This window comes from Orbicella faveolata, unplaced genomic scaffold, assembly GCF_042242905.1.
Source record: "Orbicella faveolata isolate gen_17 unplaced genomic scaffold, um_ofav_v1 contig_13, whole genome shotgun sequence".
NCBI lineage: Eukaryota > Metazoa > Cnidaria > Anthozoa > Scleractinia > Merulinidae > Orbicella > Orbicella faveolata.
This window is the reverse complement of record NW_028301540.1, coordinates 13,417,353-13,482,500: the sequence shown is the minus strand read 5'-3', so window position 1 is coordinate 13,482,500 and position 65,148 is coordinate 13,417,353. Positions and strand designations below refer to the sequence as shown.

The 65,148-nt window shown below is 39.5% G+C and overlaps 3 protein-coding genes and 2 pseudogenes across 8 annotated transcripts in view; all 5 read left to right on the top strand.

Annotated features, from left to right (window-relative positions):
• The window catches only part of LOC149115088 (polycystin-1-like protein 2), a 45,713-nt pseudogene extending 39,735 nt beyond the window's left edge, over positions 1–5,978 (top strand). Inside the window, exons 12-14 of the transcript XR_016206186.1 lie at positions 37–1,275; positions 2,522–2,690; positions 3,824–5,978. The product of XR_016206186.1 is annotated as a polycystin-1-like protein 2 (transcript). The remainder of the gene's footprint in view (positions 1–36; positions 1,276–2,521; positions 2,691–3,823) is intronic.
• Positions 5,979–10,075: 4,097 nt separating this feature from the next.
• Positions 10,076–12,196, top strand: LOC110057020 (kelch-like protein 40). The gene has a single exon (XM_089284692.1). The coding sequence runs from the start codon at positions 10,218–10,220 to the stop codon at positions 12,189–12,191; it is 1,974 nt and encodes a 657-aa protein (XP_089140818.1). The 5' UTR covers positions 10,076–10,217; the 3' UTR covers positions 12,192–12,196.
• A 4,345-nt stretch (positions 12,197–16,541) lies between these two features.
• Positions 16,542–34,908, top strand: LOC110057025 (uncharacterized). Of its 5 annotated transcripts, none has more exons than XM_020763603.2 (19): positions 16,542–16,712; positions 18,781–18,901; positions 20,554–20,645; positions 22,507–22,558; positions 22,717–22,791; positions 23,532–23,853; positions 24,459–24,517; positions 25,754–25,819; positions 26,038–26,118; positions 26,799–26,864; positions 27,538–27,654; positions 29,194–29,307; positions 31,086–31,174; positions 31,749–31,814; positions 31,947–32,034; positions 32,505–32,567; positions 33,032–33,092; positions 33,557–33,617; positions 34,645–34,908. In XM_020763603.2, exons 1-19 carry the CDS (start codon positions 16,576–16,578, stop codon positions 34,778–34,780), a joined length of 1,866 nt encoding a protein of 621 aa, XP_020619262.2. In that variant the 5' UTR covers positions 16,542–16,575; the 3' UTR covers positions 34,781–34,908. The 5 variants fall into 5 exon arrangements, with proteins under 5 accessions (XP_020619262.2, XP_089140815.1, XP_089140816.1 ...); XM_089284689.1 differs by having other exon boundaries at positions 27,538–27,660; XM_089284690.1 differs by lacking the exon at positions 26,038–26,118 and having other exon boundaries at positions 27,538–27,660.
• Positions 34,909–39,996: 5,088 nt separating this feature from the next.
• Positions 39,997–41,411, top strand: LOC149115087 (pancreas transcription factor 1 subunit alpha-like). Its single transcript, XM_089284688.1, has one exon. It carries the CDS (start codon positions 40,603–40,605, stop codon positions 41,065–41,067), a length of 465 nt encoding a protein of 154 aa, XP_089140814.1. The 5' UTR covers positions 39,997–40,602; the 3' UTR covers positions 41,068–41,411.
• Positions 41,412–52,763: 11,352 nt separating this feature from the next.
• Positions 52,764–54,339, top strand: LOC110057014 (uncharacterized; annotated as a pseudogene).
• Positions 54,340–65,148: the final 10,809 nt, after the last annotated feature.

Here is a 65,148-nt window from a genome sequence, read left to right as displayed (position 1 = left end):
AGTACATTAATAAATGAAATCCACTTTGATTCCTAGACTAGTCTGCCAGTGCATCTACCCTCCACAGCAAGCTGCTCACACGTCTATCGGATAATCATTTCCACGGGCGTGTGGAGAAATTCAGGTACAACAGCTAAGGTTGCCATGGAGATATACGGTAGTGAAGGAAGCAGCGGAATTGTTCAGCTCAACTTAGACGAGCCTGGCGTGGATAATTTTCTCTTTACTCGTGGAAACACGGATGTGTTTGTTCTTAATCTTAGCCAGTCTCTTGGTACGATTCAGGCAGTGCGAATTGGTCATGACAACTCTGGTGAGAGCCCCTCCTGGTTTCTAGAAGAAATTGTTGTTGTTAACGAACAGGTGAATCACGCTTGGGCGTTTACGAGCAGCCAGTGGCTTGCTCTGGAGCGAGAAGACGGTCGAATTGAGCGAATCATTGAACAGGCGCCAAATGAGGGCACTTTTAGACACGAGATGCTAAAACGTTGGTGGAGAGGTCTGACTGAAACCCATCTTTGGGTCTCAGTTCTAGCGAAGCCGAGGAGAAGCCGCTTTACAAGAGTACAGCGAGCATCGTGCTGCCTGTCAGTGCTGCTTACAGCCATGTTTGCTAACGCGATGTTCTATAAGTTGGAAGGTAAATCTGAGCAAGTGCTAAAAGTAGGACCCCTGAAATTCTCGTGGGCCCAAATCATTATCACTTTTAAAAGTGAACTTATCGTTGCACCCATAAACATTGTGACAGTATTCCTTTTTCAGAAAGGAGCAAGTAAGACTCTGTGTTGTCGTAAAGCGAAGTGGCTTACCTACCTGGCCTGGTTATTCTTGTTTAGTTCTTGTGTTGTTTCTACTTCGTTTACCATCTTCTACAGCTTGATTTGGGGAAAGAGCACCAGCGAGCAGTGGCTAACGTCAGTGCTTGTATCACTGGGGAAGGATGTGACAATTACAGAACCTGCTAAAGTGTTACTCACAGCGATTTTCCTCGCCGCCATTGTCAAATGGAAACAGAGTAGATCTGAAGGACGCCAAAGCCACAAAGTAGCTAAAAGTAGCCCCTCACAACAGCGACTGTGGAAAATAAAGCTATCTGAAGTGGAAGACATGAGGAAACAACAATTAAAGAAAAAGAACTGGTCGCTTCTTTTCTTCGAGCTTGTCGTTTACGTCCTGTTCATCTTCTTGGTGATGGTCTTGTGTTATGGCAACCGGAATAGTTACCAATATCACATGACAAAGTCCATCCGGAATGGGCTACCAAACTTTGAAAAGGTAAGCACTGTCAACAGTGAAACAAGTCTGGTTTAACTCCAAACTGAGTAATCGTGTGGATTCGTTTGTTTTTTCATTTGTTGAGCTGTTCAGTTCAACATATTTTACAAAACGAGCAGTACGAACAGTAGGCATGATGTTTAAAACCAAAGTGAAATGTTGTTTAATTAATTCAACTAAGTTAAAGCGGTTTTCAATTAATTGAGTGTCGAAAAGTAAATTGGTTTTGTCGTATCATGCTACACGATTGGCTTAAAAAAACTCGCGCCATTTTGTCAAACATAACCAATCGTGACTCGCCCTCATACGTTTTCCCGCGCTTCGCGTCAGCTTCATGTATTTACTTCGATTATCGATTGGTTCGTTGGTCTGTGTCTTTTGTGATGGGCTTAAGTGATTACTTTGGTTTTGCTTTTACGATATTTAATTGGAAACCGCTCTATACTGTTAGACAGGTTTTCAATTCAGCATTGAAAGTAACTGGCTATTTGGAATAATGCGGAATTAATAGTGATATTTTTATTCTGGAATAAGGTCAGTCGAACGCGCCCTGAGAATGAGTCCAACCTATTTTAGTGCTTAGAACGTGGCGTCACAAGACATGCGGAATGGAAGCGATTTCGGCTCGGTCCATAACCTTGGGGGAAGAAAGGAGCAAGTGAAATATTACCCCAGTATGGACCTCGTGTTAGTTCAATAACATTCGTATGCCGTAAATCCTCGAATCAGCACCCGGGGCGCTTATTTCAAATTTTGGAGAAGACGAGGGGCGCTTATTCGAGGGGGGCGGTGGGGCGCTTATTTAATTTTTCCCAAGTCGTGGCCTGCATGTTCATTTTTTTTAATACATCATCTGCGCGTAAACAACAACATAAGCTGTTAATTGACATAAAAAACCTGATCCTAAAGGTTAAATCTCGTCACCGTTAGTACTTCACGTGTTCAACGTGTTCACTTAACGTGTTCACAAACTGAAACAATGTACAAGTCTGAGCTCTACATGACGAAAACTATACATCCTTTGTTGTCTCATTACTCGCCCAAAAAATGGGGGGAGGGGAGGGGGGCGATTATTCGAGGTGGGGGCGCTTATTTTAAATTTCAGCCGATAGGAGGGGCGCTTATTAGAAGGGGGCGCTTATTCGAAGGGTGAGGCGGGGGGGGGGGGTGGGGGGGGCGCTAATTCGAGGATTTACGGTATTCACCGGTCCATTTTCTTTTTCTCTTTCTCTTTTCTCTATGATAGGTTAACGATAAGGAGAAGCTCTGGAGCTGGTTAAATGAGGCTTTTATCCCAGGTGTGTTTGCGGGCCGATGGTACAATGGCCAACAAGAGAATCAAACAGTGTACATTGGAGACAAGCACTCAATCCTTGCTGGGATGGCTCGAGCCCGCCAACTAAGAGTTAAACCGAGTAAGTTTTAGTCTCAAAGCTCAATGTTTTGCAGTGGCAAAAATCGCCACTTTAATTGTATTAAGTGCACACAGAGGCTCAGATAATGGCTAAACTGATGGCGGTCTTAAAGGAGTTACGTCTCGGTTTGTGCATCTTGACAAGTTTTGCCTAAATATTTTAAGTGCTTCCTTTGTAATCCGTTTTAATCTTTTCCATCCTTTACCATCCTTGTTCCTTTACTGTTTATTATTATCTCTTTGGTGTTTCTCTACTTTAATAAGCTACCTAGTATCCGGTTTCTTCCAATTTAAAGGTAGTTTTGCATGTGGCCAAAATTACTTAAAATACCGTGATTGAGCTACTTCAGTCACTATTCTGTGAGCTGAAGACAGATAAACAATAGCCTCCATTTGGCGAGGAAATACCCTCGGATATTTGTCCTTGGACATTATCTGTTCCAAGAAGCGAACGGTTCTCCGAGAGTGTAGCTCGAGGAACACTGTGAGCTTTGAGGAATAGGTAATGTCCACGGACAAATATCGGGGAATATTTTCGGGCCAAATAAAAGCTATTGTGTTTATTACCCTTCAAATATTTTTCGCAACACGCGCAGATTTCAAAATTGGGGAATATAACACGGATATTATTCCCCAGTTTTTACTGGGACGAGTATTCAGTCGCGTGACGCGTTCACACCAGTCGCGCGCGAGTGAAAATACTTGATGGATTATAAATATATCTTATTAGATGTTTTGGTGGGTAGCATCGCTGTATATTTTTACGAGTTGTGCCGTATTTTCACGAGCCCTAGGGGGAGTCAAAATACAAACAACGAGTAAAAATATAAAGCGATACTACACACCAAAACATCTAATAATAGAACTATTAGTGAATTCGGTTTGTCGCGTTTACTATTGCTTTAACTAAAATTGTCCAAAAGCAAGTATACTTGTTCCTTCAACATGTTGTTGGACCCTTGAACTGTGAGAAAAGCAGTCTATGATTTATATCTACTTGGAAATTTGTCAAAGAAGGTAAATTCTGATTATAGCATTAGCTAGTATGTTCTGGTTAACCGCTTTGCAGGAGAACAGAGCCTTCTTTAAGGCATGAACAGCTATTTTCTAATTATGGTTTTGTAAACATTTCAGCATCCTGTAAAGTTGACTATATGACGAGAATATTTCCGGTGTGCTACGACGGATACGGGCTAGAAAATGAAGATAGAACCCCCTATAGTAAACCGGCCTGGAAGCCCACCGACAACTCTTCGAGTCACGAGGAGCTACTTCGACTTTGCCCGAAGCCCTGGCGATACCAGAATCCGGGGGAGAGTGAAACTGTGCCCAAGTGGGGACAATTCTCATTTTACCCTGGGGGAGGTTTCGTGGCTGACTTAGGATACGAGAACGCAACAGGTTTTAGCATTATTAAGAATTTAAAAGCTAATGACTGGCTGGACAGACAAACCAGAGCTGTTATTTTGGAATTCTCAGCCTTCAACCCGTCAGTAAATGTTTTAGCTATTGCAACGTATTTCTACGAAGTTGGGGCGTCAGGACAAACGGCAACGTTCAAGAGAATTGATGTTCTCTCTTTGCCCTCCACTCAGACCGCCGCCAAACAGTTGTATACGATCTGTGTTCTTTTATTTATCATCTTCGTGCTGTGGTACCTTGGACGAGAGGGTTACAAGCTCTACAAGCGGGGTTTCCGGTATTTTAAATCCTTCTGGAACTGGATGGAACTGTATCAAGTGTTTTTCTCCGTGCTAGCTATTATTATGTATGTGGTACAATCGGAAAAAGTGTCTTCGGCCATCAGAAAATTACAAGAAAACGTGTATGGTCATGTGAGTTTCCAAGACGCTCTGGTTTGGCGCGAGGTAGATAATGTCGTTCTTAGTTTGTTGGTGTTTGTGATCTCTTTGAAACTCTTGCACCTGATAAGATTCAATAAACACGTTGCTGTGTTTTCCATAACATTGAAGAATAGTGCGAGACATCTCGCATCTTTCAGTGTTATTTTCTTCATTCTTTTCATTGCCTTCTTGCAATTTGGTATTCTGATTTTCGCAGCGGGATTTGAGCGCTATTCATCATTTCTAAAAGCTAGCTTTTTCCAAGTAGAGTTGACTCTGGGTTGAGTGAAAGCAAGGCCAGTCAATCAGTTAGAGCTCAGCAACAAAATGTTCGGAAGAATTTTCGCAGCCATGATTCTGCTGAGTACTACCATTTTGGCGATGAACTTCTTCATCGTCATACTGAACGACGCACTTGCAGAAGCAAAGAACACTGCAAAGGAAAGCCCACTTTACGACCCTGGCGTGGACGAATGCAGCTGGAAGAAATCAAACCAACGCCATCAATTTTATGATAAGATAAGTAATGGTTTACGCCAACGGAAACTCGAGGAAACGTTAGCCCGGTCAACCATCAGGAAAAAAGCATCAGAAAATGCGAAGCAAAACAACTCGAAAAAAAGGTCCTTCTTTGATCAAGGCAGTAATATCATTGTATATCCGAAGGATGCAAGGAATGAGCATCGCTGCCATCTTAATAAGAAGGGAAAGAAAGTACGTTTCGCAGAGGATGTCACTAAGTCTCAACTGAGAAGATTACAGGCGACCAAGAAAGATCTGTTCCAACGCTTGGACAGTATAGTCCAAGCATATTCCAGAGAGGCCGAGCAGGAAGAGAAATTTGAGTTGATTATGAATGAGATGGGTGTTCATAACTCTTTGGATCCCATGGTAAACGTTACAGCTTTTTCGAATGAGTCATTTGAATATCACGAGCGACCAGTTAGCATTCCCGTCATCATTGAATGAATGAAAAAAAAAAATGTAACTGAGGCCGAACTAAAATTTTCATTGTACATAATGTAACCGACTGAAAACAAATTAGTTCCTTTAAGTAACAAACAAAGTATGCTATGTGAAAAAAAAAATGATTTGTGTTTCTACTAGTTTGTCCAGAGTATGCATTCTAACTTTTCCATTGTACTCCAGGAATTGTTCGACCTCACTAAGCGTTTGGTGGGATCTTTGCAGACATAACCACATGTCTTTGTAAATACTTAAACTGATTCTGGTACGGACTGAAAAAAATGTAAAAACTTGACTAAATAATTGTGTAATTTCCAATCATGACAGCATTGTAGCTAACGACTACGTTGCTATTGACAACTGCCCTGTGTTTCCAGCCTTATGGTTATTTTGAGCAAACGATACTTTTTAATTTTTCGCTTATTAGTTTAACTTATGTATAAATATTGGGTACAAATAAAGTTGTTGTTGTACTTGAACCACATTCTGTGACGAACTAAGATTTTGCCCAGTGGGCCACTAAAGCAGCCTTACGCGCATTTTTGATTATCTTCCAAAGAAACATCCAAGCAACGCAAATGTGAACATTTTTTGTTTGTTTGAATCTTTCATTCACTTTTTGTTTTCTGTTTAATCGATTATTTCTTTACTTTGGCCATTTTGCTTTCTGTTTGTGTTTCTTTCTATTGCAAGATAATAAGGCGAGTTTATGTTACAACACGATGTGTCAGCCGAAACAGTGCCACTTAAACTTGCAAAAGAAAACTCGGTCGATGTCCAGCCATCTTAACCGACCCACATTTGGCTTCAAAGGGAATGTTGTTGTATTCCTTGTTGTTGTTGTTTTGTTGTTGTTGTTGTTGTTGTTGTTTGGCACTGACCGAACTAGTGTGCTTCATGGGGTTCAGATTAACAAGAACGAATCAAAATAGCAGTTTTCAAGAGGTGTAGGTCGTCTGCAATAGCTCACCATAACGCAACTTCTTTTTCATCTGAACCCACTAGTTTTCTTATGATTGCAATATAGCGTAAAAGACAGCAATTTAACGTCAATCCCATCATGTCATTTCCATTATTTGTGCATTGTTTGAGGTGTGGCTCCTGATCTAATAACAGTTTGGTCACGCAATCTAGTGTTATTTAAGCAATAGACCACAAGTTTTTATGGTTTATAGGCTGATAAACCACGCGGGATGTTGGAAGAACACGAGAAGAATTCATAAATCACTCGCCTGCGGCTCGTGACTTACGAATTCTTCGAGTGTTCTTTTAACACCCCAAGTAGTTTATCATTCCTCTAAACCATAGAAACTTGTGGTCTATTACTTTTATATCATAATTCAGAAGACACGCGAAATTTCCATGAGTTTACTGGCACAATAAACCATAACTGATCAACCAATCAGAGCGCGCTCATCCATTTAATTATTATATAAAAACTCATAATAAAGTGTAAATGATTATGGTGTGAATTGAGTTCTTGGTGTGTTGAAACTTATGACATTTAAGTTGTAAACTAAACGAGCCAAATTGAAGTGTACTAAGTCGTACGAGATGGCATCGTTTTTATTAAAAAAAAAAAAAAGGTAAATCGAATAAAAAGGAACATTTGAAAGTGTTCCTGTCTTTTCTGGGTACTTGCCGTTGAACAACATTTTTCATCCGTATTCCAGCATCCTATCTACATGCCCCGAAAGTTCCTCAGGAGCACAATATAGTCTCATCTACCTTTACCAGCCAATTCTCAAGCGCTCAAGGTGCAGAGGACATATGGTCATACCCTGAATGTTTGTTAGAGTTTGGAAAAAGGCTTTTCGTCGCTAAAGTAAGCTCAACTGCGGTTGAGCTAGACTAAACTTTAGCAATTTTTTGTGGCATGCGGGTGTCTGGAAAACCCGAATAGCGAATAGCAAATAGTCGCGAATAGCGAATAGTCCCGAATCGCGAATAGCGAATAACGAATAGTACGAATAGTGCGAATAGTCTCCAATAGTACCAATAGTGCCGAACAGTCTCGAATAGTGACGAATAGTGGCAAATAGTAGCAAATAGGGTACCTAGTATCTCGCAGTCAACCTCGCAGCAACGTGGAATGGGATTTTCCCGCTAAAAAGCATAGACGCTTATTAGGACAAAAGGTGTTTCTAAACGTAATTTCTTCTGTTTTAACCGCTACAAAAGCGTAGATACGTCTTTATTAGGTTATCCTTGTGTTTTCTGATTTCTTTATGTCGGCGATGGACTACCCTGGCCTGAGTCCTGAGAAGAAAAGGTAATAAGTTCACTGAAATTCTGTTGCTTATTTGTCTTAGGGTTAGGGTTATTTGATAACCAATTAACGCAAGATATAGCTTAGATGTTTTTGTTTTTATAACCGGTTATCAGAGCAGCTCTTTTGTGTCTTTTCAGTTGATAAACTAATCAGACATCATCACTTGCCTTACATTTGTATTTTAATGTTTTTTGTTGTTGTTGTTGTTTTTTGTTTGTTTGTTTGTTTGTTTGTTTGTTTTTTTCTCAGAACGTGCTCGGTCGAATGTATCAGCGTCCGCGAATAAACGCTATTGCTCCAAGTGATCAATTTCAGCTAATCCAGATCAGTGCTGAACTAAAGCAGTGACTATTGACGACTATTCGCCACTATTCGCGACTGTTCGCCACTATTCGCACTATTCAAGAGTATTCGCACTATTCGGGACTATTTGCACTATTCGAGACTGTTCGTACTATTCGCTATTCGCTATTCGCGACTATTAGCTATTCGCTATTCGGGTTTTCCAACACCCGTAGCATGCAATATTCCAGGTCTGGAAGGGTATGCTCGGGGTCCGGAATTTCAGAGTCAGAAAACAGTTCGCACTAAGTACTTTGAAGACAGCGTCATTCTTTTATGTAGATAAGAATATTTACAGAGCGTACTAATTCTGATAATAAAGTTAGGATTTATTTCTTTAAATTATACAGTGCATTGATTCTGCTGATAAAGTTTTGATTATTAAATTTGTGTTCACGTTCGTTGTTTTTAACTTTACCAGCAAACATTGAAGCACAACTAGCAAAGAAAAAGCAACGAAAGAGGAAAAAATGCTTGCGCGTTTTTAAAAAGATATGTACTCCCGTCCTAAGCGTTCCAAACCCTATCACGAGGTACCCTGGTGCTCGAATTTTAGCGCTTTTGATACTTATTGGCCTAACAACGAAGTCCAACGTAGGCGAGAGGTAATGCCGGATGGAAGATGATTCCGAGAAGCGTTTTGCTTTTGCTGACGTTAGTCTTTGTGCAAAACCATTGATATCAAAGCGTGGGCGCTTTCCGTTGGACCAAAATTTCAGTTGGCATTTCAGGAAATTTCCAGCTATACCCAAAGTACACCCAAAACCAGGAATTTTCACTCCGGTACTTCTAAGATTTTCCGTTGAATTGTTGTCATATCGGAAATTGAACAACTTTTGCATTTCCCGGAAACTTTTCAAAAAACTTTTGCCCCATTTGCCACCAATTTGAAATTTACTGTATGGAATTTCTCAGTGCTTAGAATTGACCCACTGCATTTTTTACATGCACGTTCTTAATCCTCAAGAAAATCAAACATAGAGAAAGGCATTCATGAGGAATCGTGTAAACAGAAACAAAAAGCAACTCGAAAACGATCCTTTTTTGTAGTCTCTACCCGAGATTATCTCGTTTGTATTAACCTTGAATGTTATGGTAAAGCAAATGGAAAACGTTTATCTTCTGCAGCTTATTCGAGCTGGTTTTTATTTAAAAGGCTGTCTATTCGTTATATATTTTGGACAGCTATATATCTATTTTAGCAGCTAAAATTGATTATACCTCAAATTATTCCTTGAGGATTTTATTTATAAGTCTACCTGGGAGACCAAGCGTCACTCGCCAAGGTAATGTTTCTCGCTTGAAATCCTGCCAAATAAGCAAATAGAATTCAAGTTCGTTCTAGTTTGAGAGAACAAATTAGCCGTGTACAAGTTCAAACTGCGAAAACGCTAGCAAAAATCTATGACTACTAACTTAAAAACAAACTTTGATGCTGAGACGAACACCTCAGATATTGAAAAAATCAAGAATCGTCGCGAAACAGAACCTTCGAAGATGAGGCAAACAATATGCAATTGGATACTCAACGAAGCAACTTGAATAGTAAATATCTAAGCACAACTCTTGTACAGTTCTTGTGGTAAAATATCCTGATTCTTTTATTTGTTTCTGTTATTGTGTTCAATCAACTCACTTAATTGTAAAGTGCGATTTGATATTGCGGTACGAAACCCTAGTAAACGCTCTAAGAGCTTCTACTCTATCTCTAAAGTATAGTGTCCATAAACACATTCAGTTTTTTTGTTACAACTCATTACTTTTAATCACTACTTGTTACGATCAAAACAGTCCGTGTTCCACCTGAATGAGCCGTTAATGATTATTCGCACATTAGTAATTGCTGTAAAATGTATGTTGTGCGACACGTCATACAAACTCCTCAAAATCTTTTTCCACCCTTGTCACACGTATTAAATGACACATGTCACACGAGTTGGCTTAAGAAGCCTTTTGATTTATGGTTTCAGATCCCATTTTTGATTGGTAGCAAGAAAAACTGAAGCAATATTCTAGCGCAGTTATCATGAATCAGCAATTTACAATGACTCATCATTTTTAAGAACTAAACATTGATCATTTAGGAATTACATTTACATGTAAGATGGCAGCCGAAGGACAATCTGCTGATAGTTCTGAGCAAGGTACTCCAAGCCGCAGGAAGGAAAGTATAAGCGAAGTCTTTATACCAAAGGACACAATCGACCAGCCATGCGATGTTGTTTTGTTGGTCAAAGATGGCAAAGAATTCAAAGCTCACAGACGACTTCTCTCAGAGGCCAGTCCTTTCTTTGAAAAGCTGCTGAACAGCGACATGAAGGAGACTCAAGAAGGAGTAGTTAAGTTGGAGATGTTTACCGAGTCAGTCATAGCGGCCACGCTACAATTTATTTACATCGGCGACGTTCATATATTGGCCGAAGACAATGCCCGAGACCTGATCGTTGTGGCCGATTATTTGATTCTTGACAAACTAAAACTTCTCGCTGGAGGGGTTTTAGTTCAGACGCTGAACGCATCAAACTGCATTTCAACTTACTATTTTGCTGAAAGGTATCAATGCGAAGACCTTCTTTCGAACACTAAGAAGTTTTTCCTTGCAAATTTTACCTCCGTATATGCTACGAGCCGTGAAGAAGTTTTGAATATGTCGAGCAGAGAGGTTGAAATGTGGATTTCAAGTGATGAGATAGATGTTAGCGCCGAGGAAGATGTGTTCAAGATCATTCTAGCATGGATTGACCGTGACAGAAGCCGGCGAAAAAGATATTTCGTCGAGTTATTTCGTCACGTTCGGCTTGTCTACGTATCACGTGACTTTCTACAGCATGACATCTTGACAGAAGAACTTGTAAAAGACAATGACAGCGCTCTGACGCTGGTAAAGGATGCCATCAACTTAGTTGACTCTCAAAACTGCGATAGTTTCTTTGTTCCACCTCGTAAGTCGCTCGAGACCCCTGTCTTAGTGATCAATGGGGGTGAAAACATCCTGTGTTACTTTCCTCGTGAGAATGGCTGGTGCAAGTTAGGTGAGATACCAGCTGAATTTATCATGCATGGCAAATTTGTCCCTTGTGACGGTCAGTTGTACAGTACCATACAGGAGGCGTCATACTATATACCTCGATCTTTAAAACAGGTAACATATAATCCGTACTCTAACAAATGTGCACGATTACCATCCTTGGAAGAACCATGGCGATATTTGAGGAGAATATTTGTAAGAAATGGAGATGAAATGTACGCTTTGATGTCTGAACCATGTGTTATGGACCATTTATTAAATTGGCGGATCCGTGATGGACGGCGGACAAGTCGGCGCGTTTTCAGTTTTGACTTTTCTGGAACAGAAACAGAGCAAAAGTGTGGCAGCCGAAAACATACTTCCTTCCTCGCGAAGTACAAACCGGAAACAAATTCATGGGAAGAGGTATCATCATTTGATCATTTGGATCAGAGAGAAGATTTTTGCATTGTAGCCAAAGATCATTTTATCTATTTTATTGGAGGCATATTATGGCCTGCTGGTAACGAGTGCACTTTCCTTTCCAATGTTGACAGGTATGACGTTAGAAAAAACAAATGGGACAAAGTAGCTGACATTCAAATGGCGAGAAAGTGGGCTCAAGGAGCTGCTGCTAACGACAAAATCTACATTGCTGGAGGTGTTTTTCAGGGGTCGTGGCTGCCAGAAAGCTGTCAATGTGAGGTGTACGATGAAACAACAAATGAATGGCAGTTTATAACAAGCTTCAGACTTGGACCGGGAAGATTCAAAACCCTTCTGGCTGTTGACAACGAGGTGTATGCCTTGAGTTGCATAACTGACGGCTTCCGGTACGGAGAAACCAGTGTAAGAGTTGAATGTTATAACCCTGAAGAGAATAAGTGGACGATCAAAACTAGACTGCAATATATACGCAAGGAAGGGAGCTGTGAACCAAGAGTCATTTGCTCAATGAAACTTTTCAAAGGATTAATCAACATGCGACAGAGGATGGAAGCCTTCAGTCCTTCCTATAGGCTTCCCGGAGCTGCTAAAACCCAGCCTTCATTCCGTGCCAACAGTACCTGAGCTGAAAATGCGTCATCATGAGTACGCTTGTTTACTATATAGAAATCTTTTGTAGTTACAATGAACAGGAGCTGGTTGAATTCGAGCCGAGCCAGATACTTAGCTGTGTTACGAATGATGGCCAAAATGTAAAATTTTAAGGCTGGTTTTAATAACGGACTCAATAAGAACCAGTAAGGTGCTATTAAGAAGCCGCGCTTCAGGCAAGGAAAACGGAAAAAAGGCGCTTATTATCGGCATCTCAGTGCAACTGCGTGTGTTGCTTTTCTGCTTATGCGTGCGCAACAGTGATATCGTCCAAAAACGATGTTTTCCAAGTATTCAGTTCAAACTATCAGTATTCTATGGTGCAAACTATCGTCAACGACTGACTCTGAAAAGCTGGTCCACCAACTTTGACTCTACCGACACCTAACAAGCGACCTATTGACGTCATAAGTAAAACCAAGTTAAACCGAGGAACAAAGTGACTTAAGTTTAAACCATAGCACATAAACATCGTACGCTGGACAAAACTCTTCTGGATCGACGTTTTACGACATAAAATTAAAACGAATAAAGTGTATCAAATAATTTTGTGATTTTCTTAAACTTTATTAAATTCCACACATGGAAACTTATTTTTATATGGATCAGGCAAGAAGGGCTTGCGTTACACCTTGTCCAAATTTGGAAACTGAGTCACACAAGTATGCATAATCACGTGATTTCTGAGAAAAAAGAGTCACATTTGGAGTGTTGTTTTGCGAAGAAACTCTTCACGTGCTTGTGGATATTTTTGTCAAGGTTCTGACCAGAAAGCATGAGAAAGACTTAAAACTTAATTGGTACTAGGATACGATACTGTCTTCAGAAACTGGTCTTCTTTGAAGTCTTTAAACTGTTCTTGCCCCTAAATCGATCTTCGTCTGTTTTGAAGATGGCTGCCTTTAGTTCAAGTTCGTACAAGTCACAATTACCCAAAATACTGCTGTGTTAAAGCGTTGTCGACCAAGAACCGGAGACGCTGCTATTTGTGCTTTTAGAAATGTTTCCAGACCCGTTTTTGGACTCATCTACCAGGAGCTTGCCATTTTCTCGCGTTTTCTTGCATAACAGCTTGAAATGACTTTGTTTGGTTTGCCTTGAGGCCCTTCAGTGGTAGCATCACAACCGTGAATCTTTGATTTAAGCCGCTGACGCAGGATTATAGTGCTGTTTAGATGGATTATCGCTTTGTTCCTCATGCCATCTCGTCGAATTCATGAAAGAAAAAAAACATTCACAAACACGTAACGATGTTCTTCGCACAACAACTCTGGTCTAACATTGCGATGGCGATGTAAACCATAACTATTTTTTTCGTACAAATCGTGCAATTTTCCGTACTTTTGTGATTCAGTCCGCAAAGTTAGGTACGCTGTAACGCAAGTCTTTCTTGCGTGAACTGTATGAAAATAAATTTCCATGTGTGGAATTTAGTAAGGTTTAAGATAATCACAAAATTTTGTGCATCGTTTTGTTTCTTTTATTTTTTTGTCGTAATACGTCGATCCATAACAGTTTTGTCCAGCATACTAAGCAATGTACGCAGATTCAGTTAAGTCTGTTTTTTATTTGGTCAGATTGTATAAATCATTGTCCTGACCAAGCAGGATGATTGTTCTGGCTGTGAATCAACAAAAATGGATGGTTTATAATTAAAGATCATTTTTGATACAAAATTTCCTTGTCTATACGAAAAAATCTAACAAAATAATTTGCGACAACCGGGAGATAAAATACCCCGACTATTTACTGATTTTGGACAAAGATTTAGAAATTCCCTGACCTGATACAAAATTCCCTGACTTTTCCCTAACCTTAAAGAGAACCTTGAATTTTCTCTAACCTTGACAACCTGCATGATCACTTAATGACTGGGTAAGCTCTGAATTGGGTATGGCCATTACTATTTTCTTTTCTGAGGTCCTGAAAGCTGCGTAAATCCGCGATCTTTATTCAAAACACAGCTGAAAGCGCATTGATCGTCATATGTTTGCCAAAATCGAGAGAAAAAAAATTATCCAGGTATTTATAACCAGCAAAGTTTTTATGTCTTACCACCTCATGATTTTCCTACCCGGTGTCTCTTAAAAACTTGTAAGTCCTTACCACTGCCCCCCCCCCCCCCCCCGCCCCTCTTTCTCTTTCCCAAAACTATTATATCCAGAAATTCCCGGATGTTTACAGGAATCGATCAACCGAGTGAGCGAGCGAGCAAGCGAGTGCTCTGTACTTACCATTATAGACTCGTATTCACGAGTTTACAACGGTAAACAATTCCGGAACAAATAACACGAAAATTGCTGGTGGCGCACGCGTGAGACCATATAGACCTCATACCTAATAAACAAGAAGGAAATTTTTTCATATACTTCTATAGAAGACAAATATTGTATTTCTTCTCTAGTTTTTTGAAACGTTAAGGGTAAACAAAGACAAATCTTCCGATGCAGAACTGAAAGCCGAGACAATGTGTCACCCTGAGAATAGACCAGAGCAGTTTATTACCTCAGTCAAAGGGCCCAAAGGGACAGGAAGGTAGTCCTTGATTACGCAAGCGCTCACTTTATCCGGTCTGGGGCCGGGTTGTTCAAAGCCCGATTAAGCTGATTCAGGATTAACGAGAATTTTGATTTCAGTTTTGTAACTTTTTTCGATGAGGGTTTCTGTTTATATTGTTTGTCCTTCAGTTTTGAATTTGAATAATTTCAAACTACACACAACATAAGTAGTGAAAAACACTTTTGTACAGTAATACTTCGATTGACTTTTGATCCTGGGTTAGCCTTAACCAGCTTTCGAACAATGCAGCCCAGGTGATTTGTTCAGTGGCAAAGATGCTGCTTGTCACAGTCCTTAGATTAAAAGGCTCATCAGGAGTTAGGTTGATAGCGGAGGCGCACGAGCGGAACACCATCTAAAAAATTTTGGTTGTCGCGTAACTGCTGTCAAAACAAGGTATCCGCTGACCAGTATCACGTGACCATATCGCGGGCCCAGGTTTAGAGCTCGTCGTGGTCGCGTATTTTTTTTAAGATGACCGCTGACCAGGGACTGGTTTTTTTTAATTTTTTCGATTGGATCGCGGGCTCATGCCAGGTTATTACTTTGAGGGAGAAGGAGGAAGTACGTGCAAAGGCAAAATGTCGGCGCGAATTTATCCCTGGCGTGTTTTTTACTTTCCTTCCGACATATTCCCTGCACAATCGTCTCGTCAGTTAAACTTTAACTGGAAAATACAGCGAAACCACATGCTCAACAATTACATGCTCACAATTGGTCATTTTTTGAGTTTCCGATCCAAGAAAACAATCCTCTCTCTTTTTTTCTTTATGGTTAGTTATTGCAATCAGGAGCTCCGCTTTTAAGCTTGGCTAAATCTATATATCATCAACTTCCAGTGAAGGTTCTCGAACTATTATGTCGTTTTTATCTGCCAAGTGCAGGGAGGCGTCAGCAGCTTTTCTACCGACATTTGAAAAAAAAACTGATTAAATTTATTGGCTGTCAAATCGTTTACATAGGTTTGACTCTGCTTCTCTTTGGAAGCTATAGCCCGATTGATAATCTTCCATAGAGAGCCAGAATTGTTCTTGAGAAGTCTAACCTCATCATAAGTGTGTTTCCTTTCAGCTTCCCGTAGCATTGTCTTTACTAAGTTGCGCGTTTCCTTGAAATTATTCCCGGTCGAAAATGTCACGTGTCTGAAGAAATCGTTTTAGATGGCGATCTCTATACTTCATGAGGTCCTTAATTTCTTGATTTACAAAATGACAGGGTCTGCTCCGTGTTTTGATAGATTTTATGGAACGTGCAAATCCAGGAAGATGGTCAGCAAGCGATCCGCCTTGTTAGCTAAGTCTACTGTGAAAAGCTCCGCGCTATAATTTTTATAGCTTCGTGTGTTTTTATATTGAGGGATAGGTTTTGGGGACTTTACCTTTTTTAGAAAGTAGCAATTTAGGTCGCCCAAAATTATAATCGACTTGCTTAACATCAGGGCTCGGATAAAATTGGGTTTGAGAACCTCTTCAAAGGAGCTCAGGGGTGCATCGTGTGGACGATATGTCACGCAGTTGACTATCAACTTGAGCTTCTTGAACTGGACGCCTAACTATAGCTGGTGAAAGTTTTAAGATCGACTACTAACTTGATTACGTATTATGAGAAAAAGACGTTCTTCTGTCACCAGTTTTCGGGAAAAAGATTGTTTCCTTTGGCCACTTGTGCCTCAACTGGAGTTGAGAACGTCGTGGACTGGGTACAAAACGAAAATATAGCCAGTATACAACTCTCCTACCCCTCCCCCGTAGATGTCTCAGGAACGCGGTTACCAAGGCAAGTTCACAGAAAACAAAACATGGCGGACGAAACGAAGGCGGTGAAATCGTCTGAAATGTCGCCTACGGTTATGAAACATGTGTCGTCTAGACCTGGATCGATCTCTCCAGCGCTTACTCATTTTTCTGGAGCTTTGATGGAGCTGGATGAATACAGGTAAGGAAGGATAGATCTTTGTTTTCGTTAGAGGGAGCGACTTCTGATCTCCGGTAAGTGATCAGCGTTGAAAAAACTTTTTGGCAGCTGCTTTTTAATTGAATAATTAAATTAGCCTGAATTCACTTCAGTGTTTTCATCATGAATTCGTTCTTTTCATTAGTCTATTGATACAGCATTTTGCGTAAAATGTAAATTCGACACAAATATGTGAGGTTTGCTAGAATGGAACTTAAGAGTTTGTATGTCCGTTTTTGTTGTTGTTGTTGTTCGCAAATAACGTTCTCGTACAGTACAACTTGAATTAGTAACACTGCCTATTAATGTTTAATTGCGTCATTAATTGTTGTCGTGTGGATCTCCTTCAAAGGCCTCATATAGCTAATCTCGGACAACCAGTGACTTTTTTCTAAAATATTTTTTTCTTTGAGCTATAAGCTTATATATGCCTTTACACAGGCGGCCCAAGCTCTGGATGCGAGGAGTTATTATTATTATTTTTTTAATCTTTATGAGAACGTTCAGCACGTGAAACGTGACATATTTACCGCCCACATCTACTATTACATAACCAACGAGTTTGGTTACACAAAATGTGACCTTCACATTTGGTGGTGTTGTGTTGCTTATGGTGGTGTTGTGTTACGATTTCAATTTATAAAGGTTTGTATGGGGAAAAACGGCGATTGACATTATAGCAAAAATTTTGATATTTTTGCAATAAAAATGACTTACCTCAATGCCTTGTCGTCTTTTCTATTGTCATCTCGCTTCTCAGCTTGATCCGAAGCCTTTTAAGCGAGATATTCAACTCACTTAAAAGGCTTTCAGCTATAATGTTGATTACCCTTTTTCCCCATAGAGACCTTTATAAATTCAAACAGTTGTCACACAACACCACCATATGCTGCAAGGTGAAGGTCACGTTTCGTGTAACCAAATCGGTGGTTATGGAATAGTAGATGTCGGCATTATTACGTTTCATGCGCTGAACGTTTGCATAAAGATTAAAAAAATAATAATAATAACTCCTCGCATCGTGAGCTTGGGCAGCCTGTGACCTTAATGGTTTTTGAATTTGAGACCGTTATGGAAATTACAAAATTCATCCAAACCGTACCGTGGAGGGTTTTGAAATGTAGGAATTTTGTATCATGTTTCAGATGCAAACCCCTACATTTTAGAATGTGGCAAAGATCAGATGTTCCATAACACATTGTATGCACCTGTAGTGAGAAGTTGACACCATCTTATGTCTGATTTTATACAGTACATATACACAAGTATGATGAAAGTGCTAATTAAGCCTGCACGTGCATTAACTGCTGGGATAAACCAAAAACTGTCTGTGGGTAAACCAGGGTGACAAAAGCACAACACAAAAAAATCACTGCATAATCCCTGTTGTAAATCCAGGATAACAAAAGGCCAAGTAATCCTCTATCAGTCTCTAAGACTGGTTTGCAGAGATCAGTGTCACTAATTTGCAAGCCAGCAAGACATGCAAGCCAGGTGACTCAATAACTCTTAAACCCAATAAAAAGGCTAACCAAAAGCTAACTAAGCTAAGTTATATGAACCAGAGTGCTAATTAAAATAAACAGAATGCTAGTTGGGCTCAAAAAAGTGTTATTTAGGGCAATTAGCAAGCAAGCCATGTGAACCACAGTAATCCCTACAGTGTATGACATTTGCAGGCAGCAGAATACACTTAGGTCTGAAAAGCCCTCATGTTAGACTGTTCATGGCTGCATAGCTCTTGGTAACGGAAATGGGAATGCAATAAGCTAGTTTATCAGCTAGCTGCTTACTTGCAGTCCAGGACAAAACGTACTACATGAAGATACCGCTCAATCATTGCCACCCTCGGGGAAATGAATAGTGGCTGTTAAAGGGGGCTGACGGCTTAATTGAGGTAAAAACAGTAGAAAAGCCCTCATCAGGACTTAGTGATAACTGGCCACGTAATAGGGGTGGTCGTTTAATAGATGACCGCATAAAAGGGGCTTGACTGTAGCACTTATCCCCTGGCTACATGACCCTCTAAAGCAATTTTATTTTCTTGCAGACCATCTATTGCTGACCAAGTTCATGTTGGCTACTTCAGTCAAGACAGATCATCACAAACCGAAGTATCAGAGATAGCGCAACTTAAAGAGATGACAGAGGTCTTACAAAATCTTGTCAGGGTAAGTGCAAATCACCAGACTTCTCAACAAGTTTATAGGACAAAGAAATGCAGAGAGTTTTAGAAAAGGAGCAAAACAAACGAGTTAGATCGAACTGTAAGATTTACATGTATGGCCAGCCAGCTAGAAATTAAGACAAAATCCGATAGAAAATCGAGCAATTTCAGGCTTTAGTGGACAAAAATCTGGTACCAGACTAATTTTAAGTATTTTACAGTCATTTTTACTTGTCCTTAAAGCTAAATACATAAATAATTGCCTGAAATAACACCGAAAACAATTTCCCATGGGAACAAGAGAAAATAAATTTTAAAGTTCAGAGAACTTGTGCAAGCACAGGCAAAATTTCATCATCAGTCTCACTTCACCAGTACTTCCAAGTTTTTCATACGAAGTTCAACATTCATTTTTGATGTTTGGTGTTGCTAGAAATTATTTGTTTTGAGAAGATATTTGAAACAGTCGTACAGAAGTTTGCAATACGATGTAAATAATCTTGGTACTAGGTTTTTGTCCACTTGTAACTCAAACTTCTGGTGGATTCCGTCTTAGATTAGTTATTAATTGCACTTTGAATTCAGAGTGAATGTAAACAGAGCAGACTTACAGTGTACAGTGTACAGTGAACAAATAACTCTCAAGTTTTGCAAGAAAACCAAGCATTGGAATTTGCAGTTTTTCATAATGTCACTTGAGAGGGAATGGACTCTTCTCTCAGTTGATGTGAGAATTGCTTCTCCTGGTCTTGAGAGCTGTGCAGTATGCTGAATTAATGTTAAAGTTTGTAGAATTAGTATGGTAGTTGCATGAATGCAATTGTGATTAAGGATTATTACACTACAAGTGCTATTTGAAAATTCTCTCAAAATTGTAGGCACGTGCAATTTAAAAGAATTTTCAAATATCATGAGTAGTGTAAATCCTTAATTGCTTGATTTTTCACACGATTACTCATTTATTTTATGACAGAGAAGGTGAATGCGTGTGCGTTAATTTGGGGTGTATTCCTTTGGGGTAATCTGGATCAGGATCAGTGGTCCAACTTCACTCTCGATCATAGTTCATCAAAGAAACCAATGAATCCGTGACCAGAGTGGATTCATCAGTTTCTTTGATGAACTATGACCCAAGTGATCTTGGATCACTGATCCTGATCCAGATCACCCCAAAGGAATGCACCCTTGCACTGCATTGCAAATGAAATATTAACAATAAATTGGCCTGCTCTCAGCCAATCACAATTTGAATTAATTTTCTCAGTCATATAATATCAGTTTACAAATATATCAAGGGAATGCTGTAGTTGGGTAACTGAGAATGTTTTTTTCTTTTTTTGCATGTCAGACTATAAAACATGTATACATACATTGTACATGCACATTTAACCATTGTTTTCCCTGAATTACTTTTATCCTTTAGCATCGAAATTGCAATGCCAGAAAACTAAATACTGCTTGGTTTTTACATTGCCTTATTTTTTAAAGCACAATGCACAATGTATGAGTTTGCTAGAGCTTGAATTGAAGTATTGTAACTAAAATGTACTTGTGTTCATGAGTAGCATTAATTGCCTGTGTGATGTGGTTGTGGTACAAAGAAGCATTAACAAGCTCGTTGAAATTCAAGCCTTCCATGTGTTTTACTCAATGTAGGACATAGAAAATCTAAAGAGGAGCTTACATTATGCAAAGCATGTTCTACAGGCCGATTATGAAAACAAGCTGCAGGAGAGAGCCTTGGACTTGTAAGCATCACACTGAATGGATTAGTAATAACAATTGGATCCCATGTCGTACAATTTACATGTAGGAATAAATCATGTGGGTATATATATAGTATTACGTAATTTTCAAAATCAAACAAGCAGGTAGTGCGAGGCTGATTTGAAATTATGGGTATGGTGACTCTCTAGATTGTACGACACGAGATCCAAAAACTAATTGATTGTTACATTCATTTGACAAATTTTGAGATTAGAATAGTCTTTTGAGAACTGCTTTTTCAAAAGTGAAAAAGTCATTAATGCTGTTCATAAGCCATAGGAGTTGTTGGAAACACTAAGAGGGAAGCCATTAAAGTGTGTGTAATTGACATGCGAATGGCAGATAGATCTATATCCAATTACAGGTAAACCATATCCAGTTACAAAAAGTTGTAGTTGGATACCTGTAGCAGTGGCAGATCTAGGGGAGGGGCTTGGGGGGCCTTATTTTGGGTAACAAAAGAAGAAATCACAGAAGGAAGAAAAGCCAACAGGGCAAGCAAAACAAAACCACCCCCCCCCCCCCTCCTTATCTCATGATCTGGATCTGTCACTGTGTAGTTTAACACCCATATGATTGCATGTCTATGATGTGACAAAATTTAGTAATGCAGAGATCCAATCACAATTGATAATTTTGTTATAAATACATTCTATTAACTGTATTATACAGTACCACGTGGTTAGAACGTACATGAAATTTATCATTATAATTTCAGTACTTTTCCAGGAGCATGTTTAAATGATGTCCTTTTTTTCTAACATCAGCCTCTCTGTGGATTTTCTACAGCATTAGTCTTTAGACTGAATATTTTTGAAAGTAGATACATGTGTTTGTACTGATGCCTTAGTCAGTCCCATCTCAGATATGGGTAAAATATTGCATGAATGCGGGACTTTCACAAAAAAGGATTGTTATCTTTAACACCTGTTACAACTGGGTACCGCAATGATTTGATTTAACACCTAGGACACTTATTTATGGTACTTTTGATACCTCAAGGGAGGGCACTTATTCGAGGCAGGGTGCTTATTAGAGACAGTGCACTCAGAGAACCAGCCGAGTAATCACCTCAAAATTTGAAGAAGAGATCATTCCTGTGAAGGAATTAAATGTATGCATTCACATGGACATAATAGGGGAGAAACTCAGATGAAGACCACTGTTTTTGTAATGCAACATTATGTTTGTGAGCAATTAAGGAAGATGAACCCCAGTTGATATGTACTCTGACAGCCCTGCGATGTATTATAACAGGGCTGCTTATTGGAATAGGGGCATTTATTAATGAAAACACATTCAAAGGAGGGCACTTTTTTCGAAATGGGGGATCTTATTGAGAGGAGGGCGCTAAATCGAATAATAACGGAATCATCCATGGCTCTTGATGCCATGAATGATTTGCCTCTTGATTTGCCTGTAGTTGATACAATTCACCCACAAAGTAGCAAGTTTGTTATGGGTGTGAAATTCAAGGCTGCAGGTGACTCAAAACATAATCACAGCCCTGGAATGGCTTAAACCTTTTTTTAAATTCTTACTGAGATATCACAACAAATTGATGCAAAACAAAAACAAAATGAAAAATCTCTTGCTATAGTGGAGATTGAACCTTGCACAAGTTCTCAATTCCAAGCATTGTCGTAAAATTGGACTGACTGACCTTTATGTATTTTTTGTTTGGTTGTGTTCTCGCATTGAATTTTTTAGGTCAGACTGGTATCAATAACCTTGTCAGAACTTTTTGAAAAGATTATTTGTGGCTGCAGTGAATTAAAATATTAGGCCAGGTTACTGTACTGTATTTCACAGTGACTGACACTGGATCTTTTTGCTTAACAGATATTGCAGAGTTAATGACAGAATCCTAGAGTTGGAAAAACAACACGAGGAGGTTAGTGGCATCAATAGTGTTTACAATCCTTTTCTTGTTTTCTGTTACGAGGTTCTATAAACGATTTTTTCGATGCCTTGGGATAACTTAAGTTACCAGTTTGTGTCTCTGTCAAACAGAAGTTCATGTTTCAAGCAAGTCTATCTTTCATGTTTCAGCGGGTTGCTGTGATTAGAAGAAGTTATCGCCAGCAGCTTGCTGATGCTATCACCCAGATTGCCAATCAACATCAGGTACATAGACACAAATAGAACTAAATGAACGCACATGTTAATGTGCATGTATACACATGACTTGTGCATTAGTATACCTTACACAGGCAGCTGTTCTTGTGTACTCTATAGTAAAACTCTTTGCATCTCTCCACCATGGGTATATGTGTAAAAAAAAATGCAGGAGGGAGAGGGAGGTTTTAAGGTAACATTTTTATTTTTTTGTATGCATGGAACATTTCTAAACCGATAATATACATACTGCCAGACTCAAATGTCCAGTGGGGCTTTACATTATTGTGTAGAAAATAGGAGACAATTGAAAGGATATTTTGTCATCATTCTCTCAAGAATAATGTGACAGAGTTTGAATAGGCATTATTGAGCCCTTAAGTTAAGTGACCTTAAGTTAAGTGAACTTTTGCACCACACTCCTGACCCGTGGTGATGTTATATGACAGTGCACACGTTTTCAAAAGAGAGAAATTGCTTTGATAGTAGCTAGAATGAAGAGGCCTGATTGATGTTATAAAACCGTTGATGCTTTACTGTACATTGATACTTAAAAAAATGTTTGGTGGATTTTTTTGTTTTAAACACGATTGAAATGAGTGTTGAGATCACCCGAGTCTCAACTCGCCCGAGTCTCAACTCGCCCGGGTCTCAACTCACCCGGGTCTCAACTCACCTGGGTCTCAACCAAACCGCCATGATGGCTATGATGATTTTCTTACGACTTTACATTCTTTCCATCTCTACAGAAATACTACGCAAAGAAGAGCAAGCAAGACAAAGTAATGTTTTCCGAAAAGCTCAAGAAAGTCCAAGATGACGATGCAGTAAAGAAGAAAGCGCAACAACAACAAGACTCCATCATAGAGATGATGAAGATGCAGATGCGAGACGCACAGGAGCGTGCGGACAAACAGCTGGAAGAAGCGTTAAACAGACCAAAGTCAGCCAGTAGTGTGGCGACAGATCCTGAGATATATGACCTGAGAGAAGAGGTGGAGAAACTGGAGAATAAACTGGATGACATGATGAATCAACTAGAGGACAGGGAAAATGAGAACAGACGTTTAGGTGAGTCAATGTAGTGGAGAAGAGTACTCTATAAAGAATTGGAAAAAAGATTCAGTAACATTCTTTTAGCTCTGGCTCGAGATCTAGAGGTCCGTGGAAGTCCTGAGTTCAATTCCACAGTATTTTCTTGTGTAATTACGCAGCAGAGCTCCCTCGAATGAAAATTTAAGAGCCGATGTCAGTTTAGGGCAGATTTAGACCGTACAACTCTGGCGTGCGACTTTTATACTGCTTGTTTATCGAGGCATGTAAACATTTTTACACAACTTTCATCCTTTACATTGTCCGAGGCCACTGTATTCGTAGGATTTTACATTGTTTTAAATCAAGAGAAGGTCAAGATAGTTACCTTGATCTTCTCTTGTTCAAACTAAAACGACATTTTTCGCCTCGTAGACAATAGTAATCAAGCTCTTTGAATTAAAGTGGGAGTTCTGAGTAAATGATAGTCCCGGACTATCATTTACTCAAAACAACGTCGTCGTAGACTACTCTCTTTCATTCTTTCTCCTCACCCCTTAATTTCTGATTATCATTTTCACATGACGATAGAATCAGTTTCTTGCCGTAGTAATGTATTTTTGAACATTTCTTTATTTTCTTAGCGACTGATATTGAAGATTTAAATGAACAACTGAATGGTGAAAGACGGCAAGTCCAACAGGTAAACAATATTAATTTTCGTTTTTACTTGGCAGCAGACAGTGAAAGTTGATTTCAAAGCCGTAATGGGATATCAATTTGTGTCGGTATAATAGATTAAATCTACAATGCAACAACTTTAGCAGTTACTGATAGTGCCGTGCAAACTATGGGAAATTCGTATACGTATCCAGACGATTTTATTTTTACAAATTTGCCGTACCCAAATTCGTAATTAGTCAATCAGAATTTAGTCTACTGTCTTGACCTGGTATGACTATGGTACCATTGTCATTCGGCCAATTTTGGGTACTTTTACACTAATCGTGGGAGGCGCAGTGACCTCATGGTTAGTGCGCTCGTCTCTGGATCGAGCGGTCCGGGTTCGAGCCCTGGCCGGGGACATTGTGTTCTGTTCTGGGGCAAGACATGTTACTCTCACAGTAGTGCCTCTCTCCACCCAGGTGAATAAATGGGTAACATGCTTGGGGTAACCCCGCGATGGACTAGCATCCCATCCAGGGGGGAGTAGAAATACTCCTAGTCGCTTCATGCTACAGAAACCGGGATAAGCTCCGGCCTGATGGGCCACTTGGCTCGTATGCAGACTTTACCTTACCTTTACTAATCGTAAATTTTTTGGTAAGCTTCGGTGTCCGCATATCAGGTTCGTTTGGTCTCGGCATGGGTATTTTAGTTCGACTACTTGTTGCCAAAATACGAACCATGGCTCGACCAAGTTCGCCCGGTATGCGGCTGAAACGTAACAAAAAGGTGCGATTGGGTATAGTAACTCCATAATCTCGTGCCATAACCATAAGTAGCGCGACGTAACTTGTAACGCTATGCCGAAAGGGAATTTTATAAGACTGTGAAAATTATTAGGGCTTTTTCCCAGTAAATAAAAAAACTATCGAGTTATGAATTGTCAATCGGACATTTTCCAGAAATCTCCAACTTAGTAGATTGCTTCTAACAAAAAATATGATCTTTCGCACTGTAATGCGTACGCTATTTTGCAATGATTGCTCTCCTAATTTGCTGATAAGTTTCCAATGTTTTTTTGTAAGAATAAAAAAAAAAACGACCACATTTTTCCATGGCCTACGTTCTCGTGTACCATACAAATGCCCCTAAAAATACTCGCAGCTTTGCAGTAAAACCCGTCACTTGGCTACGCTTCATCTTGGCTTTTGAACGGTTTATGAGATCATTCACTGTATATTTTTGTAAATTATTATTATTATTGTTTTTTCAGTTGAAGAAAGAGCTTTCTGATGCTTTGCTGGCTGCTGAGCACGAGAGAAACAACTTCAGAAACGAGGTGCGTTTTGTAAAAAATGGTTTCTCGACATAAAACTGGTTTCCAGTGGCTAGCTTGGGTTGTATTGTTTGCCCGCTCTGCGCTGGTCACGTGTTTTTGCCTCGAGTTCTTATTGGCTCAATATGCTTTTTGCGTCTTTTGTGATTACTTTGTTTTGTGCTTTACGAATTACACTCAAGTGTTGCAAGTTATTAATTATTTGAGGTTTGTTTTCTCAGCATAAACTATCTTCCGATCAAGCTTCTTCTAACAAGTGTAACGAAGTCAAAACCGTGGACCAAACTACTATGTTCTTTCTTGTAAGGGTAACATCACCTCAAATAAACGTTAAAATAACTAACTGACTGAGATACAGTTAAAGAATAAAACAGCTAACTTGTTGAATTCTATTCGCTGATAAATAGCACAAAGAGTAAATAAATTACAGTGAATATGACATTCCTCTTTTATGTGATACTGAACAGCTTTCCGGTGCAAAATATGCAAGTCAAAAAATGTATAAATTGTCATGAATAACGTAGTTAATCTGTTATGTAGTAAAATGAAAGCAAAATATATCATGAGCAAAAACGTTACGTTTATAAATTTCACTCCATTTTCTCGTGATTTTAATCGTTATTTGTGATTAATGGTAAACAAACTAAAGTCACAAATTGAGGGAATCTTTCCATCAACGGTGCTAGGTTCTTTAAAAGAGTGACATGCATTTTGAAACGTTATTTCAGTGACTCAACATACACCTAGCAAAAAAGGTTAACTCTTTATTTCTAAAATTATTGAAGATATGAAAGTAATATAAGCAGACTAAAGGAAGAACGTATTAAGTCAATTTCATGTAATAACTTGCTTGAAGTCAATTAAATTTAAACGTGTAAGGGTCTGATAAAAAAATAATTGTAAGAAGAGGCTTTGAAACCACACGCAACGCTCTATTTTCTGTTTTGTGATGACTTGCTATATCTCTGTTTCCTTCATGCAGCTACAGAGACAGAAAGCTCAGCTTCAAAAAGAAATGGATAGCAAAATCCAGGAGACAAAAAACAACGTATGTTATATAGATCTATGTTATTAATTGTTCATTTTAAAGTGCATCTTAAACCTTGCTGTTTCTTTCCATGGGCTGTGGCCAATCACAGTTAAGCTGTATTGATTTAAGTTCTTTTAATTAGCCAATCAGGTGTTAATCAGTCAGTCAGTCAGTCAGTCAGTCAGTCAGTCAGTCAGTCAGTCAGTCAGTCAGTCAGTCAGTCAGTCAGTCAGTCAGTCAGTCACAACTCCTATCACTTGATTTCATGTGCTTGCTAGGGGTTGCATAACTTTCCATTTCCTTTCTTCTCGCACTTTCCACCAGTTGCTCGACTTTTCCCGCGCTGTGATTTCGACCAGTGGCCCGAGACTTGCCACGTTTTCTATCAGTTAAGACAGCTGTTTCCTTCCTTATTGCTCAGGACTTTTCCACCAGTTACCCGATTTTTCCCGCGCTTTCCACACTGCATATAGATAAACAATTTTCCCGCGGTTTCTGACTGTCTGCTAAGCACACGAGTTAACATCTTTAGTACGGGGGGTCACTCTACTTAAGTTTCAGTTTAACGCCCGCAGTTTAGCACTAGGTACACGTACAGTGTTTTTGGCAGCCTTGTTATCATAACACTGTGAGCTGCAACTATAAAACGCAGCCTTTAGTTGACTTTTTCTCCCAATTCTCGTTCTGACAGCTAATGGCAGCTTCACGTAAACAAGTGGAAGAGCTGCAGCAAGCACATGATCAAAAGATCAAGGAACAGAAGATTCTTGACGAGAAAAAAAAGCTGATGGAAAGCCAGCAAACAAAGGTACATGTACGTATGATAAAGCTGTGTTCTTATCACTTGTACTGTTAGCAGAAGGGTTGAGGAATTCCTAACCAGGGTGCAGATCTCTTTGTAATGTGATCTAGGTACTGTTGTTATCAGTTATATAGGCTTTTGTTTTGGAACAATTACGTTAGTACATTAGGTTTTTCTGGTTGTGTTAGGTATATAGCATTCCTTCTAGTCAGCTATACATGTATAGGCAGCTAGTGTTTGTCGGGTATGTACACAGACCTCCGCTGTTGTCCGGATATACGCTGCCGGGTAATGAAGACCTCCAGTTTTTGTCCAGTGTGTAGTCTTAGGGTTTTAACAGGCACAGTTTATGTACATGTGGCCATGGTCTTTTGGTTCTGTTGATGTCGTACTTCGTCGGCGAGTTTAGAAGATTCTGATGTTACTTTTGAGCGACCTTGTGTAACGCCGTCTGATCTTGGAATAGAATTAAAGAGAGGACGATTGTGTTTGAGAGAGAAAAAAAGATACGCAATACGCTCTTTTTTTAAATAAGAATATTGTTTTTTTGGCCCAGGCTGAATATTCTTATTTATCTGCCGATTTCAGGCTGAAAATATTCTTGTGACTATTCTCATATCATGGCCTATGACATTCCGTTTTATTGACTTTGATGGCGTTGAAGTAATTTTGGAGGCAGCCTGCAGGCAATAAAGCCTGATGTGACACATATAACTTCCTGCAGAAATGTTATTAGCATCGAACATACGGCTAGTGCCGCTGTTGTTGTTTTTAGGCTAGTTTTGCTGGTTAGAGAAAGGAAGAATTTTATACGGCTTAGTTAAAACATATAACTGTATTGTATTTACAAATTTTCAACACACAAAATTACATTTTGTTCAAAGTCTCAGCCGCGGGTTTATTTTTAAAATATTTTTAAAATCTCGCAAATTTTAACCTCGATAATCTAATAAAATATATTCTTAAAATAAAAGAGTGTAGTCAAGACTGAGAAATGGGGGAGAGGAGGGGAGGGATTTGTTATTAAGTTACCATGTTAGTCCAATTTATGCCACGTAAATTAAGGTGAGCTGGGCAAGAGAATTCACGTTTGCAACGTTAGAAGAATATCCTGTGCTTGTCACGTAAAGAAAGCTGTAGGTACTAGAATTTACGCTACTCATGGCTACCAGGCAGATTATTCTTGCGTTACGATTCACGTCACGCAGGGTTATCAAAGCCGTGCGTGACAGTACAACTTACGCCGAGGAAGGTTATCATAAAGACGGGTTCTACGAGTGAAGATAAAGTTCCGCTTCTGTAGATGCGATTTAGCCAGCAACTAGGAGAAAGTGAAACTGTCGACTATTAGTCAGGTAGGCACGCAGATCGTGCACACAATTTCGCCAGCTGGAAGGGAGGAAACGTCTTTTGGCAGGCAGACGTCAGTTAAGGAGGCAGTGACTATCCACACGTTCAGATGAATTATTAACAGACTAATATATCTCAACTAACCTGCACATTGCACTGTACTTCATTACACTTCATACATGCCTGCACCAAAAGTCCATCATTCCTGCACGAACTGAAAGCACCACCATCACCAGACGAGCACTCGCCGCTGATCAGATCACCGCGTACGCGCCAGGCTTCATGGCTAGTTCCAGACTCCAGCGAATGGTAAGGTGGGGTTAGTTGTAAAGGGGGTATCACAGAACTAGGACGCAGTTTTACATAGCTTTTCTGGTTTTCCCAAGTTCAGTTCGATTACGGAGTGTGCGAGCGTCTGATTCGATCAAAAAAGTGAAGCCTTGGGGCCGACTGGCTCATAGCTGCCGGAGCTTATCCCGGTTTCTGTAGCATGAAGCGGCTAGGAGTATTTCTACTCCCCCTGGACAGGATGCTAGTCCATCGCAGGTCACTCCTCCGCAATTTTTTAGGTTTCCCCAACAATTCGCCGGTACCCATTTATACTCCTGGGTGGACAGAGGCACTGTGAGAGTTAAGTGTCTTGCCCAAGAACACAACACAGTGTCCCTGGCCAGGATTCGAACCCGGACCGCTCGTTCCGGGAACAAGCGCACTAACCATGAGGCCACCGCGCCTCCCACCTGATTCGATCAAGTTGCAATATAAACCTTGTCGTTTGAATACAATTAGGTCGCGTTGTAATTGGCCATGAGACCTTTGTTGTGTATTAACCCTTTTACGATTTTATAGAAAAGACCTTTCGATTTCGAATGCTTTGGGAAACGTTTCAAAGGTCATAGCGCGGTAAACATCACGAAAACTAGTAACCTTATTTACTTAGGGCTGTCTTCTTAAACTATCGCCAGTCTCCCAAAAAGGTGTAAATGACGAAAGATAATCAGGTGCATGGGGAAACTGAGACGCAATTACGTGACCACAGCCTAGTTGCACACTGATTTGAAAGTGTCATCTCAGTTCATAAGTTTTTTTGGTTGCACTTTTCCTACTGTGTTATAAGTATCATTGCGTATTGTCAGCCATCGTTTTCGACGCCGTTTTGGATATTGAGTTAAAGCTAAAAGGACCTGAGGATACGTTTAGTAATTTCAGCTGGAGGTGAAATTATAAACTGACAAATGAAATTTCCCACCGGAAGTAATACGTCACTCACTGTAAAAGTTAAGAACTAGCCACTCTATGACGACACTTAATTCGGCGCATTGTTTGTCTCCTAGATTTTTATTGTTAGTACGCGAACCGTGTTTTAAGTTTTTATCTCATGAACGCAACACGCGCTAAATCATCACATGAAGTATTTTGCGCCAACTTGTTGTTACCTTCTGTGGCCTAGCGGTTATTGCAGTTGTGTCTGCCGTCAAATATTCTATAAAAAAAAAAAAAAGACAAGGAAAAAGACAAAACGGAATTAACTATGTTTTATACCGGGGTATATTGAAATTCTAACATGACTCGAAGGCTTTCGCCTCGTGGATCCAGACCTACTTTCACAATCTCATGACGAAATTCGTGATCAATAACAGGACAGACGCATGAAAAACTGACGTCAATTTGTTAATTGGAGGGGTAGCTGAAGTCTTTCACACGAATATAATCCCGTCTTCTTGTAACACGCGATGCCTTATGGTTCTCTTGTAGCTTGACTGTTGCTCTCTTCTTTCTTAAAAGGGCACCAGCTTGTTCGTTTAACGAGATCGCTCTTGAGTGGCTCTTATCAAAAAAGTTCGCACGATGATTTGCGGAAAACTGCTCGTGTTGTCACGATTAAAACTGAGAAATCGGAACAGTGTGTACTTCTTTGTGTTTTCAGAGGCTTATGAAAAATCCGATTACACTTCTTATTGTTTTGTTTTGTTTTGTTTTTTCGCGCATTTTTCACCAAAACAACTCGCTTCCCCTATCTCTTTATAGAGTTTATTATTTCTCTCTCCCTGTATTTATTTTTTGTTTGTGTATTCCTCTTACTTTAGGAAAAACCTCAACTGAATGAGTCTGAGAAAGATGAACTTTTGAGGAAATTACAAAAACTGGAGAAAAAACAGAAAAGTGAAATCCTTAGGTAAGGAAAATATTTGCTGACGTCCCCGAGTGGTATTTCACTTTCTGTTGTGGTGAGTTACGTTTTGCGCATTGAGCCATGATCTAGAGCTGTAACCTAAAGGATTCGTGTACGATACCGAAGCTGGAAAACAGGCAATCCTTTACATTGCTCCTAGGAAATCAGTTTTCTTTCACCCTGCCTCATCTACAGGAAGACCCTTAGATAGGTACAGGAAAAGTGTTGATGTAATGCGATCGAAGGCGCTTAAGTTGAAGGCGATAGATCAGGTTCTCGTCCGGGGTATAATTGGAAAGTTTCCAGTCACTTCGTGGTACGAAAAATAGAGTGACGATCACGCTTTTATGAGACAGTAGGCTTCTCTGATTTTTAAGACTGAAACTCACCTCCCAATCGAGTTAATCTTTCCAAGTCAATGCCATCACTCACTGGTTAGTTCAAATGTGTTTTCCCGTTAGTATTTGTGTTTTACACCTTGACAATCGGAGGCGTCAATGCTATTAAAGATGTACATGCGAAGCTTCTGGGTAAAGTCCTGTTATTTCTAGGTGCTAATTTCTTCGTTTTGTCAAAGGTTACAGAAGGAACTTGAAAGAGTTAATAAAACTTGGGAAATGAAGGTCACCATTTTGCAACAAACGTAAGTGAAATTTCATGTTAGTGGCAATCAAGTGGCGTTGGGATCAACAGTCGCGTTTGCGCTTTCGGTTCTACTGTTGTTAACGACGCTTTTTTGTCCAGTCCTTGATTCTTGTATTTGTATTCTTTACAGACTACACGCTCTGAAGGATGAGAGCTTCCTAAGAACCACATTGCAAAGACAAGCGGCCAGGCTCCAGCATGCTGCTGTAGCGTACGCGGTGAGAACATGATGAGGTTTTTTAACGACTGTAGTGTTTTAAGACCAAAGCAAAGTGCCCGTTTTGTAGTATTAGCACTGCGTACAAGTAGTGCAACGAGTCTTCGTGTTAAACCATTCATATGAAAATGTGTTTCGCCTACAGGTTCATTTTCATGCAAATCAAACTCATTTTCATATGAAAGGTTTTGCACGATTACTTGTTTTGAAACAGAGGCACAAGGTAACTCGGAAATGGCCAACTGTCTTGGTTTCTTATACTCATTTTGACCGTTGTGGTACGATGTTCTGGGTGCAGGATTACATTGGACACCAAACGTTGTGGCTATGTTTCTACAACACTTTTTGAAAAGGAGGTGAAAAGAACCCTGGTTGAAGACAAACGACAGTCTAGAGAAATTCTCTTGCGAAAGTAGAATGATATATTTCATATTTTTTTTATGTCACGGTTATTTGTGCATTTTTTTGCAGAGTGATGGTCCTGCTGTTATCGTCTCGAATAGGAGAATTCAGGGAAAAACGTACAGAACTTTAGTAAGTTTCAATTGTAAATGTAAAAATGTGGTGTTCTAGAACTGTGTTATGGCGATATAAGATGATTCAGTCATTTCACTATAGTTTTGAAACTGTTCTTCGATTGATTTCATCTATTCTGTGAGAACAAAAAAAGAGTCGCACCTTTTTAATCTATAAACTTCAGAGGGATTCCGAACCAAGTCTTCCCACTCTTGATTCCTTCTCTGTATGGTTCGAAAATTGTACGAGCAACCGATAGATTATCACCTAGGCCACCCCTCCAGCGCAGACTGTGGACTCGTCACGCAATCGCTCCTCTGCGTTACAGGTCAAACGATTGCCTGTGAAGGAGAAGACTAGGCCTCATGAAGGTCGACTCATTTACAGACTTAAACACAAAGTCAGCTCCCTGACAGTTGATTATCATAAGCGTTTGACTGATGCATTCAAGTGACAACTCATTCCTTGTTTTATTTACAAAGGAACGGCCTGGCGGAACAAAGGAGACGATACCTTATAAAAAGGCTGACAGACTTGGTGCAGGTAAGAAATAAAGAGAAACGCTTGCGTTCGTCCCCCTCCTCCCCCAGGGGATGAAAGACTAGTCAGTTCTGCTGCTATTTTTCGATCTAGTGCTTTATACTTTATATTAAGGCACAGGGGAACCCCTTTTAACACGGACACTAGGACAGAGTAAGTTTATATCGAAGGAACTCTCAAGAGTATTTTTTTATAAGGTGGAACGGCATTAGAAAAGATTAACGTTAACTCGTAAACGAGCAAGTCTGTTATACTGTGTTTTGTGCATGCTCCATCCGTGACTTAGCTCGTTTGAAAAAAATCTGGTGTTGCTAAGCAACCTTGTGGATGAACATCGCAGGCTCAGGTTCTCGGTGTCGACTTTTCCATCATAAAAGATACTTGGTTACCAGACTGTCATGGTATATAGCTGAAGACAAGCATATCAATGTAACGAGTGTAACGTGTTCTCTTGTTTCCTCTCTCAGACTCGCCTTTCAGTGAAGATCGCCCCACTCCTGCTCCGCCAGCGGAAGGCGAACCACCTCTGTAAGTTTGCTGTGTAAATTACTTGCAAAAAATTTCGGACGTTCAAATTTTGGACGTTTTTTTTTCCGGACGTTTCATTTTCGGACACTCTTTATCTCACTACAGACAAATTTCGAACAACAATTTCGACTACTTTGCTGAAACATAGCTAACGTAAATTTACGCCTACAAAACAAGTTGTAGACTGTAACAGTTTCTTTGAAAATGATAGTTTTATTACACCCTCAAGGCTTTACAGATACACCGACGAGAAAGTAAGAAATTCTATGAACTCGTTACATTCCTTAAGCAGTGTCTCAAGTAGAGTTCGCTTCATAAAGGTAACTAGTGGCTTTGGAGCTATTTCAAAGTTTTATACTGTACTGTAAATATTTCGGAAGGTCATATTTTCAGACACTTTTTTGTCCGAAATTAAAATCATCTGAAGTTTTCTCCGAGTAATGTAGCTGTTAGGGACTCTGTATGGTCAACAAAAATAGCTTGTGAGAAATCCCATGCTAAAAGGCGAACATTCATTCAACATTTAAATTAAGAGCTCGAGATTTCTAGTTAACGAGGGCGCAGCCTGAGTCAACTATCACGCATAGAAATCGAGAGCAACTAATCTTATTATTTTAGTATAAATCTACTAGTCGTTCAAATTATGTGAATCCTTTTCAGAGACATTTCGAAAACGTAGAGATGGAGCCGCCATTTTGTTAACAGCTACTCACTGCTAGGTTACACTCTGTCTACAACAGAACAGATAGTGAGTAGCGTAGCCAATCAGAGAGCGGCATTCATGAAAAAACGTTAGTAGATTTATTGTGAAAACCGATAGGAACACAGGAATTTTTTTTCCTTCATTCTTGAATAGGGTAAAATGTGACCCTATTTGCGTAGCCTCGTTGTAAAACGGTTCTACGGCCAATGAGAGAGTGCGTTATGTGATCGTAGATGTATACACCAAAATGTATATGCAGACCCGTAGGCAAAATTTGTACGTTGACAATAGGACTGAGTTGGTCGAAAATTGTTATTTTTGCAGAACAAGCAATGGAGAAACCAGCATGAACGCAAATCCAGGAAGTAGTGGGATCATCTCTCGTGAAGTGAAGAATGAAAGCTCGTCTTTGCTTTTGGAAAGTTCCACTCCAGCTAAACCAGTCGTTGATGCTGTGTAAGGAATTTTGCTTATTTCCCCAGTGTGCAATCTCTTCAATGAGGGTGTAGATTATTTGCGGTGCGCCTGTGTTTAGATTGTAAATATGACTTACTTGATAGAGACAATTAAATTATTTATTCTCTCGCAGCTCGTCTCCTTTTTATCTTAATGTCTGTATACATACGTACATAATCCTCGTCGTGTCTAAGTGGCAAATAAGGTCGTATGTCTGTCTGTATGCGAGTATCATAATATAGAATTCAAAACAAATAGCATCATGGGCAAAAAATACCTTCATTATAACAAATTTGTCTCCCGGTCGTTATACTTAAAGGTGAGAAACAAGCGAGGGTAAGTTTGAAAACGGTGCAGCCTAATTGTTTTTCAAAAATCCATATCACAACCCGTTTGAATCTTCCTCGCTTTTTGTCTTGTTTTGTATTTGCCGTTTTATTGAATTGTTCCTTCCTTGTTTCCAGTGGTTATTTTTACATTTCACTCAATTTGGCGACCACTCTCTTATGTCTAAACACTACGTCAGAGAAAATGGCCTTGTCACTCTATAAACGCATCGAATGTTTTCCCTCCAAACTACACAGGAAAAAAATTTGCAAACGCATCAATCACCGGTCGTTTTGGAGTTGTGCTTTTAACTGATTCTACTCGGGAAGGTAAATAACATTGTCGTGATGTCATTGTTTTCATAATGTTTTCCGTCCACTCTAAAACGCAAAGCCGGCGTTTTCAAATTCCTTCGCTTTAAAGTGCCACTCAAACGAAATTTTCGTACTCTCTTTTATTAGCCCAATTTGTAGTTTCAAACGTGCTTAAAATAATGGTGAACTTTATTTCTGTCAAATCCTAACGGAAAGTGCTTTTTTCAGCTGCTGAAATCGACTTTTTGGAGCAAAACTGTGTCCGGGCTCTGGAACCGAATTTAAGGACCTTGTGACGTCACTGGTTGTATTCACGCAAGAAGCGCTATAGATTCTCTCTTGTTTTCACTTGATTTATTCAAGTCTATTTTTCATATTGTCGATACCTGCTAGTTTTCTACCTTGTAATTTCTGTCCAGTCTTGACATGAAATACATATCATGAACGTTGGAGGGCGCCAAAGAGTGTAGATTCACCAAAATAAATGCTACAGATTAGAACAGGTCAGTTACTTTTCGAACATCTTGAGTACTCGATTGGAGATTTCGAAGACGAGTGTGGCAACTTTTATATCACGTCCTAAAGCCTAAACACGATATTTAGTCGTCTGCTTTCAGCCTGGTTCTGAAATTTGGATTCTCACGTTTATATAAGGTCTATTACACAAGGTTCGAATATATCCTCGGCAACTTTACTGCAGTAAAAGCCGTAAGCGCATCAGCCATCCGCACAATCACGAAGTTATTAACGGTCCACAAGCTTTGAGTCGAGTACTTCTTTGTACACAGAGGGCATCTTTTTATGATACTAATAAGTGAGAGTTCTTGTGGTAGACAAAATGTGTCTTTGAAAATTGTGATTCGCAGCAGGGTTTGCTTTATCGTCGCATACGTATCAGTGTAAACAAAGCGCGAATTTCGCTTCTCTTTTACACGTATCTCCCAATTGCAATATTTCACGGTCGATGGATTACTTTGAGTTCTTTAGCACATACTTATGTCTATGATCTTCATTTAATGGTATCCAAATTCAAAGCAATTCGTTAAAACGTCACCAGTTTACACTCGTTTCGAAGGTTTATTAAACAGAATTTGAACTAATTTGCATATATCACCTTTCGCCGTCGACATTGTCACGCTTTCTCTCGTTTCCTGAAAACATACCTGTAGGGTCATGGCAGCTTAGTTTACCTTTATAGTTTAAATTCGCTCCCTCACATAAAAGAAGAGGGTTTCTTAAATTGTTACTGATTTGATAACTTGTAGGATGTAACAGATGCAACTGGACTAAAGGTCACTGTAGCACAATCTCGTCCGCGGTGAAACTCACAAAGCGTCCGGTTTCCTCGAAGCGAAGCGACTCGAAACTCGAAGCGTTGTTGCTGCGATTCGTGCAGCAGCAGTCCGGATAATAATTTCAAAAGCCGCTTTCTCTTGTTTTCATGTCTTTTTTACTTTATGAGTGTAGGTATTGTTTAATTGAGTGGTGGCCATTTCACCAAGAGTCCCGATCATTTTGTGATCTAAGAACTACCACTCGTTTGCTTGCTTACATAAAATATCCTGCAAATATCCAATTAAATAGACTGAAAAGCCCCAGGATCGACTCTCCACCTCTTCTTGTCTAAGGCTACTGTGATTATCTGCTTTACAGCTCTGAGATGTCCTTAAGATGTTTTTTTGGGGGCTTCGAACAGTATTCTCTTCTCCCATAATCACTCTAAATTTTCAGCGCGGCATGAGAGTAATAAACCAGTGACGTCACTAGGCTGTTTTGGCCGCGCCAAGATGGCCGCCAATTTTGGGCTTAACCAGCGAACTTCGAACGGCTGAAAAAGCAGTTTTCGCTTACCGTATGCGAAAAAAAAGTCCGCAGTGTTTCCAAGTAAGGTTGAAACTTTATTACTAAGCAAAAATCTCACATACGAAAATTTCGTTTCAGTGGCACTTTAAAGAGCGTATTCGAGAAACTCCGTTATCGTTACGGGTTAGTATGGACGGTAGGTGGATGAAGTGTTTTCGACGGGGCCTTAATGGTCAACCGCTTAATTCAAGTCAGTTAACAGACATTGAAAAGCATTCCTTTCAAGTGAAAACACATTCAGTCACCGTCCTCAAAACAACTGAAAGGGGAAAACATAACTGGAGCATTTTAATGGATAGCCTGTTGTTTTGCAGCGTGTGATCTTTGTGGTTGACACAGTTGTTTATCAATGTACTGATATTAATTTAGTAAACGAAGCCAGTAGGTAGTACTGAAAGCGGCATTATGTTAAAACGCAGCAGGACAGAACTGACAAATCGAGCTGTGATGCGACACTACTTCAAGCCACCTGTATTGAAATGTCTTCTAAAATGTCCTCTGCCATTACCGTTCTTACAGGTTTTCGAGGCTTCCCTTCTATCTTTAGGTAAATGTGCTTCGTAGTTATTCTTTCAGTCGTCTGTCTTTTTGTTTTCATTTGGCAGGTTTCTTTTTTATTTTATTTTATTTTATTTTATTTTTTTTTCGTTTTGTTTGTTTGTTGTTTGTTGTTTTTGCTTGTTTTCGTGAAAGTGAGATATAAAATGTACACAGAAGGTGTGAAAATCAACCAATATCTCACTATGCTCTTATCTTGGTGTTAACACATACAGTAAATTAACTCTAGGTGCACAATAAACGCCTTTACTGCTTAATTGTTTTTATAAGAACAATTTAGACGGAAACTGGCTGCGATATCACAGCTTGTGTATTTTGCACATGTGCAAACAACGGGATATTAGAATCTCAATTGCTGTGTTAAAACGAGCCGAAATTAGTGAAAGAATCCGCTTATTCTTTAACGCGATCTACGTTGCGAGTTTCCTTTACTCCAACTTCACTATTGAAAATCGTTTATAATTTAGGAATGTATATAGATTTGTTTGTCTTTGTTTTTTTTGTTTTTATTTTTCCTTTTCTTGAAATGAGGATGTTCGCTTGATGTTGTTCACTCTAATTGCAAGCTGCTCTTTTGTCCAAACAACGCTAGCCCTAAACCCACAGAAAATATTTCAGTCCTGACTTCTTGTTTTTCTCCCAGTGAGTTCTATTCAAATGGGTCGCGGCTTTTTTTTTTTTTTTTTTTTTTTTTCTCAACGCTTCAGCAGGTGACGACTGTGAAATTATGTTTGTACACTTAGTAGAAAAAATTTAAGATCACAAAGAACTCATTTGAAGCTGCAGGCGGCAAATCGTCGCCAAACATGTGCTCGCTCGTAACTCCGCCGTTGTACGTTTTAGCAGCTGTCACCCCGTCAGTTAAAACCGTTTAAATCACAAATTGAATCTCATGTAAGTCCAAATGTGTTTTGTCATCTTGCAAGGGCATTTGAACGGCAGTATTCTAACTTTTCGCCTACGTTACAAATTCAAATGCAAAAATTGCAAAACCCAAATTTGAAATTCCAAATATTTGACCCGTATAGAAGACCTGTTTGAAACTCATGTAAGGCTGATGTGCCTTCCTCTGTAACTATTTCAATTTATTTTAGTCACGAAATCAACCAAGCGTCTGGAAAAATAATAGACAATTTAATTTGAAGCCACTTGTTTTGTTTTGATTTTTAGTTCTCAAGACGCTAATACATCCGGGATAGCAAACCGTAAAGACGTATTGCGCAATACCGAAGCATTCAGTCAATTTGCAAAAATTAAACTTCAAACTTCAAACTTTGTCTGTTCGCTCGAATAAACTAACGAACTGCGTAAGCTAACCATGTCATGTGCCGTCTTTGGGTGAAATCTCAGGGCATGAATTGTGTTCCTGATTGTTTTTTAAAAAGTACAAGTTAAATACAGCGGTTGTTTGTTTAACTCTGTTGTTTGCAGAAACTTGAATACAGTATCAATGCTTTGTCAAACAGACATTGATCGAGTGAAGGATTGTCTTAGCGTGAATAGCTAGTTAGTTTTGCAGCAAATACTTTAAAGTTTTACTAGACGTTGACTATTTATAAGTATAGTACTATTTATAGAAAGCTACAAATACTTTTACCCGCACTCGAGATAAGTTACCATTCTTTGGTATGCGATCATTACACAATTGCCGATCATTGAATTTGATCGGAAGAAAATGCTTATTTTCGCTAGCAGGTATCTACCACGTGGTAACCGGTGTAGTAAGGAGTAAGATAATTTTTTATCTTGATGAGATATTATGATAAAAGTCAATACAGTTTCCGTTGTCCCAGTGTGCGTATTGTCTGTCCTTTTGAAATCTCTCGGTTTTGTTTTTCTTAGCTGGCGCAAAGAGTTTTACACTTCTAGTGTAATTGGCCATCGAACCCGGAGGGTACCGTTAGAAGATGCTAGAATATTGTGCTATGTTTTGTCGGCGAAAAAGCAGTTATTTCATTTCCAAATTCTTACTTGTTGCCTTTCTGAAAACCTGAGTGTATGGAAGGAAAGATTTTTTTAATAAACAGGCTTTATTTTGCGCTGGATGATATTAAATGATATGCACAGTATAAAAATGTTTTCCAGACCAGTGAGTCAAACATAATAAAACTCGTAGTTTTGTTTACAAGATGCGTGTCTTGTATCATTAGGGATTGCGTTCTCTTTGTGATAAAGTCTGCCGACGTACAAAGGCCCAGAAATGTTTGTATACGCTTGCTAACCGTTAAACAAAGAAATGAAGGGAGCTTTTTCCGGTCACCCATGCTGGTGTGTTTTTTAAGACCTTGAAACGCTTCTCTCCTGCCGAGATTTTGTTCAATTGTTTAACTGAATCACCTCCCATGTTGAAAGTAAATACGGCACATAAAAGTGGCTTCCCTTTGTCTCCCTGCTACTGGTTTTTTCTGTGACGGTCGAAGGAGGGTCGTTGAATTTCTACGTCCGCTTATCTGGTTACCGATAATTTGATTTCACAGTTGAAAACCACTCGATCGACGTTGCAATTCTATACGCGAATGTACGCCTTCGCACTGTAGGGCTGGATCTTCCTTCAGTACACATTCCTCGGTCCCTGTGGAAGGGGGTCAATTTCACTGTGGTTGACACACTGCGCGACATGCTATTAAGAACTTTGGTTTGAACGGGACAGAAAGTGCGTTTTTCGGCTTAAAACAGATTGAAGACATCTCGCTCAAACAGCGTGTTCAGTTCATTCCCTCCAAGACTTAACCACAAACTACTCGCTCCCGAGTACCAAGCAGGTATGGTTGTCGAAAATCCTCGTGATCTGAAACAAATTGAAAGCAGCGAAACTCTGAACAGAAAAAGAAGGCGTCGTAGAAAGCCAAGACTTACCGGCTTAAGCAAGCAAAGACAGACGGCTAATGCTCGAGAGCGGTCTCGGATGAGAAGCATCAGCGACGCTATGCTACAACTACGCTGTCACCTTCCTTCATCAGTCGCTCCTAAGGAGAAAAAACTCTCCAAAATACAGACGTTGCGCTTCGCCATTCGCTACATTGGAGATCTGTGGGAAATTCTTCAAAGAGGAGAGGAATCAGACACTGAAACAAGCGCTTCTAAGAGCGTGGTCAAGGCCGACAAAGGTGGTCAAATTGACGAAACTACTACGAGGGAACGACCAAGGGCCAGAAGGTGTTTCAAGTTTGAAAGAGACAAAGCACCATGTATGTATTTCAAACAAGCCGTGTCACACGCTTGCGTTTGATGTTAAGTTCTAGAGAGACTGTCTATGGACTTTAATCGGTTTTAAGACGCATATATGTTACTCGCGTAATGATTATAATGGTGTTTTAATCGGATTGATATGTAATTGCTTAAGCCTTAATTAAATCGTCGCCTCTTCGAATTTAATACTGAGTGTTATTAATCGAATTTGAAAACTTCTGGGCACGCTAACGAGACGAAAAGATGTCCATAGTTTAGGAAAAGATGGTTTGAAAAAAATGTGCAGGGAAGACTTGTATGAAGAGCGAGCTGGCTTACATCAACATAGCAATCAAACTTGTCGTTTGTTGATAGCTCAAGAGTATTAAAGAAGTGTTGTTTTAATTAGTAATTGATCTTTTCGAATGGGAGAGCTCTCGAAAGTTAATTTGTCTTTCCGTCATGTCGTTCAAACCGTCAACACTCCGTGCTTGAACAGGAAATCAGGAAATGACATTGTCAAAGATCGATGGGCTTGCGGCTTTTTATTTCACACACTTTGTTAAAGGTTATGACATTATTATATAAAAAAAGAAAGCTGATGACATCTTTGCTCAGAAAAATGATTCAGCTTATATTAGACTATGGACACGTTTCATTTTTCATTTAAATGCGGTCGCGATGGAGTTTTCTTCACCATCTTGAAATCAGGTTTAAATTCGTCAACAGTCTTCTACGGTCGTGCTGTTTGTCGTCAACTTGCAAGATGGCTTTTGTTTTGCGACAAAATCCTTGGTAATAAGCTTTTATCACTCCTTAATGGGTAGGTTTTCTAACCCTTACAAATAAGCATAAGGAAAGGTTGAGCTCACATTCGGGGGAAGGAAGGAAGTGAAAAAAGGTATGAAAAAATAAACCCTTTCGGAACGAGCGAGTTAGGGCCACAAGCGAAATGTGCTGATACATTACGTAACCCAAAATATAATCGAACTTCAGGCTATGTACTCTGATGTTTCGTTTTTATTTCCCACTCTTGAACTTGAACAAGCGTTTCTTAATTAATTTTTCCAAATAGAAAATAAGAAAGGCAAACTCTACGAGGAAAGGTAGAGTTAGGGGTGGGGGAGGGGGCTTTGCAGGCTAAATGCGAGGTCCTTATAATCACAGTTTTGTCCACGAGGACTTGAAGCGGACGGGCGATGCGGGGAGGGGGGGGGGTGAGGGGAGAGGGAGGGGGTGCTTATGAGCGGTTTTAGGAAGTAGTGTATGAATAGTTGCTTTTCGTTTGATATGACTCTATGCGCTATATGAACGCGTAGCCAAGTTGGTAGCAAATGAAGGAGATTAAATTCCAGTTTTGTAAAATCTTTCTTTTATATTTCTTTTATATATTATCAGTACAGCAGCGAATCCTGAAAGAATTTCACGTTTTTGTAAACCATTGTCGGAAGTCAAGTGGATCAAGTGTTTGAGAGCCTACAGTTAACAGAGAAGCATTTTCATTTTGTATTCGTTTTCAGTCCAAAACAAGGGTGGGTTTTAAAAAGTGGGATTGTAATCAAAAACATTACGAAATTGCAATGGTCCGGGTGGAAATAAGCAAAACTCCCCCTGACCACGTGAAATTAGCGTGTTTTCAACCAACAGATGTATTATTTAGTCAACAGTAATAATCCAGTTAACACTTCGCCAGCGATATGAATGGTGTGTAAACAACGCGCACAATACATGCGTACGATGCTTTCGATGTTTATTTGCAAAATTGTTTGACGGTGTCACATGGGTTCCGCTCGACTTGACTATCGAATTTTGACCTGGCAGCGTAATAAGATTACGCAAATTGCCTCACTGAGTGTAACATGGTGTAACGTTAATCAACGGGTAAGATGATGCGAAATTTAAAGCTAACATCGGCGTGAGCGAAGAGGGTGTAAAAGCAGTCAACGGCTGGCTTATTAAAAGTTCATTAAACAAAACTTTAACTAACTAAATAACCGTAAACAATAACAGCTTCCGAAACTCTATACAAGGTTAGACTTTACCACCTGTGGAAAACAAAGGCTTATTTCAACGTTAGTAATCCTTAATTCAGCCGCCAGTTTACCCCGAGGGTTTAAATTATGCATCCTGTGCCAATCATGACATTTCGTCGCCGGATAAAGAATTTGTGACTGATCACAGACTTGGTCTTAGAGTGATAAATTTGAGTGAGACAGGTAATTTAGATATCCACTGGTCAATGTAACACAGAACATACTCTAATATATGGTGATCCACAAGTTAATGGCGATTATTTCGTTTGTTATTAAAGTTAACTTAAGTGATTAACGGCGTGTTGCAAGACAAAGGAACGCTTATTGGAAAAATGATGTTTTAAAAATTAACGCTAACATTGTGAGTTCGACGTAAATGTCTTTGGAACTTTTTGCGTGTGTTCGGCGTTTAAAGAGGACAAAAAAAAAAAAAACAAAAAAAAAACACTTGAAATCAAACCAGTTATGCAAACACTGTTATGCAAACACTGTCTGCTGTGTGTTGCATTCATGTATCTTGGTTATTTTCCATAATACCTCGTGTTCTTTATAACCAAGCAGAACTTATTCTTTTTCTGCCTTTGTAATTACGAACAAGACTAATTAATAACATATGGAAACGTGTAACTCGCTTATAATTGTTTTCATCTAATAAAAGCGAGCCACCTTTGTGAAGCTAACTCTCATTGTCTGATATCAAATGCCTGAATAACTAGTTTGACTTCATTAACACTTTGCCACACAACAGCTTCCATTCCAAATTATGGTACTTCGAATTCGTTAACATTAATCAGTTATCACGGATAGTTTACCTACTTGAAAAATGAAAATAAATTGCTCAAAGGCAGTGAATAGGGTGGACGTCAGTTCGAGTGCCTCGTTTGTTGTTCATATTAGCAACCCTTGTGCGCAATTTAACATAGCGCTTTTGTAAATGTCCTTACGTCTAAAAATTCCCTGATTTGCGATACTTCGGGCAAGTTTTCTTTTTTTTTTTTTTTTCAGTTTAAGGCAGCGTCCACACCCCGGGGGAATTAGAAAACGCAGCTTTACTTCTACGGTTAGTCCTACCGTCCACACTAACCCGTCGCAAAACGGAGCTTTTCAAACACACTCTTGAAACCGGAGGAATTTGAAAACGCCGGTTTTTCGTTTTCGTGTGGACAGAAAACAATTCGAAAACGGAGCTTTTCGAAAACGATGACGTCACGATGATCATGTGATCTCCCTGACCGAGTTTTCCTCAAACGCAAATCCAAAATGACCGGTGATTGTTACGTTGTTGAACTCTACTGGCAGAGTGTGGACGGAAAACATCTGATGCGTTTTCAGAGTGAAACCTAAGTTTTCAAACTTCTCCGAAGCAGTGTGGACGGCGCCTACCAGTTAGCTTTCTCTGATGGAAAGGTAATATAGTCTGCGTCGGGCCAAGTAGTCTACACAGCCGGAGCTTATCCAGGTTTCAGTAGCGCAAGTAACTCGGAGTATTTCTACTCCTTCCCGTGATGGGATCTTAGTTCACCACAGGGTTACTCACCAGCATCAAATTCAGCGGTCCCAATTTAAACACCTGTGTACGGCCTCCGTAGCTGGCGGTTTAGTTGGGGTAGAGCGCGCGAGCGAGCGGCGAGATCGGCGATGCTGCGTGGAGCCTGGTGGGAGAAACGGCTTTATTTTTCCCCCAAGGTCACTCGCGGATCGCGCTCTGTACGGTCCTATACCCCAACCAACTCAACCGCCAGCTACGCGGGCTAGCACCTGTGAGAGTAAAGTGAGGTTTCCTGTGACACAACGCAATGACCGCGGCCAGAACTAGAATCCCGGACCGCTCGTGTTCCAGGCTTTTTCTTCGGCTGACTTGTTTTTAAATTTCAATCTCGTTGGACTTTGTGAAGACATTTAAACCAACGTTGATGACGAGTCAGACGATATCGCGCTAATTTCATTTAGATTTAAGGTCATTCCGCTGAAATAGAACCTGCACTGAAATTTTTGTGAAACTTTGCCTATCGATTGTTTATATTATAGGAACTTAAATTTTGAAATAAAAATGAGGGGTCCCCATGTTCGTTGAGGAGCAAAAGCACCTTGTTTATACCCATATAAATCCTTTTAATAGCACCATGATTGTAGTTACGATTGCTTGCTAAATTCACGTTTCCGACGATTGCTTTTTGTTCTACACTGAGAGCTGGTTCATATTTATTTTACACAGAGAAATTTATTACTCAATTCGGCAAAACAACAGGAAAAAATGATAGGTCACCATACTTGTTTGCGAGAAATTGACGATCTACGTCTATGGTGAGGTCCAGTTGTAAAGAAAAAGCCGCCATTTTTTTATGCGCTAATCACGCGTGGAATTATGCGCAGTAGGGATGCGCAATGCAATACTGGGGAATGACCTTAATTCAAGCTGTGTTGTAATGAACTCTGATGTATGTTATCTTTCCTAGTGTTCCAGGGCAGTATGGCAGGTTCAACTCTGCCCTAACTACAGCGCACGTTTATACTACGGTAATATAGATAGTTAGGCAAGCTTAAAAGCGGAGCTCCTGAGGCGCGTTGTTCAAAGCCAGATTAAGCTAACCCAGGATAAGCGAGAATTTTGATTTGAGTCTTTTTAACTTTGCGGTGAGGCTCTTTGTTTATACTGTCTGGCCTTCTGAGTTTGAATAATTTCAAACTACCAAAAAACATAAGCAGTGAAAAGCACTTTTATACAAGAAAAATTTATACTTTGGTTAACTTTTAATCCTGGGTTGGCGTTAACAGGTTTCCGAACAACCGGGTCCAGATTACAGGAAGGCCCGTTCCAAACGCCGCTCCATTCAAGCGCCGAACCTAACTGATGAGTTAAGTACGGCAGAAGAGCGGTGTTTGAATCAGTTTCGTTCGGCAGGTTAGGTTTGGTAAGGCAAACAACATTAAATTCGGTAGGGTTTGTCGCACTATGCGACGTTGGAGCGGCAGCTGATTCATACGGCGTTCTCCTTATGTGTCGAACCTAATGCATAAATTACTGCAATTTATTTTTCATATAACGGGACTCGTGATTGGCTCAAAATTGAGTGGCATGACCAGTCATGCAAGAAGCTCAAATAAAGACAACAAAATACCAGTATGCCTTCGATTTAGGAGAAACGGGACTGTATAGGCGAGTTTCTTTAGCCCAAATTCATTTTTTGCTTTTTCTTCGTGATATTAGCCCAGCTTATTAGATTTCCCTTTAACAAGTCGATTTAACCGGGAGAAAACCTGACTTAATACAAACACTGAACTTTGAGTTTGAATTTGCTTCCCTAAATATTGCTATAACGGCAGATAACAGCGAAATGTTAGTCACAGCTTTGCTATTTGGACAGAGTTCGTGAATTCAGAACGCATATTTTCTCGTTGAAAATTGTTACCACCGGCTTCCCGAATTAAGCACGACGCAAGTACGCCGTCTGAACTAGCCGTCGCTCCAAAGTCGCCCTGAAGTCGAACTTAATCAAGTTTGGTTCGGCACATGAGTGGAGCGGCGTTTGGACCGGGCCTAAGTTAATGTGGCTTGAACCCGTAATCCAATGGAAAAAACAGTGCTTGGGCAGCGGTCAAGTTCTTAGTTTTCCAAACTATAACAGTGGAACAGTCACTAACGGCCACCTCTCTACAACGGCCATTTTCCTCTGTCCTCAAGGTGGCCGTTGTGGAGAGGTTCGACTGTAAAATACTTGATTCTTTGCTGTCTACCTCTTTTTAGTCCTATGTTGCTAAATATGTCAGATATTCTGCTTGCGTCAACAATTGTATTTGAAGTTGCAGCGATTATTGCCAGTCTTTAGTTTTGCGCGAACCAGTAAGACACTAACGGTTTGGTGAACATCCCGCAGGCGACGACAGGGCCCTCTCTTTAGATTTCATGTAAGCGTTCTGAGGTGTGGTCCTGTCAAATTGTTACAGGAGCTCAGTCACGGTATTTTGAGTTATTTGGGCTGCATACAAAATTACCTTTAAAATGAACTAAGTAAGCCTGAAAATAGTAATTTACTAAGATAGTAAAACACCAAAAAGATAATAATAACCCACAAAGGAAAAAGGATGTTAAGTTAGTCAGTCAGTCAGTCAGTCGGTCAGTCAGTCAGTCGGTCGGTCAGTCAGCCAGTCGGTCAGTCAGTCAGTCAGTCAGTCAGTACGCCAGTCAGTCAGTCAGTACGCCAGTCAGTCAGTCAGTCAGTACGCCAGTCAGTCAGTCAGTCGGTCAGTCGGTCAGTCAGTCAGCCAGTCAGTCGGTCAGCCAGTCAGTCAGTCAGTAAACCAGCCAGTCAGTCATGAGGGTTTTGATCAAGTGATGCTTGCTCTCCCTTACTCGTTCACCAACGAAACCAAATGGAACGAAGCTTGTGCTCTCCAAGATCTTCCGAGATGCTGTTACGGAATTAAGAGTGCTTACTTTTGAAGTTGCTCACATTACAAAACTTTAACTCAACTACGTCATCGATAGCTTGGGCGGGGTGTTGCATAAGGTAAGTTCACTTTGCTGACCCAGTTTAAGACAAGACTGGACAGCTTTTGTCAACTCGTCTATCAACGTATACCCTAAACTTCAGATCCCGTGTTTTGGACCATGTTTTAGCTGTTCAGTTTCGATATCTTCACTTTTACACAAAGCCAATTTCTGGCAATCATAAATGCGCAATAGCCGGTTTAAAAGACGCTAAATAATGTTCTTGCTGTTCAAGACAAAAAACCTTCAATACCGTACCTTGGTCAGGGGCAGATACTCAGTGGCAGTCTCTCTAAAAGCGGTCCACTGCATTTATGGTCGGAAAAAAGTTTTCCCTCAAACTTTCCTCAGTGAATTATCTTGGGTCATGAGTAAATGCAAAGACCTAAGTTTTTGCAAATACGTCAAAATAATTTTTTTAGAGCTCAAAACAATCATAGCCGGGAAACGCCTAAATTTGAGCATTCCAAGAACGGAAAATTGCCTAAATTGACGAGCTCGCTGCTCAAAGACCACCAAACGTAACAAAAAATTGTTACTATCCCTACATTGAGTGATCCTTCAAGGGTAAGAAATGCACGTTACTTTTGATATATTTTGTTTTGGAGAATCCTGAAGATTTATCTATTACCACCCCTTTTATCACTTTCTGAAAACCTGCGAAAGTAGCTTGTCTTGGCTGGCGTTTATTTCCCAAGTCCAGACCCGGCCGCTCAAAACTTTAACTGAATTCTGCTAAACAAGGGTTAGGAAGCATAGAGATATAAAAATACCTTGCGCTTTTTATCTTCCTTTCCCACAGCGACTTCTAACTTTCTGTGCTTTGTGCGAACCTCACAGTTCATTATGCAAATTAGGTTGTCACGCAAGTTCGCATTCAAAACGCTTTACCATTGTTACATTTCACCTTAAGTCTAAAATAAAAACGATCACAGAAAAATAAAAATTACTAACGGCTTAAGTAACTTAAAGTGGTGACTTATTTGTTCCCTTGTACCGTGCCGTGATGAAATCGTTGGGAAAAGGAAAACAACTTTGATTCAGACGTCGTGACAGAGTCGAACTGAACCAAATTCAGGATATACTGATGCCTTGTAACAATTCTCCTCCTAACTCCCCGTGGGAACGCAACCTCGTCAACAGACATTAATATAATTTATGAATTTTGTTTAGCGCGGCAGAAGTACGACGTTTGAATCGCTGCCGCGCCAGAGTCCTGAAGCACAGCAAGGCTTGTCGAACTCAGTTGCTTGCCGAACTTAATTCAAAAGTTTGATTCAGACGCTGTGCTCCTGCCGTGCCTTTGTCGAACTTAATTCCTGAATTTAGCTCGGCACGGCAAAAGCACGACGTCTGAACTGGGCCTGAGGGTTCTAATACTTAAACATGTAAAATTCAGTTTTCAATACGTGTGAAAGGCTTCTACAATGAACTCTGAAATGGACAATTTGTGAACAATGCATTCAATTCAATGAGCTTCTATTCTGTTTATTATCTTCTATTCGGCAACTGACAGTTGAAAGGCGACATGGCTTAGCTTTGCAGGTTTTCGTGGATTAATATAGCCGTATCATTTATGAGCGAAGTTAAATATTTAGTAACTTGAAATAGTTTGCGCGGCAAGAATTAATATCAAAAAAAATCAATTTGGTTCTTTTTTATTACCCGTTGAAGCGACCGCCCAACAACAGGAATAGGCAATTTTATAACTAACTTTGGTGGCCTCGTTTAGCATCAGTTTTGTAAATTGATTTTAGGGGCTTTTTTGGCAAGAAATTTCAGTGCTAGTTGTGTAGTGTTAGTCTTGGCTAAAGCCTAGCTTACATGATTAAATTTTATCACCGTGTTCGACAAATCAGATTAAACGGATACCTATCTCGAAACAAAATGTCGTGCTTTTTACCACGCACGTGTACAGGCCTTTGTGAGGTTCAATAGGAACATCGGGTATCATTAGCTTACTTCAATGCAGTGACCCTATAGAAAGTCACCTTGCTTCCATCCATTTGTCACGAGAGACCATAACAGAGGGACAGCTTATCTTGGCGAGGGCTGGCCTTCTTGAGTTAGACGAGTCGCTTGTCGCGCAATTGTCCGTATGCGCCAAGCACAGGCACGCGTGTGGGAAGTTCTGGCGACCCAGAACAGCCTGTCAGTATCCAGCACATCGAGGACGTCCTGGTAGGAGCCAGAAAAGGGCAGAGAGCCGATATTCAGTGAATCTTGAAATGGCTAAAGCCATCAAATGTATGGTGTACTTGTTCAAGTCCGTTCAGGTGCATACAACAAATTGTAACTTTCTTACACACCGTTTGTTACATAACACAGGCGTTAAAACATTCCATCGTTTTTCTTTGCAAAATAGTTTACCTCAGCTTTAGATTCTTATATGGGATAGTTTTTCTTCCAGACCTTGACTTCGCAAAGTGAAAGTTCAAGCGGAGCAACAACGGCGGAGGCAGAATCCCTGAAAAGTACTTCGCCATTGCAAATGGGATGGGCACTTCAAAAGAAACAAGCAAGTGTGAGATTTTCTCAAAAGGTTAGGCAGTATCTGATACAGAAGTTTAACATCGGGCAAGACACTGGTCAGACAGAAGATCCAGCCCAGGTTGCGAAGGATACACAGACTGCTTCCACAATGGATGGAGAGAGATTGTTTGATAGAATGGAGTGGTTCTCGAAGTGTTAAATTCAAGGTTTCTTTTTGAGATTGTTTGCAACCATAAAACAGGGAAGTCTGAAGCGAGTAGAGTTGATGAGTGGAGGTGAGCTAGATACAGACACAGAGGAGGACGACGATTTAGCAGAGGAGTACGCTTGCAAGTTATTTTAGACGGGGAGCATTTGAGAGAAACAAGGGAAGCTGTCCTGGTGAAAGTAGGCTTGACCCACCCAACCTTGTACGATATTTACGATCTGTGCACGTTTGCAAGAGAGGCGAAGCTTCCAACTTTCAAGGTGAAGATGCTTAGAGAGATCTGTACACATTTCGACCTCCCATTTCAATCTAGAGATACCAAGGCAGATCTTGTTACAAAAGTGAAGGAAATGGTTTCAGAATGTAGTTGTAACACCCAACAGTAATGACAGTGAAAGACACTGTTATTTAAAAATAGTATGCAGCTGATCTGGGGACGCGACTAGGTATTAGTGGTACCTGTAAGCGTTTAGACCATATTCCCTGCGAGCAACGGCCCAGGAGCCTGTTTCTCGAAAGCACCGGAAACTTTTGGGGTCCGGAAAGCCATTTTTAGTTAATCAGTATTTAAAGACAGAGAGGTGTATACGCCTGAAACTTCTTGTATGAAGGGAACTTCTCTTCATATTAGGAATATGTGAAAAAAAAAAACAGCTCTGTAGTCGTAAGGTTTGAGATTTTGCTACGGCTTTTCGGGTGCGAAAACTTTTCGGGACCTTCGAGAAACGGGCCCCAGCCCCGGGGGCATCGGCCTGTCGGATCCAAATTTAAGGAGCTTGCGCAGCGATTTTGGTTACCTTGCCTATGTATAAAATTGTAACATGACAGAAAATTGTCCTGGTCACGCGCATGCTCCAAACTTGTGACTTCATATAAAATGTGCTATATGTTATATGTTGTGTTATATGTATATCATCAAAACGACATTTAACGTCATTTCTCAAGAAAGCGATTGAAATGGATTTTACGACAGCTAAGACCTTTTAGGGTCATTTGGTGTTTTATCCGGCTGTAATGTGTTGAAAGCAGTTTCAGAGGTAATAGGGGCACTGCTCCATAGAGAAAAGGTCAAATTAGCTACCCCTGAGAGGCATCTGAGTTCATATAGCTGTCAGGTCAGGACACCCTCACCACAACACAACCCATCCTCATCCTTGTGTTGACTTTTTGATCATCCTGATTCTCGCTCTTCTGGAGTATAGTAAAACATATGAGAGTCGTCTGAGTAATTTGGTTACGAAAACGTTATTAAATAAAGAAGTACTTACTTAGTGAGGAGAACAATAATTGTCAACAAGTCGATGCTCATTTTGAAGTGTTTTCCAAATGCATCGCAATTCCATTATAACCAAAGAGCAAGGGAGGTTTCAGTGTAAGATAATGAGTATTGCTAAAGCGAATACACACTGTACGAACCTGTACACATTGGTTGACTTTGCAGTGTTTGGAGCAGATTATAAGGAGGTAAAATCTTTGTGGCCTGTGCAACGCAGCTGAGATCACGAAGGTCACGATGTTGTCGATTTCAATTACAGCGTTCTGTAAAGATTTGATATCAATTTTCAAGTTTTAACATCGGCTAAATAGTACGTTTCACTTTAGAAACATCAGTGGAAAATGGAAAGAAAGATAAAAAACACTAGAAAAGTTTTGCAAACTGACCGGTCTATAAACAGGACTAGTAGAAGTAATGGACCGTGACTAAATTTGCAAATATTCCGGCCACGTTTTCTCGACTTTTCCACAAAGCGTCTGAGGATCACCGCTAATAATTCAGTAATGCTACCTATTTAAACCGTTTCTGAGTTTTAGTTTTTGTCGGATCCCTGTATCTTAAACGTGGCATGATTAATTAAAACAACATAAGAACGTTTTGAATGAAAGCAGTCTGAATTGGCGTGACAATAATTTGCATAATGAAGTGTGCGATTCGCAGAAAGCACAGAAAGTTCGAAGTCGCTGTGGGAAAGGAAGATAAAAAGCGCGAGGTATTTTTATAGTTATATGCTTCCTAACCCTTGTTTAGCAGAATTCAGTTAGAGTTTTGAGCGGCCGGGTCTAGACTTGGGGAAATACGCGCCAGCGAAGACAAGCTACTTTCGCAGGTTTTCAGAAAGTGATATAACGGGCGGTAAAAGATAAATTTTCAGGATCCCCCAAAACAAAATATATCAAAAGTAACGTGCATTTCTTACCCTTGAAGGATGACTTAATGTAGGGATAGTAACAATTTTTTGTTACGTTTGGTGGTCTTTTAGCAGCGAGCTCGTCAATTTAGGCAATTTTCCGTCCTTGGAACGCTCAAATTTAGGCGTTTCCCGGCTATGATTGTTTTGAGCTCTAAAAAAAATATATTTTGACGTATTTGCAAAAACTTAAGTCTGCATTTACTTATGACGCAAGATAGTTCACTGAGAAAAGTTTGAGGGAAAACTTTTTTTCCGACCAGAAATGCAGTGGACCGCTTTTAGAGAGACTGCCACCTAATTATTAATTAGGGAATTGGCTCAAACAGGTCAGATCATTATCCAGTTTCTAGATTCGTTCCAGGCCCCTAAATGCTTGTTCCTTTACATTGAGAGAGAGCTCTGGGAGTGAGAATGGAAATCGTTTCCTGTTTTCTGGTCTTTTCTTCCACGAATCGATCATGACTTTAAGACAAGCAAGGATGAATCAAAAACCATCAGATAGTTTTTGAAATGTCGTCGACAGTTTCCGAGCAATTTCCCGCTTTGCAACCACTTTTGGGTTCAACATTCAGTGAGTATGGTTCAGTTGAACTTCCTTTGTTAAATCGTGACACTCATGACAGCAGTGGAAACGAAACCGAAAGAGAACCTTCGAACGCTGATCTCTTGGAGAAAAGAACAACTGAAGTCTTCAAAGTGCTGCAGTTGATGGGTCTTGTTACTGGAGACAGATCTAGAAGGCTCGGCAACTTGTTGATGCTGTTAATTGCCGTGATAACCCGGATACCGCCGATGTATCGTTCAATTTGCGTGGCAAAAGACCCGATCATGTCTTCATCAAGCGGTTTACCTACAATATTGCTTTTCTCGGGTCGTGCTCTTTCGCATCATTTCGGGGCTCTTTACGGATACAGACATCGTGGACGCCTTCGAAAAAACGTTTACCTGGCGATCGAACGTGCCAACTTTTGCCGAACGTGTGTAATCGTGTTAACCTTGTTTGGCACTTTGACCATCATCGTATCTTGCTCTTCTTGTCTACTTGTATGTCACGCAATCTGTTCTTCCCGTGCCATGGCTTCAGATTTGCGTTATTTATTTCCTGGGTTACATTTACTGTGCTTCGGCAAGTCTAGCAATGAATTTGATTTTCAGTTCGGTTTGCTCGGTCATCAACACCAGAATCGATGACTTCAAGAACAAATTCAAATCCTGGTCAGAGGGGCTGCGTGAAGCCATCAACGAATACCAGGATCTCTGCGATTTCATGTACCGCGAAGTTGAGGCAATCAAATGGTGGCTTCTGGTTAATGTCATTAGCTTTATCGTCATATGGCTCGTCGATTTCCATTTATGGCAGATCCTGGCATCGGACGCGGGTGAAACGGACGTGGTGAGGTTGGTGTTCTATAACTGTTCGTGGACGGAGCCTCTTCCAGCGCCCAGACTGTCGATTCCTGATGGATTCATCACCGGCTGTGAAATGCTCTTCTCCAGCCTGGTCTTCTTCTTCTTTATGTCCCCCCTTTATTGGGCTGCCATGGTAACGGTGCAATGTAACAGGTTCCTTGAATGGGTCAACTGCACACGGCTGCAGTCGGATGACAGGCCCCTGGGACAGTTCAGCATTACCTCCTTGGACTTCTTCATTAACCGGGTTCAGATGGCCAATTACTTCGCGTTCAGACTGTTCGGTGTTAATGTGACCAAAGTGTTGATTTCCGTGACAGGATTTATGACAACGGTGCAGTTTGTCCTGGGCATCGTGACCAAAAAGCTACCTCCTTCGTAGCATCCACGCACTATTAGACTGTTAAGCCCCAGCCAAACGGTATCACAATTAGACACAAGTTGGAAGCTTTTGCACGCATGCAAGGAAGTGCAAGTAAGACCTGGCCAAAAGACCTGGCTAATTGCGACTACATTTTTACATTTCGTTGACTTGCGGTGAGTTACGCTTACTTTGGTCGAGATCAAACTTGCACGCAAGTCGACGCAAGTTTCTCATCGTTTGCCGTGGCCACCCATGGCCAACTCAAATTAATGTAAGTTGAGTGACGTCTTCATGCAAGGTCAACTTGCGGCTTCTTGCGACTACTTGCCAGTCCGTTTGGCCAGGGCTTTAGGTGTGTTATAAGCGCGCAAATCGAGACGATAAGGTTAGAGAAAACGACATTGACTCTGACTTTCTCGAAACTTAAGCTGCACATACTCGCTTAGTCGGCTATTTTACCTTTGTTCGCTTCAATTTGGCAAATAACTAGGCTTTCAACACAGACAGAGAAACTTGAAAAGTGGGACAAGGTGTCCTAGACCTTGAAAGACTGAAAAAGAAAAAATATTATTGAAAATATTCAACAACGAAAGAAACGTTGAAGGTTTTTCTTGCTTAAATTTATTCATTTCGTAGTTTATTCTAACAACTTGTTTCAATAAAGCGCATTTAATTTAAAACAGGAGCAGGGAAACGCTGGCAAGTCCCTTTTAATTGAACGCCTGAAATAGCAAAGCATCTTATTTGAGTTAACAAAACCATACGAAAAGTGTAGTTGGGTTTCCAGCTCATAATTACTGCATACAAAACTGTCTACACGTAAAAAACTCCTTCCACATCATTTGCCATATAATAATAATAATAATAATAATAATAACAACAACAACAACAATAACAACAATAACAATGACAATGACAATGATAATGACCATGATGATGATGATGATGATGATAATGATAATAATAACAACAATATTTACAGAGGATATCACTGTAGTAGCTTCGCAAGAGAAGAAAACACAATATTGTAGGAACACAACGATTCTATTGACAAGATGGCGGACTCGCTTTAGCACATGGTTTCCAATGTCACGTGACGTAAACGTCACTGTCACTATACTACAATCACCGCCTGGCGAGCTATCACCAAACGGATTCAACTAATTCAACACTATGATGTAAATCGGTTGTTATGCCTCTATATTGAGTCTTTGTCAAGAGTTTTCACACATAAAGACTACTAATCCCGTCTTATTTCTTGTATCGCTGAGCGTAAGAGAGGTAATGCCAAACACAAGAAGAAAAATAACCGCGCGAAATCTGGGGCAAAAAGTGTGTGACAAGGCGCGTTTCGCCCCAGATCTCGCGCGGCCATTTTTCTTCTCCTGCCGGCTTCTTGCTATTATTTATGTTTTATTTTAATTCATTTTATCATTTTCCTCTCCCTGGAAAGACTAAGAAATAAAGATACGCTGGTGTATCCCACTTTTAACTTTTAGTAACCTTCTTACTACCTCAAAATTTCGGTATACCTCGCAAGGTTGTCTTCTTCTCCAAAACTCCAAGGATTTTTTGTCGAATGGAAGGCGCCCATTACGTGGAATTACACACCGAAATTTTCGGAAATTTCTAATAGAGAATTTCCGTTCCAGTTGACTTTCGTCGCGGAATTTTTCCGAATTTTTTCAGTTAAATGGTTCGCTTTGCGGAAATTCAACAATTTCCGGCTTTCTGAAAACCTTCCCAGGAAATTTCGATACCATTCATGGCCGTAGTCAGTGTGGGGCAAACCGAGGCTCTATTTTATTTTTATTTTTTTAGTTTTAGTTGTTAATTTTTTGAAGAGGAAAAGTAAATACTGCAAAATACCTTGCAAGAGAATTCAACCATGTGCATTGTCTTAGTCATATTTTCTTTTTGACTTGCTCCGTTTCGAAATTATTGGCTCAATGGAAAGCTCCGAAAGACTTAATTTGAAAGCTGTTTAACGGCATGGACAAGAAAGCCGACTGTCCGGCACCAAACTCGCAGCAAAATGTGAATTGAAGCCGCGCCGAAACGCTGCCGATATGATACTGTTCAGTAATATTCATTCAGTATGGGATGAAAACTAAACAACATCTGTACATTCGTGAGAGAAATTTCTTTGAGACATATCTATGTACTCAAATTAATCCTTGAAATTGAATAGTTGCTGAGTCTTAACACTGGAACCGACCAAACAGCACATGACATGATACATACACTGAAATGGCCGAATGAATAAATAGCCTAATTTAAGCATTAAAATTCTAAGTCGAACGTTTAACATGTTTCGATGACGTTTAATTAAACAAAACAACAATTTTGGGGAAACACATGGTTAAATGAAAACGAACATGTTAACAAAAACCAGTATTGGTACACAAAATCTGTAGCGACTAAAATAAGGATGTTTATCGCAAAGATAAATGGCGGCCTGCGTAAAACTCGTTCTTGTATCACGATTCGTTTTAAGCGGGTTGCTGAGCTTATATCTCGAACATTTACTTAACTTATTTCACCTCTCTTTTTGATAGCGATTATTAACTATTCGTCTTAACATGTAGTTAAGAAAGAGTTCCGACATTTTTCTTAATTAAAATGGTACGTGTAAGCTAACAAGACCGTAAGGTACAACACAATTGCTTTTATAACTATCATGTAGCGATGTGTATAAAAACTACACAAAACATTCTCTGAAAGCCATACAAAAAACAGCGAAAGCAGTAAGTTTAATTTCTTTGCCGCCATTTTGTTTTTACCCTGCAAGTAACGAAGTAAGCGATCAACGCGGTTTGCGTATAATTCCCGCCAAAATGTGACGTCATCAGACTCAGGACAAATTTCGGTTGCAATCCTTTTCATGTTAGCGTATTAGAAAATGTATTGCTCTCGAATGGGTTTCTGTTTACTCAAAGTAATCCTGTTGGCAAACTTAAACCTCTTGAAAGGCCACGTGAAAGGCAATTCTCACTCAAGTGTGACCAGAAATGTTTTACAACAAATACCAACGCTTTGTGAAGTGTTTGTGTATTGTTGTTGAAAGATTCTTCAGTTCGCAGTTAAACTGTGCACAAATTCTAGTATCTGAATAATGAAACTCTTCAATAGCAGACTTTCTTCTCGCCGAAATTGAACTGTGATTTCCAAACCTAATTCACATAATGGCGAGGAAAGTAAACAAATCAGGTGGCAGTTTTTGTAGTTGGAGATTGTTGTACTTACAAAACTGGTGAACATAATGTAGAAGAACGTTTACACTTATCTAATTTTCCCTTCACTAAAACTTTCTACATTCGCGCTAGCATTTTTATTTCAGGTACAGCGTTTTAAGGAAATCGCCGCTGTCTTTGAATAAATATCCAACTGGTTTAATTTTCTTGCTTGCTATTACTTGAATGCTTTAGCACCTGTGTGAGAATTTCATTTAAGCAGCAATTAATTTAAGAAAATTACACCTTAAGCTTACTCACACTTATTTATACAATCTACTCTCAAATAGGCAGTAAGAGGGAAGCTTTCCTCAGATCAAAAAATTAAAATTGCCACTAAATTATAAGTTCTAGAAATTATTGTCAAGGTTTTGCCGTTGGTTGAGCAGTTCACAGTTTCTATGAATATTTCTGTTTCCATTGCAGAAAATACGAAAGGTTAATTAATTAAGGTTAATCGCCGCTTTCTTTGGATACATATCCAACTGGTTTAATTTTCTTGCTTGCTATTACTTGACTGCCTTAGCACCTCTGTGAGAATTTCAATTCATTGAAGAAAATTACACCTTAAGTTTACTCACATTTATTTATACAATCTACTCTCAAATAGGCAGTAAGAGGGAAGCTTTCCTCAAATCAAAAAATTAAAATTGCCACTAAATTATACGTTCTAGAAATTATTGTCATGGTTTTGCCGTTAGTTGATCAGTTCACAGTTTCTATGAATATTTCTGTTCCCCATTGCAGAAAATACGAAAGGTTAATTAAGAGCCATTCTTTTTTATTTTCAAACTTCACTTTCCTTGTATTAGCTACCTTAATGACTGTTTTACAGCAATCTCAATAAGTCATTTGCTTTTGTTAGTTGCAATTAGGTTTTTATTGACATTAGTTTACAGCGAATTAGGTTTAAGCAGTAAGGTCTGATTTGTTTCGCCGATTTTTGTATCTCGTGGATCTTTCTTGGTAACAGTAACTGTTCCTGTAAGACTCTGTAGAGTTTCAGTTTTTAACTTCAGGTTTTCTCCATGGTTTGAGAAAGTCTTAAACATCCATTCCCGTTAAAATCTTGTTTACCCTAAATATAAATTACTTAAGGAGCTTAGCACTAGAGTGGTAATCACATCGCCTTGAAGGCGTCGGGGTGTCTACATTGAGCCGAAAGATACAAAAAAAAGTTTGTAGAGCATTTTGAACATTTTGCTATCAAACAAAAGAAGTCAGTGTGATCAAATCGAGTTTTAAGAATAAAAATAAATGTTCATGGTTTCAGTTTGACACAGTCAAAGCATGCATGCTTTTAAGGCCCCATCCAATTTATGCCGGAGAAATTTGAGAATGGCCTTTTCACTCTGAAAACATATCAAATGTTTCCCGTCCTCAATACACCGAAGAAATTTGAAAACGCAACAATCACCGGTCATTTTGGATTCGTGTTTGAGGAAACTTCGGTCAGGAAAAATCACAAATCGTGACGTCATCGTTTTCGAAAAGCTCCGTTTTCAAATGTTTTCCGTCCGCACTAAAACGCAAAGCCGGCGGTTACAAATTCTTCCGGTTTGAAAAGCGTTTTCGAAAAGATCCGTTTTCGTGACGGATTAGTGTGGACGGTAGGCCTAGCCGTAGAAATAAATCTGCGTTTTCTTTCCTTTTATAACTTTACATTTTTTACAGTTAAAATGCACGGATGGTGACATGTGTTGTTACTAGAAACCTTTACTGTTTTTCCCCCTTCAGAACAATTTCTCTCCATGCAATTTTCATGCCAGGTCTTCTGGTCTCCAAAACCTGTAATAAATATTGCTTCAATGCCTAGATCGTTTCTACAATGTAAAATTATTCGAACAGAGAAGGGATACAGTCTTGATCAGGAATTAGCCTGTGGATACGCTGAGGCCATCTGTGCATAACTGTCCTAAATGCTAAAACTAATTGGGGAACAGAGATTGCGCGGTGGTGAGAGCGCTCCAGGTTCAATTCTTTGTGCAGCGCGCTATAACCACAAGCCACCACCAGGCCTGCAAAACTGGTCGGAAATAAAATCACGGGAAAAAAAGAAGATACTCAATCAGAATCTGCCAAACAACTCATTTACATCACTGGGGACACGTGGAAAGAAGGAAAAATCTTAATTTTCCGTCAAAGAAGAGAAGGGCTGCAAGAGCTAATCCCAGATAATTTGGAATTTTGTTCAGGCTGTGCATCTGCTTCAGCGCTGGGTTCCATATAAGTGCTCCCTTGATCGCTATGATCCTTAATTGCAACCGCTACCGCAAAAAATGAGCGATCTTTGAGAATGACCTTGAGTTTACATATGGTGGCCACAATAGCTATAGAATTTTAAAAAGTTCCCGAAATGATCTGGATCAAACAACGACCGTGCCGTATTGTGGGATATGCGATCGTTTTCTTTACGATCTATCGACCACGATCGCTGATGATTTGTTTCAATTAATGTGATCAGAACGCTCATGGAGCTTTTTCATCGATTATAGCGACCAATTTCGTTGAAAACGAGCTTTTAAGTCTTCGAAATAAAAACAAAGGAGTGGAATTCTACTGTAAATATATTTGCAATACACCTAGTAATTAGTGTAGAATTGTTCCCAAAATTAAATTGATTCTGCTTTTAGAATAGCTTTGTCTACATTGCTTAAGGTATTCTTATCGTAAAAATGTTGCGATCATTGTGTTAAGTTTAATTTCTTTAGATTTTCTTGACCATTTGGCAATTATAAAAAGCCGAATACCCAATACTTAAATTTAAAAGACAAAAGCTAAGCAAACTCTCAAAGAAGTCAATTGAAAAGAATGTTTAAAAGGGTTTTCTTATGTTTTAGAGTAAATTGTGCGATCATTATTTCTTTTGAAAAAAAGGATTGGATTTGAAACTTTTACAGACACCAAGTTTTTTTGTAGACACCACAAGTTTCAAATTTTTATTCCTTCTTTTTGCACACACATTTCTATGCAAAATGCGAATCTTGTTGCTCTTTGTTTTGTTTCTTTTTAATTAACATTCTTGGGGAAAAGTGAAAATGTTGAGTCTTAAATATACTGTGGACAATGAACTCTTCACAGCCAAACACTCACTTGAAAATGACTTGCACTATGTGAAATCTATTAAGATAAAGATCCAGAAGTTCTTATTCAATGTTAGATCATAGCAGTTGTAGGCCTAAATGTAAAATTTCCTCCCGAAAGTTGAATAAGGCTATCTAAATCGGTAGTTCTCTAGCATTCATTGTTTGAAACGAATCGCGGTTTCTATTGTTTTGTCCACGAAACTCGAACGTTTTGTAGATCCAAAAAAAGAAAATCTACGGCGATATTCTAAACTCCACGGCAACTGAAATCTTTAATGTGACGTCTTGTCTTACTAAATATAAAAATGTTGAAAATTCATTTTCCAGACTGTTTGAAACAATATTGCAGCGATTTGACGCTTCCTGCTTTCTTCACAAAGGACACAAGTCCTTTTAATTCGTGGGACACAGGGTTCATTATTTACAACCTTGTTTTTGTTTTGTAAGCGCTATTATCCTCTTACACTTTGCCCCAGTGTTAGCAGTGAGTGAGCTTTTATGCTTTCAATTGCAAACACAAGCCACGCGGAAGGACTTGTCTCGCTTTTCACGTCTTTTGTCATGTAGATGCAAGTTTGAATTGTTTTGGAGCATTTTTTTGTTGAATTTCTGAATTTGAATGCTTCGTGCACGAAAAACTTTTCATTGCGGAACTATTTTGAGGATTTTTCGACCGAAGAAACTCTTCAACCTCGAGGAAAAACGACGGTTTCTCTGACACACATTGAAATAAACAATTAAGGTCAAAATCGGTCGAATGACGCACCATTAGGTTATTAAAAAGATTAACGAGTTTTGAGAGCTTTTAAATTGTCGCTAAAGTAAAACACGTTTCTTAATTATAAAAACCTCGTCAACTGCAATTGAATGAATAAGAGGGAGTTTACAGGAACGAAACTAAGCTCTTATAAGCATGAATCCTGTTTAATTTCCGTGGGAAACGACAAAAACAAATGTGATAATGTTTGCGAACTTTTGTTCTAGCGCTTAGGAAATTAAAGCCATAGAAATGCTGCCTTGAAATGGCTTACAAGACGTGGAAAGTCACGCAGACCTCATTTAAAATTAAGAGCGTATTTAATTGACTCGATCATTCAAATGCAATGCAACCAAATACTTGAAAATTTACGAAATACCTCGAACAAACGAGTACGGCCGTACGTGTTAACCGGATCACTAACGCCGCTACAGGTGTGATACGAGGTATTCTCTGGTATTATTTTGTAGACAATTAGCTAGCCCCGACCTATTGCATAATTTTGTGCCGAGAAATGAGCGATTTTTTACCAGCAAAACGGTCACGTTTTTAATTGAGTGAAATAGGTTAACTGTCTGTGCTTGCTCAAAAGGCTCACGAAAGCGTGAAAAAGAATTTCGACTTTTAAATTGTAAATTTGAAACAGTGCGTTGTGGAAATTCTTGTTAAACACGTGTAGTTAGCTACTCTCTTGAACGAATTAAGCCAGACAAAATAGATTTATTCCTTTATTTCTCCAATAATTATATAGGATTTCTTTGTTAGATTGATTTCCAGACCATGTTGGCAAAGTTGCCGGCGCGAATGATCCGGCTTTAGTGCTCTTTCAATGGTTGCCGTACCGCGAAGAAACTGGAGAGAGTCCTTGAACAAAAAAGGTACGCGCTTAACATTTCGGAGTGCGCCAGCCGAGATTCATTCAGTCGTCGCATATGTCGCGGCATTCCTTGCACAGAACTTAGAAACTACACATTGTGAGCCTGACAAAAGCTCAGCGCCGGCCGGACGAATTTCAACACAAAATTAACTGTTGACGCTACTTCATGGGCACATTATAATCGACTTCGATTTATATTCATGCAAATCCTTGCAAAGTGGCCATATTCTCATATAAAATTAGCAGTGTAAATTTCAGCGGGCCTTATAACGATGTCTTCAAATTTGCTTAGACAGAAGTTAACACAACCGTGAGAGAAACTTTGCTAAATGTGCCACCTATAGGGCCTCAACTAATTACGGTGAATATCTACCTACTTTGAAGTCTGCTTCTAATATTTCCCACGGCCAGCTAACGTTTTTCAATCTCCCACGGTTAACTCGAAGTTCGGCTTAAGAACTAGGCTGCCAGCCAAAATCACTAAATCTATAAGTCTTCCTAATTACTAAGATAAAAAAGCCACGTGGGATGGTGTCTCTTTCAGAATTTTTTCAGAATGAAAACGATCGGAGCACGACCTTTTAATGTTTCGGTTGGCATTTCTTTCCAGCTCTAGTGTAGAAAAATCTTCGCTCGCCTCAGCCTTTCTGCTACACTTATATCATTTACCAGTTTAAGAATTTGAAGAGAAATAATTAATTTTAATGAAAACGGTTCCATCTTGTTACATTATAGTCTTTTCACCCGCTATTCAAAACGGCAGTTGCATAATTCCGTCGTTTTCTCGCAATATTTTTTTTTAGCCACCTAACACGAACTAACAGTATTTTAAATAAAAATTTAATTGCTCTCGACATTCTACAAGCTCTTATTACTTTTCTTTTGAATAAACCCGCCGTCTCATACAGGTGTCCTTTTCAAGAAAAACATTCATCTTTTCCTCTTGCAAAGGCAAGTAAATATTTTGGGTCAAGGTCAAAACAGTACCATTCTCTGCTTTCGCGTTCCTCATCCAAGAGTATTCCGAAACGCAACATGGCATCAAGAAATCGTTTGGTTTTGTGTCAATAATCCGAACAACGTTTATTAACAAGCCGTACGCAAATAAATAGAGCAAAAGGAATCGAGCGTTTCTCAAAAGTCAAATGATTCCGTTCTTAATTAATAATGGCAGGTACTATGCGTTATTAGTAGCACTTGATTGTGTCTATTCTTTAACTGTAGTCTGTTTATGCATTAGGTAACTTATGCCGCAACTGTTTCGTTTAATGAGGTTTTTATCAGCCTCCCGACTGTTTACTGGTGCAATAAATAATTTCTTTCAACTTGCCCACCTTCGCAAAACTTTCCTTTTACTTTTAAGAACTCATTTGGTTGCGTACGCTCGGTCATTTCGGAAAGGTTTTGAATTAGTATCTCTTCGTTTCATTCTTTTATGTGCCGACAACAACACTATAGGAGATTTGAATAGCGAATAAAGAAACGCAGGAATCGAGTGCAATTAAAACCAAAGTGATGGAGAACTTTTTAAAGTTTGTTTTCACACATCACGGATCTACGAGGCATGTGGTGTTCATGATACAGTGAAAACAACAGTGGTATAGAGGAAAGGTTGATTCATTACGTCTTAGCATTTCTGTTTACTGCGGCTAAAGCTCACAGAGTTCCTGGTGAGAAGAACATTGACAGTAGGCGAGCATAAACAGGTTGAAAATCAAAGGCTAAAAAAAAACACTCTTTAATTTAAAACATAAAAACCGCATTAGCCGTCGTTGCATTGCCCGCTACTTTCGTCAATTAATGCCCAAAGCATTTCACTCTCCGCTGAGGGAGTGGAAAATCGGTTTTTGAAACGAGAAAATTGTAAACGAGAAGTCAGATGTTTTGCGTTTTAACTATGCAATTAATGCCAAGATGAAAACATCAATTTATTTAAGTATTTGTGGTTTTACGACACTGTGCAGTTAACAATTAATTCATTTGTGCTTCATCAGTCGCAGCTCGCAACGTGTTCTCTGTATTATGTAACAATTTGAAACATTTTCTCTAAACAATGTCTCGGAGAGCGATTACGATATACATAGAGTTTAAGTCAAGAGAAAGACCTCGAAAAAGAACTGATTTAGTCAAGTGAATAAAGGGTGTGTCTTGCCACATGTTAACGACATATTTTATCAAGATTTCTGTATCTTTAACTGATGATTCTGGTTTGTCAAGTGATGACTCTAAAATGAACTAAAGAAGCGCGGTTGTTGATCTCGGCTCAGCAACTAAATGCTCTTCTTTGAGTTGTGATAAGTATGTTTTCTATTTGATGTTTTCTTTTGCAAGCTGGTAATTTAAAAGTACGGTATTGTTGGAAACTTCGCTGTAAGAAAGCCATTTTAGAATTCGGTCTATTTCCTTTATATTACAAGAGTCAATTCTTGCAATCCATTAGGTTTCGTTTTTTAGTCCTACATCAAACTATGAGCGGCAAAGACTGAATTTCTCGATGTCTTTTCGTTTTGCTTAGTTTGAACTCATTTAGAATGATCTCGGCTCAGTTCATTTACACTTTTAGTAAAGAAACATGCTATTTAAGAATGGACTGATAAAAGGTGTTACCACGTTCTAACATTGCTGTTTTATTAGAGTTGTATTTAAGCCAAAACTCGAAAAAAAAATATCGCCTGGGAAAGGAAAAGTTAGATTTGAATTGTTTACTATCGATATTTTTCTAGTTACCAAATAAAAGGAGCTGAATTCCACGGATACATAATCTGAACAACGTATAACAGATTAGTTTCTCGACGCCAAACAAGTAAAATTTCAAAAAGCATAGCAAGTATCAGAAAGAGGAAATTATTTTATTCGCCTGATTCCACATTTGTTTTAGTTGACTTCTACGTTAATCAAATAATGTCACGTAGGAAATTTTAATTTTCTTTTTTTTTTTTTTTTTTTACATTTCATTCCAGGTTTTCTTGCGATTCTGGTGGCTTAAAGACAACGTGACCTACG

Bases quoted from the DNA above. Each gene is read 5' to 3' on its own strand.
- LOC110057020 (XM_089284692.1), top strand. From the start codon at position 10,218: ATGGCAGCCGAAGGACAATCTGCTGATAGTTCTGAGCAAGGTACTCCA.
- LOC110057025 (XM_089284689.1), top strand. From the start codon at position 16,576: ATGGCGGACGAAACGAAGGCGGTGAAATCGTCTGAAATGTCGCCTACG. The intron at 22,559-22,716 runs GTTAGTGGCATC...TTCATGTTTCAG, and splicing joins TGGAAAAACAACACGAGGAG to CGGGTTGCTGTGATTAGAAG. The intron at 22,792-23,531 runs GTACATAGACAC...CCATCTCTACAG, and splicing joins AGATTGCCAATCAACATCAG to AAATACTACGCAAAGAAGAG.
- LOC149115087 (XM_089284688.1), top strand. From the start codon at position 40,603: ATGGTTGTCGAAAATCCTCGTGATCTGAAACAAATTGAAAGCAGCGAA.